Consider the following 70,716-nt stretch of genomic DNA (forward strand, 5'->3'; position numbering starts at 1 on the left):
AGATCTTTTTCCACCCCATTTAAGCACCTCACATATCTTCATATTAAAATGAAAGCAAATATACGGAATCTATAGGTTATTCTATCCTTGTCTAGTGAATGGTATCCCTGCCCATGGCAGGGGCGTGGGACGAGGTGAGCTTTTCCAACCCCAAGCCATTCTGTGATCCTATGATACTGCTTTTCTAACTTAATGCCAGTGGGTTCACTGCATGTCAGTGTGAAAAAAATCCAAGTAGTCTAAAACATATTGGTATTTTTAAAGATCTCATGTCCTTGAAACCAGTGGGATCTTTAGCGGTTGCATCTTCAAGGTGGGTGTGATCCCTGAACTGACTGATGTACATTTCCATTGGGAAAACCAAGAGAGTACTTAGAAGGGGCTAATAAATGTTCTGCACAGATGTGTAAAGTCTGGTATCAGCAACCGCACTTAGTAGATCTACTTTCTTCTTGAAGGGCTTACTTATTCTAAAATTCCAATTATTTAAAATTTCTATTTATAAGTAACGTGGTGAAATTAAAATACCCTCAATGCAAATTTGGCACAAAAACCTGGTTTTAAAGCCAGAAATGTGTCCTGGAATAGCAGCACCAGCAGTGGCAGAACATCTGCACTGGAAGGAACTGCTGCCATGCTCTGGTTGAAAAGAAACACAAACTGGAGGTGGTGATGGTGATGTGTCTGTTTTTTAATAAAATGTGTGCATATTGTTTAAAGAGAGCTGTGCTGTGTTTACAGAGCAGCATGTGTGGCAGTACATGTGATGTCTTCCAGGTAGTGCCTGGTGAGCACCCGGTGTTGGAAACAGGAGGAAGCCATTGATGATTATCATTCTTATCATTCAATAGCTGTATTTTAAGGAGAAAAAAAAATAAAGAAGGACACATGTGTTAAGTTTTATTATGAAACCCGAACAGCTGGGAACTTACTGCTTGCACATGAGTCAAGGGCTTTGAGAAACTGGGGATAGATGTAGAGATGTTTTTTTGAGTGGGAAACCGTTTTTCATTATTTTTAGATTCGGAAAATATCTCATTAGGCTTTTTTTACCCCAGAGTATTCTTGCTCACCGCAGTGGTGGGGTAAAGCTTTTAGCCTTTAGACGGCGATACAGGCCACGGCTTTTTCGGCTCCCCCCTATGCGGAGTTTTACCTGGGGACTGATTTCTGTAGCAGCCGAGGGTGACAGAGGTGACGCGGAGCCGAGCCGAGCCGAACCCAACCCGGCCCGGCCCGGCCCGGCCCGGCCGCCACACCCCAGCCCCAGTTCAGGCCGGCCCCCTCACGGCTCCCGGCAGCCATTTCTCGCCGAGGGACGGCCCTACCCGCCGTGCACCGCGACCCATTGGCTGATAGAGTGGCGGGGGTGGGGCCACACGCCGCCTCTCGATTGGCGCGCGCGGCTGTCACTCTACCCGGGGGCGTGGCCTGGCGAGGCGGGTCCCCGCGGGGGCGCTGCGGCCGCAGTTGCACTCGGGCGGCGGCGGGTGATGGCGGCGGTGATGGGCTGCGCGTTTCTGCTGCTTCTGGCGCTCCTCGGGCCTGCGGCCGCGCTCGCTGGATACATCGAGGTGTGTGGGTGGTGCGGGGGCGGGCGGGGCTCCCCCGGGGGTATCCGATGCGCAGGCGGGAGGTAAGTGGGATTTGGGGTGTCTCGACTACTGTGGAGCTACAGATTGTCCAGACTTGCCGAGACCTTCGCGGGGTGATGAGTTGGTGTTTTTTCCCGTGTTTTCGGGAGAGCCGTAACCCTCAGGCCGCTCATCTGGACGGGCGCTCCGTCTCACCGTCATGCTTGGGGCTGTTTTTTATGGGGACGTGACCTCGGCATTCTTGGCACGGGAGCCGGAGTGGCCACCTTCAGGGTCTAGAATCTTAGAAGACTGTTAGAGGGCCATTCCTTAGAGAAAAACCTCCGTTAAACGAATCCATTTGGTTGCTGATGGATCCAAAATAGATCTTTGGGTTGGCTCGGCTTTCGAGGATGATGCTTTAGGCAATTGTAAAGGCTCTGCGTTTCATATAGAAATGGCTTAGATGCCCGTAGGGGTCTCCGTGTGTATATATATATATATATATTATTTTTATTTTTATATATATACACACACATATACGAGTAGGTATTACTTCTGTATGTATGAAATACATATTGTATTTGCATATATGAAAATAACTGGATAGAGGAAATTCCAGCTTTATTCTAAATCCAAAAGCTCGATGTAATCTAGCTCTGCAGACAACAAGATGGGTAGGAAAAAATCTTCTGGGTTCAAAAACTTTACACAATAACCTGTCTTATTTAGAGGGAAGGAGCAAAGTATGTGCTGAGCTTCAGAAATGGCATGTAAACAGAGTTTAATAATTACGCTTGAATGTTGTTTGGAAATGCAAAACAGCTGCATCCGTCTTGTGGAAGTTCTGGGTTATTTAGGGCTGGATAAAGAGCAGGCTTGTGGCTGCTTGTGAATGATGGCTTAATTTGAGAGTTTACAGTAAATTTTAGCAAGCTTGGTTAGGTAGAACATCTACCTCAGTATGATGCAAAAATCCAAAACTCTAACTGGCAGTAAATGTGGTTGTTGGCAATTTTTAATATGTCTTGTCCATGATTTCTACTTATTTGGTTGCTATTGAGGAATAGTATTCCACATACTTTGTACCAATCCTTGTGTTAAATTTTTGTTAATCAATGGAACATGGTTGATAGCTGTTTGTGGAACAACTCCTGTGGAGGTTACCTTGCAGGAAGAATGGTGGAGCTGCTCTGAGGGCATGGAGCTAATACCCAGATCAGGTTCCTTGGCATTGCCTTGCTGGCAGGGGACTGTCCTGGCTGCTGCTGATCCAGTGTCTTGCACCTGTTTGGCAGCTCCTACAGCTGCAGGTCACTTCCTCTCTTACATCCGAGACAAATTTGGTTGCTATGCTCATCCCTTCTGGAATCTACTACTTAGGGACATGTGCCATGAAAAATCATCTTGGAAAACAAATTTAGCTGTCATTTTATTCCAAAGCCTGGTGTCTGTGTGATTAAATAGATCCTGGGTTTTGCCTGTCCCGGGATTGGCATAGAGGGAGAGCAGCTATGTCACACCTTGATGCTCCAGGAGGGACGAGTCACTGACCTTTTTGAGAAGGATTAAAATGAAAATTTTATCCTGCAATTCAGTTTGCATCCTCTGAAGGCATGATAGTCTGTCTGCTGGCATAAAATGTCAACTGTGGCATTTTAATCCTTATTTTTGCTGCGTCCTCTCTCATTGTCTTGTCGGTGGGGGTACTGCAGCTCTCAGGTCTTTATTGCTGCCAGATTTGCTCAAGAACAGCTCTCGATGCGGAGTTCAGGAAGTAAATGGTTCTATTCTGGGTCTTATACTGTGATCGTTACTGGATTTTTTCAGATGTGATGAAAAATATGCAAGCAATTTTTTTTTATTTTTTTTTTTCAAAAATCAGGATGTCATTTGAAAGTTAAGAAAAACATGTAACAATGTCTACAATTATCAGTTCAGCTGGATTGGCAGGGTCCCATTAGGTAAATTTTCTGTCTCTTGATTGTCTTAGCGTCTATTCCCTGTCCCTGGAACACCCGGTAATCTTCTTATCAACTACAATCTGTTTTTCTTTCTGTCCTGCACAGACCAAGAAGAGTAGCAGTTTGTTTTTTTCTCTGAAATTTTTGTATCTGAACTCTTGACTAGGGCGTTCCCAGGGGTTGGTGCTGGTGACAGTCGGTCTCCCTTTCAGATCATGGTGTGGGGATGGCTGATAACCTCTGACAGTCTCTCTTCTAAATGAATATGAAGAGTTTAGGGAAATCATGGATCCCAGCAATTAATGTGTTTCTTTCCATAACAGTAAGTGTCTGAATTTTGCTTGTTTCGCTTGTGAAGTCCCCAAGAACTCAAACAGGACACTGATGCCAGCTGGGAAAAGAAAATAAATCTATGCTAATTTGATCAGTATTCCAATGATAAAATACTTCTGCTGTGCCCTCAAGGCCTTTGAAGGTGCAAAGTTTGTTTTTATTACTTGACCTTTTTGTGTAATCATATCTAAGGCAATGCAGACTTGATATTGTTTTTTTAAAATAAGGTTTAGTATTTTTCAAAAGCTCTTACATCTGTTACCTGCCTGCTTGAAATCACCAGAATTTGGAGGAGGGAAAAAAAAAAAAGGTGTGTTTTGCAGCAGAATTTCATGTTATTATTTTTGTCTTGTATTGCTTAAATTCTCCCTGACAAAAATATCAGCCTTGTGCCATTTCTGCAGACCTTGGGGACTTCTAATTGCCTGCTGCATCGAACAAAGAACTCCACCTAGGGAAATTTCCACTTCAGTGTTCGAGTCCAGAGCAGAAACAGCTCAGGAAAATTCCAGTCTTGAGCCTATGGCCTTTAGTTTGCCCTCAGTTCCTAAAACTTTGCTTCCTGGTGTTAGGAAATACAGCTTCCTGTGAAAGTAATTATATGCAGTGCCTCCTCTAAGCTTCAATAAAAGCTTCTCTGAAGCAAAGATATGGAAATAAAGCAAATCTCATACTGCAGAGAGGCTCTGGGTTTTCTGCTGCATTGTAGGATGGCACATGAAGGTAAGTGCTCCTTTTTGGAGGATGCCTTCAGCTCTCCTTGTTTCACCTGCAAAATAATTATCACGTCTATTAAATGTTATTTAGGCATTAATAGCTCTACCAGAGATTGACTTCTTTGTTAATGTGGTCATTGCATCACTTGCAAGTTATTTAAAAGCCGTTCTGTAGGTGGCTTTAGCTGTATTATAATTACACATTGCTGCTCCTCCAGCACCTGGGAGTGCAGGGAGGGATTAGTGCAGTTCCCTGTGCTCTGCACCAGTTGTGCTTCTCTCTGGATGTGCCTTGTAAAGCTTCTGCCATTGCTTTTCCCTGTGTGTGTGTCGTTTGGAGGCGTATGGGCTCAATCTTGAAAGTGTAAGTCACTTTGACTGCAGCATCTGCTTCTACACATGTACTTAAACCAAAGCCTTGTTCCTCAGCTGAAAATAGAAGAATACACCATCCCCAACTATTTCTTGTTAGAAGGCAAAGCCTTTCCCCTCTCTACACTTGGACATTTCACACTCTGCTTCTTAACTCCTCAGGCTTTCGAAATTGATGCAATCCCTCAGACTCTTGCTTTTGTGCTTCTTCCATACAGTAAAACTTGGTGTCATTGTTTTTAAGTTCAGGCAGTCAGCACCTCTGCAACATGGTGTTAATTTAAGACGATGCTTGCTCTTAATTGGACGGCTTTGAGTACTCACAATGGCCTAGAAACCCTTCTGGAGAGGCTCCTAATTCAGAACTATACTTGAACATGCAAGATTGCCCCTTTTTTTTTCTTACCAAAACTGTTATCTGCGCCCATTATGCACGTGTTCTGCTTTCTCTACTTGCAGTGAGTTTGTCACAGTGAAATGGCATCTCTTACCACAGGTTTTACTTGCTGGGTGTCTTAAATGCAATATTTAGGGCTCTGTGACTATGCATTAACTATATTATTTTATAATTTACTTTTCGATATTTTCCTTTTCACCTTTTTCCTGCAGGTGCAAATAAATCTCAGGTTTGTGGGGAGAAATGGGTTGACAACATTGTACAAACACAATTTTTCCATATGTAGATATATACTTACTGTATGCTTACTAGTGTGAGCTGTAAAGCGGTAAGAAAGGAAGATGTGAGTGGAGTAAATTGTCAGGCTCTCTTTATTGTGAATTAACCAAAATTACTTTTTTTTCTGGTTTGGAAGGGCTGATGGCTTCTCCTCAGATACAATAGGATAAAAGTAACTTTAGCGTGTTAATACTATTACTTACATAAGGCAAGTGGTATTTCAGGGTTGGTGCTGTAGGAGCAGCACTCTCACTCCTGAGGGGCAGTGCATAAGGAAAAAGTTCGGCTTGGGGGACATAATTTGGCTGGGGTTTTCTTTGAGAGTAATTTATTAACATTAGATTTGACTTCTTTTAATTTATGAATTTCTGCAACTGTGCGCAGGCATATATATATATATGTATATATATACACACACACACACACACATTTCACATAGAGATCTAACTTGTGAATGACACTTTTTTATTTTTTTTCAAGTTGTTCAGCACTGGATTTACTACTTTCACCTCCATCTGCCTTCTCCATTGGAGTTAAATATATATTTGTCACTGAGTTTTCTCTATGCTACACTACCTTATTTGAGAACATGGAAAACTCACGTACCAAAGAATACAGAAGTGAAATCCACCTTTTAGCCTGGCTTTTAAATGTCCATAAGTTCTAATGCTTGCTCTGAAGGATTGATGTTTAAAATGCAAAATTTTGTCTTTATGTGCATTTGTAGGAGTTTTAAGTTCCAAACTGAGATAAATGATTGAAACACCAGTGTTCTGCAAGTGATGTTAAACTAATCTCTCTAGCAGCCAAACCCAGCCTGCTTGGCTTTATGTAATCAGGTGTCCACCTGATCAAGAGCACATGTGGCTAAGCTGCTTACCAGCTCTTCATTTGGAGGTATTACAGGCATGTTTTGTATACAGCCATTGGGGAAAAGGATGTACTCCTTATTCTTGAAAGACCAACCTGCAGATGTACTAAATTGAGTTCTAATTCCTTGTTGTCATGGTTGCGTGCCATGATAATGCTCTTGTACAAATAAATTAATGTATTGCAGACCTTAATTTTGGTTTATATCTTCAGTAGCCTCCTAGTCACTCTTAACTTAGCACAGTCAAATGCTGCTGCTCTCTGTGGCTTTTGGTGATTTATTTCACTTTCCATTTTTGCTGGTGACAATGGGAAGTCAAATCACATATTGGCACTCTGTTTCCTGAGGGAAACTCACTGCTGGGTGAGGCATGGTCCAGAAAGCCTTTTGTTCTCTACTACAGGCAGACCCGGTTCATGTACATACATATGTATTCATCTGATTTAAAGATCTTTCCTGGCAAGACTGGCCCAGTAGTCTGTGAGGACTGGTGCAGTTGGGCTATCCTGATTTTGGTGTGTTTACTGCAAGGATAGTGGCTTCACTTGAGCTGTTTTTTTTTCTGATGATTTGTTTCTCAAGATGACTGTTGGGCTGTGCAGTAACATCTGTTAGCAGTGGTTTGAGGGAATTCTTATTTCTCAACCTGCAGATCAGTGGCTGTGTACAGAGTGTAGTCTAATCTTCTTTGCCAGTCTAATCTTCTTCTTTCTTCTTGGGGGATTCCTCCTCTGGACCTTCAAAAAAGTCTCCCCAGTTTTTTCTAGTGCCAGGATTTCCTGCACGGGTGAGCTGTGGGGTAGAATGCTGTGTCTAGACAAGGCCTTCAGTTGATGAAGCAGGGTCTGAAGCTGTTATTCCATGCAGTGTGAGCTTCAAGGAAGCCTATGGAGGAGACAAGTCAATGATTTTTTGGCTTGGATGGCTTCACTGTGCTTTGAGACTAACGGAAAACCATTATCAAATGATGAGTACAAGCTCAAGTTTTTTGAGCTACCAGGTATGAAGGGCATTAAAATTACCAGCTTAACTTAGATGCAGCCTGAAAAAACCCAACAAAACCCACAGAAGGTGGGAGCTGTGGCTTGGTTCCCTGTTGTGCTGGAGAAGCTTTGTGAGGCATTGAGTCATTGGTGTGTTAGCAGTGTCACCGACTTGTGGTATTGTGCCGAGGTGCGGCAGATGATAAACATGCCTCAGTACTCAGATCCCAGACTCTGGCTCTGTGACAGGGATGCATTTAGGTAATTTCATACAGTAAGCTTCTCTCTAACAAAATTATAGCAGTGCAAAGTGTATTTTGACCCAGGTCAAGGACAGGGACAGGCAGACATGGGCACACCAAGCTGGCTGGGGCCATGCTTCACTTGACTCTAACAACAGTTGATACTCAGTGAAGCTTCCATTTACGAGTAGCTAATTATCATCTCCTCACAGATGACTTCATGTTTAAATATAAGCAGTGTTCAACCTTGAAAGTTCCTGATTTCATTTACGTCTCTTTTCCTCCAACAAATGTTTTCTGGTTATGTTATATTTTCAAATGTCTGAGATCTTCTGAGGTGTGGGTCAGGGCATTGGTTTCTTTCAATTCTTGGATTAGTGAGAGTTTTATTATTCTGTTAACACTCTACTATAGCAGGGCTTGCATTTTCTCATGAAAATGTTGTGCTTGGGTTCTTTAACCTGTCACCCCAAAGCTCTAAATGGAGCCACTGAGGTGAACTCAAAAATCTTCATCTGATGATGATGCAGAGATGAAACAGAGGTTTAGCAAGCTACTTGATATTTTCCAGGAGTCGCCTTATGCTAACTTCAGTACAGAGATGCTTAAATCAAAAGCCAAACACTTGCATTTTTAATCTTTGGTCTTTTCTTTAAAGGCTCTTATGTTATTTTTAGATTCAACTCCCTGCCAAAAGCTTTTTTTCCGTTTCTTTTGGATTTTGTGTTGATGAATCCCACTAGTTATGATGTCATTGCATAGTGTGAAATGACAGCAACAAAAGAAAAATATTACCCATACCATCTGTTACAATAAATATTATGCAGTCCTGTTAGATTCAAAGCGGATTTGGATAGCATATTCACAACAGAAGCTGGTCTCTGCTTAGACGTATGGTACCCTCTAGCATAAAGCTTTTAATCACCAAATTCTCTATATGGTTTTGGATTTGACATGACCCATTGCCAAGTCTAAGTTTAGTTGGTTTTTTTTTTAATCAGTGTTTAATCTTCTGTCATTTATATTAGGCCTAGTAACTTGCCAGAAATGGTCCTAGAGGAATCTGTGTGAATTAAGATAATTCACTAATACCAAGCATCGGTTGACTTCTTACACTGGTCATCTTACAGTAATTGTGGCCTGAAATAGAGAGGGGCAGATTTGCTTTAATCTCATAAATATTCTTCTCAAAAGATTAAATGCAAAATGTTGATTCAAATCTGTGGTTGGTTCTCCCAGAAAGTGTATTGGCATTTGAACGTGAGTCTTTCCCTGCATAATTTATCAAAGCCCTTATTGAAGAAATTGAATTTGATAGGTGTTTCGTTTTATGCTGCAAGATCACAAACATGTTTAGAAACCCTAAAGAAGAATTAAATGGTGTCAGGATCCAAGCACAGCACAGAGCCTGCCTTAGCAGCCTTGGTCAAAGATGAATCCTGAAATGCAGAGTAGAGCAGTTCCTTGTGCGTGGACTGAAATGTGCTGCCTGCCAGGAAAAAAGGAGACTGAGAAATTGTTGAGGGTGCATGTTATCATGGAAACTGGTTATTACTCTTGAATGGAGCAGGATACTTGCAGCTCCCTTTTGGACTTGGGATAAGATTTAAGTGCCTCTCAGTAGTTTGAGTTGCAGGGTTTCAATAACCACTTCATTTCCAGAGGCTTTAAGTAAAGCTTCAGTGCTGGAAATGTCAGGCGTTGGAGAAGGTTTTCCCTTGGTAACCAGCCAGAAAAATTGAGATTTTGCATTTGCAGTGTATTGATGTATTAGAGCTCAGTCTTTGAGCATGGATGGACATGGTACTGTGCAAGAGCCAGATCCCAGGAGGGGCTGACGGAATTTTTGAGGGCGTCACGGAATGAAGTTGTAGTGCTTCTGTGGGTGTGTGAAGCTTGGGCTTGGGAGAGAGTGTTGAGACAATCACTGGAGAAACAAGAGGAAAAAGAATCATGTTCCTGCCCATGTCACTCCTGATCAATGCTATCTTGTTCAAATTGCATCAGTACTTGCCTTGCAACAAAGGAACTTAGTATGTGGATGTCCTGTTTAGGGCGCAGCCGCTTTCTTGGAAATAATTTCCCAATAGCTGAGGCAGAAATGAATGACCTGCTAGAGCAAAGGCTGGATGTGCTGGAAGGGTTTGCACTGCTATATCCTTACCTTGTTTACCTTGTCTTGGCTTTGTGGACTGGATCACAGCTTGTCACCTGTTCCATCCCTTTCCTTCTGCCTATGTGCTTATGTATTTTTTATCTTCTTTTTCATGGTATGCACGTTTGAATTTATGATTAAGAATTTACACTAATCACAAGGGCTGAAATATATTACCTGTGTTTGAATCCAGTGCTGTGTTTTATGTATAGTGTTTTTAATTAATGCTTAGTTTTAAATCCTTGTGTCTTGCTGCAGATTATATCTTTGTTTCTCAGGTTAAGAGACAAAGAAGTAAAACTAAACCAGCTGATCTCTCCCTGCATAACAGCTTTTAAATGGCAGGAAATCTTCTTCCGAATTTGATTAAATGTAAAATCCACAGTATAGACAAAAGGCATTTTGAAGTTGAGGCTGAAATTCCTGGTTTGGATGGATTTGTTGTGCTCAGTTCTACTGAGCAAGCTTTTGCAAATTGCTTCACATGGGAATTAGCGTGATGAGGAGAATACTTTTCAAAGTATAACTATATGGGAGGCTTTCTGCAGAGCATCTACAGTATGTTAATTCCCTCTTTCAGTGCAGGGCCCTGAGTAGAATGCAGCATTGTAGTCCTTTCGTAATAGATGCTGATGGATTTCAGGAGTGGTGCTGTTCTGAAATGGCCACTGTCAAACTTCTACTGATGTGTGTGCAAACTGCAAAACTGGGTGCTCCAAGGAGGAATTGGACACATCCAGGAAAATTTTGGGCTGCCATAGCAGAGACATGAGGAGCACTGCTTTCCAAGACCTTAAATGGCCTTTTGCTCCGGGCAAAAGCAATGATGACTTTACTTCTTTTGTTGTGCTGTCCTTGGCTTCAATTTGGCTTTTCAAGCTTTATGTCACTGTCTTTAAAGATTTTTGCAAAAATTTGTATCATTATTTCTCATTCTCTAAGTGGCTGATAGCTTTACTCATAATTTTCTGTTATTTTGTTTATTAGGCTGTGATTCTTACATTTATTTTGATCTTATAACTGGGGGTATAACAAACATTTAGGTACAGCTGGCAGTAGCATTAGCTAAGTGGGTTTAATGTGCCAAACTCTCAGCAGTTCTTCCCCTCGTGTTGATTTGGAGATGCATTGCCACTAAGAATCCTTTGTCATTTTTTAAGAGGATGCTGCTGACTTGCTCTAAGCTGTTTCTCAGGCCATAAAAGAGAGCTGATTTTTACTGTTTTTAACAGCAACCTTTAGATACACCAGATCAAGCAAAGCAGAGATTTCTTTTTGTTTTGTGGTGTTTGCCTTGGAACAACTGCTGTGCTTTGGAGTGGCTTTTCAGCTAGATCGCTGAGCAGCATCCATCTCATAGTCTCTATCTACAGCATGTCCAGGATGATGCTCTTCACTGATGAAGAGGATTAAAATAGTAATTAAGCTGCTGATAACACCAAATGTCCTGTAAAGTACAAAATAAAGATATAGACAAACTGAACATGCTGGAGTGATCCAGTCTGTTGGAATGAATCAGGGTAGGAACATTTTTTAACTTGAGCCAGGTTTGAAATGCTCATATCACAGATAAAACTAGGGCTTATTTTGCATATCAAAACACTTGATCTAGTGTGTCTGTAGAGACACTTTCTTGCTTTCATTTTTTTCTTCTGTGTTTGAGTGGATAGTTGGTCCCATCTGCCCCACCTTAACTCCTGAGTTTCACTTAAAATGGTATGCTTGGCACTATTTATGAGAATGCTTCCTCCAGTGAGTTAATTTTGGGAGCAACCCATAGCAGAGGACTGTTCTTATTTATTCCCACTCCTCTAGGTTAACATTCACATCCTTTAATTGACAGGTATAACTGTGAAAATATGGGCAGCCTCTAACGCAATTGCATAACTGTGACTGAACAGTTGCTCCATTTGTCTTGGTTGTCCAGGCTGTAGAGTTGCCACACAGCCTTGACACCTGCAAATCTGTTTTGTGCTGGTTACCAAACGTTTCCTCCTCCAACAGGTACTACAATGAGATACAAAAGTTCTCAATGCAATATTCTCAGAGTGTTCCCAGCCTCATAACACAAATCCATGTACTATTGGTTCCACTGCTGTCCAGGCTGGCTGGGCATTGCGCAGGGAGAGGCAGCCTCCAGGATAATTAAAGCATGGTCTGATAAGGAACTCATTTGGGCTCTCAATGTTTTTGGTTTTTTTTTTTGTAAGATGTCCAAAGTAAGAATATTAGAATGAGGTATGCTTCTGGCTGTCTCGTGCTGTAGCATCAGGCTGTAATTTTAGCATAGCTTTCTGGTGTGCTGCTCTCTTATGTTTGGAGGCATCTGAATAGATTCTGTGGGGCTAATCTACATCAAGTGTTTGCCAGATTCTGGCAGAGTTAATATTTGCAGCTGAGATGTGTGCATAGACAGGTTTCTGAATTAAAAAAAATTCAGAACCTTAGTGGGCCATGTCTGAAGTCAACCAGTTAAACATAAAACCACCACTCCCCAGGGTTTTATTTTTGTCCTTTGACTTTGAGAAAGCACTACTGAAATGACTCAGCCCATGGCTAGGAAAATGGTGAGTGGCTAATTGCATCAATAGGCAGATCAATCTACCCTCCAACCACTGTCCCAAGTGGTTAATTTGCATGTTCAGTCAGCATTTCCATCGCCATCCTTTTCTGCTTGTGGGGGTCAAGGAGAGCAAAACTTGTTTGGAAGGCTGACCATTTATTTCTTTTTCATTCAAGTGTGTCTCCCAAGAGCATCTGAGCAGGTGAAGGAAAAGCTTCTGTAAGTAGAAGTCAATAGTCAGTTCTTTCCCTGCTTGATAGCCTTTTCCAAGCAGAAAAATAAAGAATTGTTTGGAATGCTTATGTTCAAAATAACATACCTTGACAGTTTTCTTTACAGTTCCTCCAGCTGGTCTTTATAAAAAAAAAAAAAAAAAAAAAAAAAAATTAAAAAATACTGGTACATTCAGACACCTTGAAGAGGAATATCAGTTGAAGTGATGGAAGTTCTCAGTGGATAGTGCCTCTTTAAGGCATATCAAGATTGTCTACAAGTGTCCCACCTGCTCTTTTTCAGAGAGCAGTGTCCCTTGCTGTTGCAGAACAGGCAGTTTTTGCTTCCACCTTTGGAATAAAGCTTTCAGCACCTGATAGCTTTGTGCTTCGAAGCCCTCAGTGAAGTGTCAAATTACATAAAACTCATCAAGGACCTGACCATCAGATGGGTGCAGCTGCAGCATGGAAATTCTTCCACTAATCTTATGGTCACTTGTGTTTCAGCTAAGCAGACAGAAGTGTGTTCTCTCCTTTACTCTGAAATTTTTCAGAAAATGCATAAAGAAGCATCAAGGAAATAATTACTGGTGTACACATGGTTCATTCTTCCCACTGAAACCTGGAAGAGACTATTAACAAGTTAATCTCATTTTATCAAAGATAAAAATCACTGCTTCCATTTTGTTTTATTTCTGTGCAATGCTACACAGTCTGATACAGCTCAATAGAGTGAAGAGCTATAAAATTCAGCATAAGAGATTCAGGTGTTCAACATGCAAAGCCAGGTAAATATTCTGCAATGATAGCCCTGAAATACTGGAGGTTCTAGGCTTGCTTCTGTGGAGCTAGTTTTACTTCCTGGATCATCAAAATCAATAATGGGCATCTCAGCCTAGCCAGCTTGAGTATGTTCTATAAATTACTACTTAATTTTCTAATAGCATTAGGCAGCTATTCTAAGTAGAGCTCTGCTGCTTCCTGTGAAGGAACTGGCTAATACATCCATTAGGTCTTGTGTGCAAACCTAGCTGTGGGTGGTTCTGTGACTGTTAAACACCAGCTGATGAATTAATGCTTCAGAAATAAAATGGTGCTTGCTAAATTACTAAGGATTGCTTTTAAAGACTGGAAAAAACAAATACATGAAGCCATTGTTGAGGTCCTTTACTTTCTGTGACCCTGCTGCTGACAAATTTTGGGGGTACTTCAAAACACTTCTTGTCATTTGACTTCTCGTGTCAGACTGCTCAGTCCAGGTATTTGAGTTCCAGGGAATAGATGGAAGTCCACTTTTCATCCTCTGCTTTGAAAGAAGGTTAACTAGGAGATTTGAGCCTGAATTCTGCTGATAATCACAGGATCTTTTGAGGGCTGGTTGGCTGTGTGTGATAAGCTTAAAAATAAATAAAGCTTTTGCCCTCAGGCTCTTGTAAGCAAGAAGTGTTGCTCCAACCCTTCTTCCTGGACTCCAGCAACTTCCATGCTTAACCAGGGTAGTGCTTGCCATTTTTCATTCTGCCCTTGCTTGATGGCTTTCTCCCTCACCTTCAGTTTGCTGGCAGTAGTGGAAGGCAGCTGGCAGCCTTTCACCACTTTTACTGCTGGGATCAGAAATAGCTGCAGTCAGGAAAATGAAAGACTATTTTGGTGACAATTGGAGATGGTTTTGCTAAGTTAATTCTCTTGCGTTTTTGTTTTTTTGTTTGGTTGGTTGGTTTTGGTTTTGGTTTGTTTTTTTGTTTTTTTTTTGTTTTTTTGGTTTTTTTTTTTGTGAGTGATAGGAACTTTTCCTTATGAGCAGCTAACTGTAAACTGAACTTTCTTGGCACAGTGTTTACACTGAAATTTTCTTTACGGAAAAAGATGTTTACTGGAGCTGAACAAACTTGGTGTCAGTATAGGAATATATTTAAAGGACTGATTTCTGCACACCTAGACATTAAAGGCTCTTAAAAGATTTTGTTTTGTATATGAGCAGTCATGTAAGCTGCTGCCTGAAAGATGCGCCATAACTGAATAAATAACAGGAAGAGGTGTATGGGAAGATGGTTTTGGTTTAAAATCCCAGTTTCCATTATTTTTAAATAGATTTACTAGGACCCAGAGCTGCTACCTGTTCTCAGTAACAGGTACTAACTGCTGATTGTTTTACAGACTTGAAATCTGTAAAAGTAATCTGTGCTTTTGGGTGGACTTAAAAAGTTTAAATTATAAAAGTATCCTGGTTTTATGCTGGAAACAACAAGGCTATTCCATAATTTTTCTGGTAACTTGTTAATTTTGGTCTGGATCAGCAGAAGCTTGGCAGAGCTCAGGGAACAGCAGCAAAACCAAACTAGCCCTGTATTTTAGCTGTGGTTTCCAGTATTCAAAAGGTAGTCATTAGCATGGTTTGGAAACCCAAGACTTAAAAACCTCATGGTTTCCTCTGCAGATCTGAAGTTTCATCTGAATTGTTTGGAAGAAAGAATTACCAATTAATTGGATTGAATTTTGAGGGTTTTTTACAGAAGATTGAGAATTTAGGGTTGGAAAGCAATAGTCATGGCTCACAGAGCTCCAGTGTGGTCAGAGCAGGACCTGTTAAATCATTTCTGTGTGCTGTCGGGAAATAGCTGTGTAGCCTAATAGCAGAGCTTGAAAATCCTGATTAAGTATTTTATCATGTTCGAAAACACATGCAATCTGTGCACATAACTAATCAATCTGTGATGCTGAAAAACATCTCTAAGGGGATGGATACTTGAACCAAACTCAGACTGCATTGCAAACCCACATTCCTGCTTATTATCCTTCTTTTATCTTCCTTTTTTTCCCCCCATGAATTTTTCCTTGCCACTTCAAATTCTCGGTTAAAATGTGCCCTTCAGTTTCCTGCTTGCCTTTTGGATCATTGTGTTTTAGATAAAAACACAATCTAACCCTAACCCTGTGCAGCCTTTTTATCTGGAGTCAGCCAAGTGGTCAGACAAGTGGATGGAGCAAGGAGCCAGAGGTTCCTGCAGTGGCTTTTTTGCACGACTCCTAGTGAGCTTCACAAGAAAGCAGGCTGTTTTGAGGAGGGAATTTTGGTTTGTTCCCTCCTGGAATGCTAAATCATTTCTAATCAGTAGTAATGGGTTTATTTTTCTGTCTGTCTGATGTTAAATTATTCTGTCTCCTTTCTTCCAGTTTTGGCCACGGGGGAAGTTAGTGGTGAACTCATGTGGGTGTGTGACTTGTGATGAGTTTTAATCCAGGAGTTACTTTTGCCTTGAGCAAATTGCTTTGAAGTGATGAAAGATTTTCTGAATGTACATTGCTGTGTATTATGGAATCTGTATCCTGATAACTACAGAGTCCTGTTTACATATTCCCTAACACTGGTGTAGCTAAAGTGCCTAAAGATGGCACGACGTCTCCTATCAAACCATGGAGAAGTTACTTACAAAATAGCATCTCTTAGTAGTCCTCTGCATGTGCTGCTCTCAGCGATGCCTTTGTGGTATAAGCAGTGATGGTTCATATTAACAATCAGCTCAGAAATGAAAGATCTGAGAGTTAAACTTTTCAAACACTATTACGCCATAGCTGCTGTCCTTAGGCTTTGGTTTGGATCTCCCTTACGGTAGTCCAGGAAGGCAATATTGCCCCGTGGCCATTTTTTCAGTAGAATATTAGTGAGTGTGAAAATATTAACTTTGCACTCAAGTTTTCACTTGCTGACTGGCTAACAGGACATCTTGGGTTTCTGTGCGTCAGATGCCCAAATAATTAATGTGGGAAAGTGGTAATTAGTCAGGCTATGCAGGACAGAGTGATGGCACAGATTGGAGCGAGGAGACAGCATTAAACCAAGCTGAGCCTGCTGCAGGGTGACCTTAGGCAAGTCACCTGACTTTGTGCCTCAGTTTAGCCCAGTGATAAATAGGCCTGGCTCCCTCTGCTGGGGTAGAGCTTAGGGTGGCGCCTTAAAAAGGGAACTTTAAATAGCGTCGTGGTAGTGCTCTGCTGCAAGGGGAAGTGGCCGTGAGTGTGTCTGACACAGGTTCGAAATGGTCCCTTACGTCCTTGTGACACACAGAAGACGACCTGGCTGATTAAACCTATTTGGACCTACCTGTGTGCTGTGTGAGGATTATCTGTGTTTGTGCTTTCCTCTTCTCTTGCCCTTATTTTTTGTGAGGTGCCCCCGCCGAGGGAGGCAAAGATTTAGTTTTAGATAAGCATTGTTAAGGTGAGAGGCGTGGCTTTAAAGCCCAGGAAAAGTAAATTCCACGCTGTGCCTCAGGGGATGGGCCCTGAGAGCCCGGGAAGAGTGGCCCCAGCCCGGAGCCTCGTGGGGTGGCAGCCCAGGGTGTTGTGATTGGGTTTGAGCCCCTGGGGTTTCTGCCTTGCTGTGTTCCTATTAGACCCTGACCTTAAACTCCACCCTGGTTCTGTCCCATAAAACCCACCATCCTGCCTCTGTTCTGGCCTTGCTCTCTGTCTCTGGATTTAAGCTGAGTTTGTTCCTGTGTTGAATAAATGGTTTCCTGAGATTAACCAAGCAGAGGCCTGTGTCGTTGAAGTCCCATGGCAGTCAGCAGAATCCATAACCTCCCTGGACTTGATCCTGCAGCAGCAGAACACTACAATTTTTAAGGTGGCTTTTTGTTAAACTATTCCAGTCCCAGCCATTACAACCAAGCTGTACTTTTGAAAGCTTGAGGCCCTGAAATTAATCTTTTTTTGAAGGACACAGTTCTGGGTACAGTAACATTTGTTCAGGGAATGTTCCAGTGGAGTTGTTATGAACTTTGTCTCTCCAGGGATAGAAAAGAGGATGCCAAAGGCAACCATGTTACACAAGCAACTTCAGGAAGCTGAGGCAGTGCTGAGTTGTGGCTTTCCTGGATTTGATCACTTCTCTCCCAGCCTAGCTGTGCAGCAGCACTACCTGCAGTGTAGCAATCCCTATTGAAATGCAGCAGTTCCCAGTGCAAATGTCTCACATGCAGATTAAGTGCCCATTGACTCATGTATGCCCTTATGGAGCATGATAAACTGTAGGGGGAGGTGGAACTAATCTGATACCTCCTAAGTACAAATTCCAAGGGCAAAACAGCTGCTCGTAACTCACAGGTACTTGGAAATCTCCCCTTTTCCTTGCAGAAAGGCAGTGGAATGTGCAAAGCAGTAAGGAATGCTTTAGGCTGCAGCAGGTTTTTGTAATCCTACTGTTGCTGACAGCACATATGGAAGTACATGGATTATTGTCACTGAACTTCGGACTGTTCAAGGCTTCATGTCGGCTATAAACGCAAGCATCTAAATATAAACTGCACCCCAACTACCAATACAGCTCCTGCCTTTGCTTGCAATTCTTTGCCGGTGCAGACACCCCCACCACAAAAGACAATAAAGGACAAGCAGATGAGAGCTCCACCCCTTCCAGCAAGTTAAAGCAAGCCAAAGACTGCTTTAGTGAGATTTCTGCCATTTAAATTAAAAAGCAAACACAGCCTGGTATTATCAGCTCACACCAGATCTGCCTGCAGACAGTAATTCTTCCTGTCTTGGACCCCTGCCCATGTGCATTATTGTAATTATCAGCAATTAAAAAAAAAATAAAGCAATAAAGCTAGGACGAGCTTGAGATCTAGTCTGTAGATTTACTGCCTGCTGTGTCAGGCATTCATTAGCCTTCCTGGGTTCAAGCCACCTATCTGCTGAATAAAAACAGGAAGAGCAGCTAAGGAAAACAAAGCATGAAACACCACTTGAAGCATGAATTGAGAGCTCTGCTTGCATTTACAAGTTATAAATCCAAAACCAGGGGAATTCTAATTATTCTGTCCAGACGTTCTTGTGTGTAAAGTCCTTCTGCCAACTTCCGTCACTTTTTAGTTGAAGTGTTGGTTTCCTGAATACTGACTTATCATTAATTCCCAGGTGAGATTCATGGCAATGAATGTTAGATTTAAGGGCCCTGTGGCATGTCGTGATCTAGGAGGGCTGAGCTTTATGATGCCAGCCCAGCTGTTCTCCTTCCAATAGCTTCACTTTGTGACTGCAGCTCTTCTTAATTTTCATTTTGCCAAGGGCTGGCCTCTCCTTGTGGAAGGAGAAAGGCCCATGGAGATCAGCTGGAAGTAACAGTAGTATGGGGGGGGTGTGCAGTTGAAATAGTTGAGTCCCTGCACAAACACTCACACCAGTTTTTCAGCCCAGAAGGGGCAAAACATTAAAATCCTCACACATTCAAAAGCAGCAGCTATGGAGAGTTGTGTTCACAGGAAGGCTGGTAAGGTAACAGGGCTCTTTTTTTGTGTCAAAATGAACTGCTGGAATTCCTCAGTGGTCTTGAAAGTATTCAGTTTATATCCTTCATATCTGTGGGTATTCCACGGACATAGGGAGATTTGCAGAGTTGCTCAGACAGAATGTAATTTTTTTTAAAAAGGAGAAAAAGTTCTACCTTTAAGGTGGGCAGCATAATTTATCTGAATAAGGACAATGCTGAGCATCCTGTTCTGAAGTCCCTCAGGCTGTGTTTTATGTGGATCCTGATTTACTAACTAGGATTACTTTCAAAGGGCCTTTGATTAATTAAAAACAAACAGTGCAAGTAATCTTTTCCCGACTTTTTTTTTGTCAGTGTAGCAGCAGCTGTTTGTGGAATACTTGTAACTCTCAGGAGCAGGAAATCTGATCTGACCTGTAGAGAATCCTGTAAAGGGTCCTGGTTACTTAAGGCAGGATATGCCTTCAGCAGCCAGTAATTTGTTCGTTGGCCATCAATGCAATGATGTCAATGCAATTCTCCATTGAAGTTTTCTTCAACAGCTTATAAATTCTAGGGGCTGGACTTCCAGTCTTAAAACAGCTTAATCTTCCAGGGTTTTATGCAGAGAGCTACTCACAAGTTGCTGCAGTGGAAGTCTGATGGAAAGCATGGGCAGTGTGCACTCTCCTCACAGGCTCTCCATGCTTCTCAAACTCCCATCCACTCTGGTTTTGCTGGAATAAGGGTTCATTCTGGCTAATCTGATCAGGTGGATGAGGCTACAGTCATGCTTGACCTCACTGAAAATGCAGAATTCAGTTAAATATGATATTTTGCTGATGCCTTTGTGCTACTAATGAAAGCTCTCAGAAACTGATTTCTGTGAATTATAATTATCAGCTTTTCTTCACAGGAGAAAAGCTCCAATCACCCTTCAATCCCGAAGTCCCCAGCAGCATGTCAGAAGGTTTTCCAGAACGGCATTCCATAGGGAGCTGTATGGACAGCATGTGAAATAAGTTGTGTAGTGATGAGGTTTAACAGATCCTGGCAATAAAAGGCAAAGGACATGGATGTGGTTTTCATGTTCAGGTCTTTATAAACCAGAACTGCAATCTACTGCTTGTGTTTCAGGGGTAGATGTAAAATATTCTTTATTTTACTAAAGTCTCTAGCCTGTGTCTCTCCTTTGGGATGGGGGATACTTGTGGGAAGAGCAGGTAAGACCCTTTTTAGCACCTGGAGCCCAGGCATCCAGGTGGGTAATGCTCACACATCAAGCCCTGTGTCAGAAGCTGAAGAGGCCAGTAGTAAATAAAAGCCAGGATACTTGGGCAGACACTTCCATGAGAGAAAAGGAAGATTAAGAGGCTTGAATTCCAGTGTTTCAGGACCACAAATCAGGCACTGGATGGCAGGGTGAGGAATTTAACTGACATTAATTGGCCTGAGATTTATGTGTTTATGGAATCAAAAACTTCTTTGGTCTTGGAAGGCAAACTGAATTACAGGATTACACCTAAAGGCAGAGGCCAGTTTCTCCTGAAACATCTTGTAAATGCAAATTCGAGTGAGGAAAGTAATGTATTTATGTAACAGTCTTTTCCCAAATAACATTTGTCTTGCTCTGATGTTATGAGTATGTATTAATAAGATAATAGCTACTGAAATAATGTTCAACAAAGACATACACAACTGGATGAACTCTCTTCCATCATGTGTGTTGCCCCTCCTGATCTGTCCGGCTGCTTATTTAAGGGATTGAATAGCTGCTCTCCAGCACTGAAAGAAGCAGCTGCTTCCATTTATGGCTGGGAAGTTCCCAGAGAAAAATATGCTGTCAGTTTGTTCATCCCTTTGCAATGTGGAATGGGTGAATTCTCTGAACTACTAAAGAGCTTAACTAAACACATGGCTTTATCCCAAGTTTCATGCCAGTTTACATGTTCCACAGCCTTCCTTTTGCAAAGTGATGCATGAGTGTAGCCTGAGAGATCCGCTTCCAGTTTTCATACACCTAAGGCAATTGTGGGAAACATCGAAAAGTTGCTTGGTCCCAAAAGGCTCTTGTAGGTGACCTTTTTCCCTGTTTAAGTATCAGTGTTAAAGGTGTGGGCTTCATGAAGTTTGGAGATGCTGTATTGTCTCACTACAGCTAAAATGAGATAAAAGTACTAAATTAAAAAACTGATATGATTGAGGGCTGGAGTGGACTGCCAGTGGAGGAAAAATTGAAGTCCATTGTGCAAAAATCTTGCTTTGCGGGTCCTGGGGTTAAAGAATCAGCTTGTGTATCTCAAAGTTCATTAACTCACCCAACAGCACAATTCAACAGAAGATTTCTGCCTGATGAAATCAAGCAAGTAATAAGTCTCCTTTGTTCAGCTGTGAATTGGGGTTTAGCATATTCTGGTAGCTACAGCAACAGCACTTTGATATGAACTGATACGAAAACTATGCGAGCAATCCAAGAAGGAGGAATTATACCCTTACAGGGTGTAAACTGGAGAGACAGCAAAAACAAACACTGGCTGCATCAGTGTGTAAATAGGGGGTGGTCATGATTTCAGGAGATTGGTATGTGTTTGAACAGGAGTTTTGCTCATGCAGGTGTGATGAATGGATTACTTATGGGTGTTTCTGCATCTCGATGGAGCTTGCACCTCTCCTGCTCTGAAGTTCATTTATTGTGGTGCAGACTTGTTAAGTTTGCTTTGAAAGAACCAGATTTCAGGCATCAGCAGTGCCACCATAGCACATACATTTGTTCTCTTTTGATGCCTTGTATTCTTACAAGGGTTAATGCTTCCTGGGTTCTTGATCTTTCATGTCTTTTCGTTGGTTTTTTTTTTTTTTTTTCTTTCCAGGGGTGAAACTTGGATGTGGTTGCAATGTTGTCATCAAACAACAACAAAAAACTGTTTTGGGGATTGTTTCCTTTAGCATGTCAAGTCCTGTGCTCTCTGGAAAATGGTTCTTGGTACCAAAGTGGTGTTTGTTTGGAGAAAGATTAAAAGGGCCTCTTAAAATGTTTGTGTCTGTTTAGGGAGTTCTGAAGGATCATTCTACATTTGTTGTTTTTTTCTGAAAAGACACAGCAGGGAGGAGGGTGGTGCAAGACCTGTCACAGATTCTGCTGTGTGCACTTATAAGATGTTTATTAAAGGCTTGATTTCTGAAAGAACCAAGTTACTGCACCATGTTTCCAGCCTCAGTTATTCCTCAGAGTTGCTCCTGTACCTGAACTACGTGACTCTTTTTTTCCTTAGGACAGAGAGTACAACAAACATACCCACAGTAAACTTGAAAATGTGTGTGAACTTGGCAGCATTTTGATACTGGGATATCAGTGCTGCTGTCTCTTAGATACAGTTTCATATTTCTTTACTTTGTGGTCTTTGCTAAAACATGCTGTCATGAGCATCTGTTGATTGGAAGGGTCAAAGTAGAAACCACTTGTATAAGACTGTTTCTCTTAAATGATGCAGGGGTGAATAGTACTTAAAACTCAAGGGGTCATTTTTCTGCAGTTAATACTTCAGTTATTACTTTGTGCCTCAAGCTGGTCTTTTCCCCCAAGCACTAATCTTGTGTTCAGCACTAAACAATCCTTGACTTTCTAAGTGTTGAAATGACTTCTCTCCAGGCAGAGAGATAAAGGGAGGGGGAGAAATGAGCTAATTGTAATGTAGTTATTATTTTTTCTAATATCCAGTAACAAAGAGCTGCACAAACAAGTTGTCTAGTTGAAATCTACTCTTTACTCTTTTATTTCCTTTAAGCATACAGATATTGATAGGATTTGATGGGGGTCTGCAGGCATTAGGGAATGATCACTGCCCACAGTAATTTATGCATTTTTCAGTGCACAAAAAGTTAAATATGAAGGCAGGACTGGTAGCCTGAGGTTGTGTTGCCTGCCAGTGGAAAAGGAGCTTAGGGCCAGCAGACCATGCATTGCTGTTTCTATCTGGAGCAGTTAAAATGGATTCTATTCCCCTAAACACCTTAAAAAGCTTTTGGAGTTCATCTGTTTGTTTGCCTTATGCCTCTTTCTTTTTCACAGCAGCGAATAGTTATTTAAGGAGAGTGTGTTCAGCTCCCAGGATCCACTTGGTCTTCTCAGGAAAAAAAGTCTGCAATTTAATTTACTCCTCTTTTCCTCTTTCAGTCAGTCAGCTAGATTTCAGAAAGGGCCCTCACCTTGTTTTCATTGATCAGTCTGCAGTTTGACCCAAATGTGGGCCTGAGCTGTCAGGTTCTTGTCTGCTGGTACAGTCTGGGAAGTGCACAGAATACACATCTGAAACAGCTCTATAAAAGTGCACTGAGTGGGACACAACAGGCTGGTTGTCACAGCTGTTTTTTCTGATTCAGCAGAAATTATCTTTGTTTGTATGTTTGAGCAAAAATCGTAGGTATTTCTATCCCAAATGTTCAATGATAGTAGGATAAACACATAGCTTTTAACTCTGAGCAGGATTCTTGCAGTGGGACACAGTTATTTTATTTTATTAGTAATAGTAATACCTGCTTGTGTGTAACCTCACAGAGGTCCTTCTGCCAAAAGTTATTAGTATTAGTTATTTAGTAAGTTTTTCAGACATCTGTTTCAGCCCATGTAGGTGCAGCCTTTTAGTGTGAATTACTCTTGGTTTTGGTAAGCTGTTGTTTCAAATATAAAAAAAAAAGGGTTTGAGAAAACAAATGCCTGGCTGGTGAAAGCTCCATGTGGGCTCAGCATCTCAAGGAATGTTGTTACAGAGTAGTTTGCAAGACTCCACTGATTGCAGATCAAGCAGGAGCTATCTGAGAAGATGCTAAAGGGTTTCTGGTTCTTTGAGTTGTTGAGCCTTTGATCAAGGTATTTTGTTTTGGTTTGTCTTCACAGGCCCTTGCAGCCAATGCTGGGACAGGATTTGCGGTGGCAGAACCTCAAATTGCCATGTTCTGCGGGAAGCTAAATATGCATGTGAACATCCAGACTGGGAAATGGGAACCTGACACTTCCGGGACCAAGAGCTGCTTTGGAAGAAAGGAGGAGATTCTGCAATACTGCCAGGAGGTGAGATTTTCTGTGTAATCCTGAATCTTCGCTGCTGTGAAGGAATCGGATTCCAATTTAGCTGCTCAGTAGCAAATTAACCATGCAGGAGATGAGCTTGCTTTTGCCTAGTCCAATTCCCTGCACTGTCCTGCTGCGTTATTGTCCGGGAAAAGCAAGGAAGACGTCTAATCCCACTGCAGTGGGATTTAGAAGCTACCTCAGATCAGCTCACAGAAGGTTACTTGGTCTGTAAGTCAGAGGTAGCTTCATCTGTTTGCAGGGCTTCACCTCAGTGTTCTGCCCCTGAGCTGGTTAACCAGTATCTGCTCCCTGTTGTGTAAAATGGAACCTGACACCTATTCTGGTTAGAATGCGGCTGTGCTGTTCTCAATTACATGTTCAGATCAGCCATAATACTAAAAAAATAATTTAATAAAATTTGTCAGTATTTTTAAGCTCTTTAGACTTTATTGAAAAAGGTGTAATTATCTAGTGTGTTTCAGATACACTGTAACATATTGGTCTTGTCCAGCATCTTTAATTGCTTCTCTGAGGTTACAGGCTTGTAAAATACCACAAGAAATGTATTTTGTTTTAATGGGAAAGCAACAGAATGTTCTGTGTCTGGACTGGAAAACTTTTTAAACTGTTTTACAAGGCTGATATAACTGGGGCTACATTTTTTTCATTTGTTAGAACCCTAAATATATGTTGGTGTCTGGACTTGAGAACTTGAGCAGGGCATAAGGGTCAAATTAATACCTCATAAATGGACTAGGCATGAGGAAACCTGAGGAGGTGGGTGCATTACTTGACAAGTGATCAGAGAGTCTGAAGATTTTACTAAACCCTATTTGTTGGTGATTGCTGTTCCAGGAGGTATTGTGCTGCTCCAGAAAGAATTAAACAGCTACATCTCCTCCAGACCCAAATACCTAAATGCTCCTTCTCCACTGCTGTGCAAATACAGACCTCTCAGCTTAGTGCTAGTGAGGACTTGCCCTGACCTGGCTTTCTCCTGCCTCAAAGCAGTGACATACCTGTTTCTGAAGCCCCGTGTGACAGACAGCTGGAGCTTTTTTATGTCTCCAGCTGTACTGAGCTGGGTCCTGAGGAGAGTGTGTGTCCATCTGCAAACTCCAACTTCCTGTGTAGAGAGTCAGCCTCACTACTCTGGTAGGAGCTGCTCTGCACATTGTCTGTTCTTTCTGGAGAGAAACCTCTCTGTTTGTGCTGTTCCCCAGATGTACCCAGATCTTCAGATCACCAATGTGGTAGAAGCCAACCAGCCCGTCAGCATCGACAGCTGGTGCAGGCGTGGGAAGAAGCAGTGCAAGGACCACACTCACATCGTCGTGCCCTACAAGTGCCTGGGTGAGTGTGTGCTGTGGGTGAGCTGTGCATTCCTATGGGAGAAGCACGGAGTTGTTGTCTGGATTCTTACAGAGAGAACAACTCAGTTTGTAAGACTTTCCTTGTATGAGGTTGTCATTTCCACAGCTTCCACTGAAATGTTTTTCTTTCCACAAGATGGAACTCTGCCTTTCTGGAGCAGCTTGGTAACAGCTGTGGTAGAATAATGGTGCCTGGCGTGAAAAACAAATCCCCATTCTCTCTTCAATTGCCATAAAAACCTGAAGGCTATTGTATCTGAGTACCACAAAGACACTGGGATTTAATACTTTGATCCTATTTTTGTGATGCTTTAATATTTTTGTTGCCTTGGAGACATAAATGCTCAATGTGCTCAGGCTTCCTGCTTGGTCTTGGCAGGAGATCTCCATTCTATTTCAATGACTATATTTAAACTTTGCTGTTTCAAAGAGGCCCTTTTTCTTGCAGCTGTATCCCCTGTCCCCATTTTGAACTGTGAAAGAATATGAGATAAACTGTGATGGATTTAATGGTACTTTCCAGAATCTCCCCACCCACTGGAATCAGGCAGCATGTTTGAAATGGTTAACTTGTGACTTCTGACCTGTGGGTTGTGAGTGACACTGTGCTGCCCTATGTGTGTTCTTAGGAGTGAGCTTAGTTTCAGCTGGCCGACTTTCTTTTCAGTTATCCACTGGAAAAGACTTGTAAGAAGTCTTGGTAGAGTGATTGCTGGGATCATTCATTAGGAACCAGTTTTCATAATTTGTATCTATATCTCAGGTTACCATGTGATTTGACAGGGGAGAGCACCAACAAAGCAGCAGAACCATGCGAGTGCTTTGTCCTCTGTGTAATGCCTTCCACTAGACAATCATAAAGCACTTCATTAAACATGAAATTTGTTGTGGACACATCCTGGGAGAAAGGTGCTTTTCTTGGTAGATGTGGAAATTCAGGTTTGGGAAACAACCAAGCCCGACTGATCATAAGGAGAACTTCTGACGGGAATAAGGATGAAAGCAAGATCCCTGGATTTATAAGGAGTCATCTCTATTAGAAATAATCCTTCCTCAAGCCTATTCTCCAGTTGAAAAATAAGCTGATTTTACTGACACTGCCCTCAAATTTGATAAGCATTAAACTATTTATTGAAGTTTTTCATTAGTGTATTTCATGTTCACAGTGTTCATGACTTGCAGGCCCCAGCCTGTGAGGCAGTTTGGTTTTCAGATCTGAATTGCAAGTCTGGAGTCCATATATCTATAAAACCTCTTTGTCTCTAACACACCACAAATTGCTTGTTATAAATAGGTGTTTTGTTTCTCTGGGATTATAGTCAAACTGTGGGATTTTGTTCTCTTTCTTGGTTGTGTTTTCCTTGATACATTAATGCACAGAGTACCTTGAGTATCCTGTCACCATACCTTGTTTAATCTTTTCTGCTCTTCCCCCACCAAGGCAAACCCCTTTGTAGGTGAAAAACTCATGAATCTTCTGCCTTCAGCCCTCAGAACCACAGTCTCTTGGTTTTATAGTTTGCTCAGTTTTATTACCAAAAGCATTTAAACCTTTCCTAGGTTTGGGGAACCTAGAGTAAGGTGGAAGAGTATTAATTCAAAATTCTAACTGGCCTGTTTTGAGATAACAAAATGGAGAAAATACAGTCTCTCTGTTAGTTTAAAAGTAAGTAATTGGAAAGGGATGAGGAAGGTAATTTGATTTCATTGTCTTCAGTTGTCAGGTAATCTAAAATATTTAACTTCTCTGTACTTGTAGATGTGTCTATGATCTTTTAGTATCAACAGTAAGGAGCTGCAAAAAAATTGGTCACGCAAACAATATTTAAAATATATTTTGAAAAGATGGTATGAAAGGTGGGTTGGATGAAGAATTCTGCTTTGTGGAGACTTTGTGAGAAAAAGTCTTTGACTTAAAAGCTATTCTCCAATTTTAACAAATGGCTTCTAAAGCTGCTGGCCATGTGTGCAGGGAATGCTGCTTTGAAACAGTTGGGCTGAAGATCTTTTCCTGGTCTTCTCAGAGTATCTAGCTTTCTCCTTATTTTAATATTACCGAATGCAGCATTTGAATCTGCAAGAAAGAAAGAAAAACCTCAGCTTGGAGAAAATGTCACGTTTGGATTCCAGTGGCAGTGTTTGCTGGGATAAGAACAGGAAGTGATGCTCATTTAGTTCTGATCCTTAGTTCATATGTGTTGGTACCAAACTGAATGATGATGGAAATTCAGGCTAAATAGCTTTTAAGTCCAGCTAAAGTAGAGTCTGTACAGTAGAGAGGTTCTCTTTCCCATCTTCCTCAAAAGCAAAAGTCTGGGTTTGGCACAAAGATTGTGCCAAAGCTTTCTCATGCTGGTGAGGTTGTGGTTATCTTGATATTGGAATGCAGTATATTTGCTGACTCTAGTTGTACTCTAATATTTAGGCGGAATAGTTTTTATTTTCCAGCCCTATGTGTTTTGGTTAGGACAGTGAATGTGCTGCAGTTTATCTTTAATTAAACCATCTAGAAAAAAACCAAAACCAAACAAGACTTTCTCAAATACTGAAAACATAGATAACACTCTCAGCATATAAAGATTTCCAGGCTGTTACAGCAGCAGGCAGCGTGAAGGAAGTTTAGTATGATGCATCTCATTTGAAAATAGGTGATTAGTAGTTTGAAACTCCCTAGTACAGACACAGTCTTCTCAAAGATTTGATTGAAATCTTCAGTCAGTCCTTTCATGGAAGAACAACTATTTATTAACTTGCACTCTAAACTCTGCCTTCAGTTCAGCTTTAGGGGTCAGCAGAATCACCCTGTGTCCATGGTTTTACCTTGGAATCTCTGAGGTTCTGTTTTTCTTTAGATTCTCAGGAATAATTTTCAGAGCTGGTGTGACTTGTCTCCTTCAAGAATATATCAAGCCCTCAAGGCACATGCATAGAGTGTACTTTGGGGAAGTTCTCATGGAGACTTTATTTGCTGTTGGAAGCTGAGTGAGTGTGAACTGTGGCCGTTGTGTTTTTCAGTGGGTGAGTTTGTAAGTGACGTCCTTCTGGTTCCTGAGAAATGCCGGTTCTTCCACAAGGAGCGCATGGATGTGTGTGAAAGCCACCAGCACTGGCACACTGTGGCAAAGGAGGTAATGGAGCCACTGGGACAGAAGTGTTTATTCGAGATCTGTCCATTTGGATGCTTGTAGCGTTGGACCATAGCAGTATTTCTCTCTGTATTACTATTCCCATGTTCCAGTCAATGAACTGAGGCAAACAGCAAGGAAATAAAAATTTAAAAGTACTCAAGTGACTTAAAAAACCTGTGTAGCAATTGAGTTATTCTTCATGGAAAGCTGTCCTAAATAGCTTATCCATACCCCCGAGCTAGGAATTGAAGTCAGCTCTCTGGGATACTGCTTTAACCAATGGTTCATACCTCGTTCTTTCCTCTTTCCGGGGAGATAACAGTGGGCATAGGATCGTTCCTATTTTTCTTGCACATCTTGCTTTAATGTGCCTTCTGCTGCTGGGGATTTGGTTGGGAGGGCTTGCCTGGGAGCAATCTGATTTTTGTTGGGGCTGATTAGTCGAGGTTTTACATAAGAGATGGATTATATTCTCAGAATAAATCTAGCCCATGGTTTTGGTGGGGTGAGTTTGTGGTTTTTTTATTGGACTAGATAAATTGTTGGAAAAGCTCTGCACTCCCATTTGAAGCTGGAGTAATCAAAATAAGATCATGACAGAATGTGCATGTTTTCTGTTTTGTAGAAGCAAGAACTGTAGAAACAGCAACACAAAGACCAGTTGTTAACCAGATGAGGTTAAGGATGCTCTACTTAAAATTCCTATTTCTTTAAAATCCTGTGAGCAAAAATCCATCTAAATAAAGCTGTACTAGAGTAATTAATCTTTTAATTGAGGGTGAACTTGTTAATGTCTAGAAAATTGAAAAATCATTTACTTTAAATGTAGTTGGAGAACTTTTCCAGCAATATTTGGCTCATTTAAAATCTGTAACAAAGCAAAGCACAAAAGGGTTCTGATGGGTATAATAAAGCTTTTCTTCATTCTTTTCTGGGCACTTCAAAGCCAAGTATTTCCTTAGCTTAAGAGAAGTGTAAAGATGTAATGTGTAAGCATAGTTTACATTTGACTTTTTCTTTAATTATCTAATTGATTTTCACCTACAGCATGGTAAAATAATATTGATACAAAGTCCATTTGAGCAATTACTCACTTGCTCCAATGTAAAGTTTAATAGATGAAGTTTAATGAAATGGCCAGCCCAGGAAAGCAAATACCCTTTCTGGTTCTTTCAAGTGTTCTCTTTTGAGATGGCACAGATTGTTTAGTTTTTTTTTTTCCCTGGACTTTTCCATGTTGACAAACCAGTAGTTGTTTGGGCTAGGGTGTGAAATGCTAACACCAGGAAGTACTGGGTGTTTCTGAATCTGGGACTTTCATGGTTTGTTTCTTTTTTACACTACAGGTTTCAAATCCACTTTCCTTTGATGTTCAGATTTAGGTCATATGTTGCTGTTGTTTTTGCTGTAAAACTTAAACCATTCTTGGGATCTCTGATAGGTAAACTTGAGCTTTATCCGAAGGAGGAGCATGATGCTGAACTGACATGAGTGGGCTCCTCTTTCAGGCCTGTCTGACAGAAGGGATGATCCTGCACAGCTACGGGATGCTCCTGCCCTGTGGAGTGGACCAGTTCCATGGAACAGAATATGTGTGCTGTCCTCAGACTAAGGTTGTGGATGAGGCTCTGTCCAAAGAGGAGGAGGATGAGGATGAAGACTATGACCTTTACAAGAGGTAGAGTTCTTACTGGTGTAGATATTGACAGCTTTGTACGTGAAGCTGCTGCTTGAGATTTCACACACCAACTCCCTTGTGGTGAGGATTGAGCAAATTTCTGTGCTTCTAAGTTTCTTAAAGGAGTGTCCTGAGCCTGAAGAGGACAAATGGCTTTGTAGTGCCCCTTTTACCAGAAGAGCTAAACACCCCCTCTCCCTTCATCCCTGCAGAGAGTTGGGATCATTCAACCTTGAGAAGCGAAGGCTCCAGGGGGACCTTAGAGCCCCTTCCAATGTCTAAATAGGCTCCAAGAGAGGAGCTTTGGACAAGGGCGTGGAGTGCCAGGAAAACGAGGAATGGCTTCACCCTGCCAGAGGGCAGGGTTAGATGGGATATTGGGAAGAAATTATTCCCTGTGAGGGTGCTGAGGCCGTGGCACAGGGTGCCCAGAGAAGCTGTGGCTGCCCCATTCCTGGAAGTGTCCAAGGCCATGTTGGATGGAGGTTGGAGCAGCCTGTTATAATGGAAGGTGTCCCGGCCCAGAGAATGGGGTGGAACAAGATGGGCGTTAAGGTCCTTCCCAACACAAACCATTCTGAGATTATGCAGTAGGAACCTGCCCCAAGGTTAGACTTTCACTTACTGAAAAATGGAAAGAGGCCACATGAAGCCAGAGCCATAGAGAAACTGCCTGCAGCAGCAGGAGTGTCTGTAATGAGGGATGTCCCTTGCTGTGAGTGATGGGCTAATCAATAGTTGGTACACTTACTTTTCCCATTTCTAGAATACATGGAAAGAATCATTATTCTGGTACATCCAAGTGATTAGCCTTAACTTTACTCCCTAATTTATCTCTGTCCCTCCAGTGAGTTCCCTACAGAGGCAGGTATAGAAGACTTCACAGGAACAGCAGTGGAGGAAGATGAGGATGAGGATGATGAAAGGGAAGAGGAGGAGGATGTGGTGGAAGACCGTGATTACTACTATGACAGCTACAAGGTTGATGACTACAATGAAGAGACCCCCACAGAGCCCAGCAGCGACAACGCTATGGCCGAAAAAGAAGTGAGCAGTGACATGAAATGTAAGACACATTCCAGTCCACAGGCCTCCTGCTCCCTTGAGATCATTCCTGTTGGATGTCAGTTAGTGATGGGGTTTTGATCAAGTCAATAAGTGCCACTTGGAAGTTTTATTTGCTAGATACGTTAGCAAACAGAGGAAAGCTGATGATGCTTGTTTCAAGTATTGAAATTTTCTCTCTAGAGCATGGGCCATATGTTTCCAGATAAACAGCAGTTCTGCTGGCAGGAAGCCCAGTGTTTGGCATGTTAAACAAACACCTCATGAAGGTGCAGTGATGAGTCAGAAAAGCCGTATCTGCAAATTTTGGAAAATCTTAAAGGGAACACGGTACACTGTAAATCTAAAATCTGGTGGTTTATACCAGCTTAAAATGAGGAACCTGAAAGTGGTGGGCCATGCTCTATGGAAGTGCCATATGGTCATTTAAGGGTGAGGAACATTCTTGGTGCTGCCTTTGCATAAACACTTTTCCACAAAAGAAAGCCAGCTCAACTGCCCCATCTTTATTAAATGTTAAGGTATATTTTCCACTGTAGTAGAATCTACTGTGCTGGTGGCAGCTTTTGTTGGGTGGTAGGTGCCCTTGCAGAGGGCTCATGGTGTGGTGCCTCAGCATTATGTGATGTCCTTACACTTTGCATGTAGAAGTGTCTGCAGAGGAGGGAGGAGCAGAGAGGGAATGAAATTCAATTAGCTACAGATCACTGAATCATTGCCAGCAGTTCTCACATCTTTTTGGAAAAATGCCAGCATGCTGCAGATGATTTTCCTTGCTGAAACAAGGCTTAGCTCATAAGTATACAGGCTTGTTGCAGATCTGCAGGTGTTGTAAGAGCCTTGGAGGAATATGATTGGGGTGTCTGTTTTGGGGGTATACAGTCTTTTTTCCCAGAAGTACCATGAACAGTTGCTAATTTATACACTGTATCTGTTCTCTTGCCTCAGAGCATCCCAGCTGCTATTGCTGGCTCTCCATGAAGCATTCACCATGCCATGGCTACATGAAATTTTAATATTTGGTGCATCGATGTTTAAAACCTTAAAACCTCAGTGGCTGAGGCTGGCATGGAGATCACTCCCTTTGTTTAGCCTGCTTTTTCACTTACTTCTACACCTGCCCTGTAAGATGTGGAGTATCTGTCCAGGCAGAGTGCAGTGAACTGGACATCCTTTGATGCTTTAAGCAGCCCTACTTGACTGGCTTTCCATGCTGTTGGTTTTATAGAGTGGAGGTTCTCCCACTGGGGCACCCAGGGCATAATGCTGTGGCATCAGCAGAACGGGTTCCTGCTGTCCCAGCCCCTGGTTCTGGAGAAGTCTCTCACAGATGAGAGCTCCGTGTAGAGACAGAGCGAGCTGCTTGGCTATCTCCAAAGCACAACGTGCAAGCATCTCCCTGACCAGCTTTTGATGGATGCTTTGGAATGTTAAACCCCCCAAAACTGACAGAGGCCCTTGGGTTGTTGCAGCAGTGATGCTGAGGCCTGTGCCTCAGAGGAAGGAGTGAAATAGAGCCACCTCTGCATCATGTAAATCGCTCAGCAAGGCCTGTGCTCCTCACCAGCTCATGTTCTTACCCGTCTCCACACAGCTGTCTGCTCCCAGGAGGCCATGACAGGGCCCTGCCGGGCTGTGATGCCTCGTTGGTACTTCGATCCTAACAAGAGAAAATGCATTCGCTTTATATATGGAGGCTGCGGAGGCAACAGGAACAATTTTGAGTCAGAGGAGTATTGTATGGCTGTGTGTAAAAAGATGAGTAAGTCCTGCCTCCCACTGGCCTTTTGCAGCTGGCCACTGTCTGTCTGGCGTGTGGTGTCTCCTCCTCCTTCCCTTGGGCAATAGAGGACCTGATTGTAGCTTATCCCTTTGGTTCTGGTGTCTGTCCCTTTGCAGCAGTCTCCTCCTGTCTTCACTTCCCTAGGTCCATAGGGTTATTGTTCCTGGGGAAGGTGCCCCATACCATATGCTGTCTGTGCTCCCTGGTGACTTGCAGCTCTTGCTGAGGGCTCAGCTGTCCTCTTCCAGGTCTACAGCAGCGACCAGGGGCTGTCTCTGACCTCTTGCCTAACTGGCTTTTTAATCAAAATATACATAAGGAAACCCTTGCTTTTCCTGGTCATGTTACCATGCGTTTGTTCAACAGTAGGTCCTGAAAAACAAGCAGCTCTTCTCCTGGTAGTAGGCATTTTCTTGCTATTTTAATTTTGGAAAATATCAGACCAGTAGTATAGAATTCAGTTTTCCATTTTCAGCTTGGTATGAAATACAAATCACAACTCAATCCCTGTGTTTTTGAGTACTTAAGGTTTTTGGCACCAATTTCAACTGGCTTTTATGTCAGATGATAAAACTACCAAAAACATTTTAACCTCCTTATTAATCTTATTGTTGAACTCCAGCACTTCCACTTCAGCTACCATTAAAGCTTTTCAAAGGCTTTTTGTGTTATCTGGGGCTTGGCAGCCTGACTATACAGCCATAATCCTGTTTACAAAATGTGCTTCATGCAAGTGCTTTAGATTGGGCTGATCTAACTGAGGCGGTGAAAGAAAAGATGCAGATGTCAGGAGCTTTTTGTACAAAAGATTGTCCTGTTACAGAAAGATTTGGCACTGGGAAGAGAGTTCTCTGTGTCCAAGCCTGGTTTAGAAATGCCAGCAGCAGGGCCAGAATATGGGACTGATATGATATTGTCCCTTGCACACAACAATAGTGCCTGTGTTGTATGTTGTCATTATTTCCCCCTAGGTAGAGGGAAGGTTGGTGGGTGCAGTGCATGCTAAACTCTTACCCAGTGTTCATGCTGAAGCGCCAAGTAATTTTTTTCCTGAAGCATGCTGTCTTTAATGACATGTTGGAGGTTCTTCCATTGGAATAACTAACATGGATGACAGGTTGCCTTAACTGCCCCTTTGTACCTTCCCTCAGGCAAAGGGCAACAAGAGAGTGCATCATGTTTGCCACAGATCTTTCAGAAAGGCTGTGGGATGTGTAGTTCCTAATACTGTAGCACAGTATTTTCAGCACTTCCTGGACTGCAGCATATGGGATACAGAGCCCCTGATGTGGATGCTTGAAGTTTATCAGTTCTGAAATTTTGTCTTTCCCTTTGTCAAATTTGGATGTCTTGAAGTTACAAACCTTCCAGTGTATTGGACAAGTCACTTTGTCACACTGAGCCTCCTTCTGTTGTTGTCTTGTCTAATATCATTGCCTGCTAGTCCTTGGTGCATCTGGTAGGGAAGGTAGGTTTGAAGTGTAACATACTGGTTTTGTACAGATTTATTGTCAAACTCCCTAATCATATTACTGGTGTCTGGAGCCAGCTTATCAGCAAACAGCTAATGCACAGAATGTCACTTAAACCATCCAAAAGCAATGTGGAGGAGAAGGCAAAAGGAGTTCTTTATCTTGCCATGCCAGGCACTGTGTTTCTGGAGCTGAGTGCTGCTCACCTCAGCACTATGCAGGCCAAACAGTCCTGGGACCTGTGGTCATTGCTGCCATTTGGACTGATGGTGCTGATGTTGGACAGAAAATTGGCACCATAAAGATTCCAAAATGGACTCTGGAAGGTCGTGGTTCAGTAGGCTCAGCTTGCCAGACTACTAATTAGGCAGGCATGGAGATTCCTCTCCTTGCCTTCTGCAGTCCTGAACTGCAGGTTTCTGATGCTCTGCTTGCCCTTCCCTCTTCATGCAGTGCCAACTGATGATGTGGATGTCTACTTTGAAACCCCTGCTGATGACAATGAACATGCCCGCTTCCAGAAGGCCAAGGAGCAGCTGGAGGTCAGGCACCACAACCGCATGGACCGGGTGAGTGTCAGCCTTCAGGCTTTGTGCTGTGCAATTGTTTGCTTGTTGGGTTGCTGCCTCTGTTTTACTGGTGTCCTGGTTTAAGGAGCCACCCTAGGAAAACTGGAAAAATTGGTGGTGAAGTGACTTGCTTTCCAGTTTCCAGCCTTCTGTGTGTTTCTTTCAGTATGACCACACCATAGGAGTCAGATTTTTATTTCTCCATTGCTGGGAAAGAGGGGTTAGATTAGATGCTGGGAAGAAATTCTTTACTCAGAGGGTGCTGAAGCCCTGGCACAGGTTGCCCAGAGAGATTGTGGATTCCACATACCTGGAAGTGTTTAAGGCCCGGTTGAACAGAGTTAGGAGCCATCTGGTCTAGTAGAAGCTGTCCCTGCCCATAGCCAAGGGTGGAACAAGATGAGCTTTAAGGTCCATTCCAGCCCAAACCCTTGTGGGATTCTGTGAAGCATGGCTTGTTACTCAGAGGGATTAAATGCTAGGCTTAACCCTCACAACAGCTCTTTTATGTCTTCAAAACCCAGACAGCTGTGCTAGGATCTACCTGTGAAGGCAAATCAGCTCATAAAGATAAGATTAAAATCTGTGTCTTGTTCATGTGTTCTGTCCTTTTCATGTCCAGGTGAAAAAGGAGTGGGAAGAAGCAGAGCACCAGGCTGTAAATCTCCCTAAGGCAGAAAGGCAGACTCTGATCCAGGTAAGAGTGGAATGACCTAAAGGAGAAAGTTAGTGGGAGAGATTGCAATATTCAGAGACAAAAGAGAAGTGAGATGCAAGAACAGCCTTCCTGCTCTGTCAACAACTGCCTTTTAGAGGAGGTTTGATTCAATTGCTTGCTTTGTTCTTAAAACTGGAGATGATCTGATCCTATGCCAGGTTCTTTCCTACACACACTAGTAGAAAGTGATCTTGCTCCTCAAGTGCAGCAACAGTGGAGCCAAATTGTAATTTCAGACTTTTGGCCTGTTTTGCACTAACCACTAGCCTCAGAGCCTGGTTCAGAGTCAGCCCTGGCTATCTGGGCACAGATTTCCTGCTTGGGCAGACTTGGTAAATACACCTTAGACAGCAGATAAAGCTGGTTTGCTGCCAAAATGCTAATCTTTTGCCTTACGAGGAGAGTTCACTTGGACTGTGAAGTTAATGAGAGATTGCAATGTGGGATCATTAGGGGAAGGCTCTTCTTGCAGTAACAACTCTGTGAATTACTCTCAAACCAATATACAGCTAAGTGATTGACTCCAGCATTTAAGACCACTTTGGATTTTATCCTGGAACACAGTTTTCTCTTTGCGTTTTTTAATATAAGTCTCTGTTTAGAACTATGTGCAAATCCAGAAGTTTTTCATTATCTCTGTTGAAACATAACACTTAGTGGACTATTCTAGTTGGTTTGGAAATGAGGGCTGTGATCTTTCTAAAAGAATACAGAGAGATTTGATCTGAAGGCATGCTGATGGAAAATTCCCTATGCAATACTTAACGAACTTTCGCAAATTCAGATTAATGGCTCCAGGCTGCAGGGATGAATCCTGTTTTCATATTGCAGGGTTGAGGGAAGGAGTTAATATTGTGTCAGTTCTTTAGCACAGTCTGGATCTCCCAACCCCAACATGGTCTTTATATGCAAGGTCCTTTTCACTCTTCAGACCTTTGAAATGGCTTTGAAGGAAGTTTGGAAGGCACATTATCACTACTGAACTTTCAGAGATGAAATCCGCGTCAGCATTTCTCCATGCCTTTCTCTCCTAACTGTAAATGGGTTGGATATGGAGTTTGACAGTCTTTGTTAGTTTGAAGGGATTTCAGGAGTTGTTGGTCACACAGTGCACTTCACACTGATTACTGTCTTTGTTCTAGCACTTCCAGGCTATGGTGAAATCTCTGGAGAAAGAAGCAGCAAGTGAGAAGCAGCAGCTGGTGGAGACTCACCTGGCTCGTGTGGAAGCTATGCTGAATGATCGCCGTCGCATCGCCCTGGAGAACTACCTGGCTGCCCTGCAGGCTGACCCACCACGTGTGAGTTTCTTCTCATATTTTTCTAATAGGATAGCTCTGGGTAGGATGGCAGGTGGGAATGTCTTGGTGAGAAGATTGTCTGTGACTTGCAGAAACTGGGAATTGGTTCCTAGGAAAGCTTCTGCATTGTGGGAATTGGTGCTGCAGACTTGGCTGTGGGTCTGTAATTGACTCCCTCTCCTTCCTCCCTGGGGGAAAAAACCCTGCTTTATTTGGGGTCCATAAGGCACTGTTCATAAGGTGTGTTTTTTTGAGTCATACAGGCTTAAAATTAAGTCAAATGGGCTTAATTTTAAAAAAATATATATGTATCTAGCGGGTGAGTGCAGGTGACAGATCTGTCCTGCACCAAAGTACGCTCACACCTGAAGTACAGTTTTCAGCTGCGGGTTTGGGTGACCAGCGGTTTGACCTGTTCCCTGCTCCCATCCTGCAGCCCCACCGCATCCTGCAGGCCCTGAAGCGCTACGTCCGTGCTGAGAACAAGGACAGGCTGCACACCATCCGCCACTACCAGCACGTCTTGGCAGTGGATCCAGAGAAGGCTGCACAGATGAAATCCCAGGTATGAGGGGGGGTTTCTGTCAAGGGAGCCATTGTTGCCCAGCCCTGGCTGTTGGAGGCTCTGGAAACTGCATGTTGCTGGGTACTACAGCAGCTTCATCCTTGTGGAGCTCTCCCTCTCTCCTGTGCTTACTTCCTGTCACCAGACACACTTGCTGTGTGGTTTTCCTTGGTGCCTGACTTCCTTAAAAATTGAAGCTCTGTTTTATACATTGTTGGTCACAGTGACAAGTTGAGGGGTTTAGAACTAGGTCAGTATCAGTTCTATGTTTCCTTTTATCAAGCACTCCTGAAATTTATTTGCTGGGGACTTAGTTATCTTGAACAGACTTCCTCACTTCTTCCAAGTGTCTACATGTTTCTTTCCTTAGGCTTGTTCTTCATAGTGCCTGTGTTTGGGGTTTGTGGGAATTCTCTTGTGCCTCTGCAGAGTTATTGCCTGGTCTCCAAAGCATAATTCATAACCGTTTCTAGGCACTTGATCAATGTTGTTAGCTTTATCAGAAAATCTTGTTTTGATGAGTTTATGTCGTACCATTTGTCATGGTTTAACATTGCTTGTGAAAGAGAAAATGAATCAGTTATGGAAGTGATTCTCTGGGATTCTCTGTGAGGACTGCTAACAGCTTCCTCCGGACCAAATGGAACCAATCAGCTGGCTAGTTTTGAATATTGGCACCCTGTTAAACCACTGAAGAAGACTGAACACGCCTCTGAAATCACATTTAAAGACAAATAAGTCCTGGGAAAAAGCACTCTTGCTTCCGGCCTTTGAAGAGGTAACTGGACACTGGCAGGGTTGGGCCCTGCTGTGCTGCAGTGCTGGCCAGACCGGGCCCTGCTCCACCCCACAGCCCAGCCGACTCAGTCCATGGCATGGCTCAGCTGGGATTCTGCCGCTGCCGAGTTCCAACCGCGTCCAGCAGACCAGGCAGGCTCTGCTGGGCTTCAGGTGGAGGCCAGCTGGGCCCTGCTCCAGCCACAAGCCACCGAGACATTCTGCTGGCACTGCAGAAAATCAAGCTGCTGAGAACAGAGGTGGCCCTGCAGCCCCATGCAGAAAGCAGCTCCACAGCTGGAATTGACTGCAGCAGGGTCAGGAAACAGCCATGCAGCCAGAGCGGCTGCCACCTGGCAGAGATCACATGCCCATCCACAGGCCTGGGCAATATATTAACTCAGTGTACTGATTAAACTTGCAGACATCAATCCTCTCTTGAGTGAGAGAAAAGGAAAGGCTGGAGACATGTAAAGAAAACAACTCGGAGACACTAAGGTCAGTGAAGAAGGAGTCAAATCCCAGATGGGAGGAGAACGAGGAGATGCCTTTGTCTTGGGCTGAAATTCTCTTGTAAGGCTAAGGGAAAGATATAATTGATGCATCAGATTTTTTTTTTTTTTCCCTGTAACTCACAGAATGCACTGTGGGGGAATATAACGTTCTAACCACAGCTATGAGCTGAGGCACCCATATTGAAGCAAGCAGATGTGGAAGTAGCTGTGATCCAATAAGAAGCTTGAACAGAGATGAGAGAGATGAAAAACCATGGCCCAGGAATGGAAGAAGAAAACCTCTGTTCCCAGAGATAAAAGACAAGAACTTCTGTTTCTATACTAGAACCACTCATGCTTAAAATTGCACCCCAGTAATCTGAAATGACCCATGGTGGTAGTTGTGGGGAAACTACCAAACCATGGGAGGGATTTCACAATGGCAGATTTCCAGGCAACTGCTATTAGTGAAAATTATAACCACAAGAGAAGAGTTTCTTGTGGAAACATCTTCATGGTATGGCAGGAGAGACTCTTCTCCCTAAGTGGACTGGAGAAAGATTATTTTAAGAGTGGTAAACTGAGTGAAAATACCAAATTTGTCTCTATACATATATATATATATTATCAGTTGGAAAAAGAAAGAAAAGTTGGGGGGAGAAGAAGTGTTCTGAAGGTTTATTCTGATTTCTAACAATTTTTCTTTTAATTCCGTTTAATAAAGTTCTCTTTATACCCTTTAAAGTTTTGAGCCTGCTTTGCTCTCCTCCTAATCCTTATCTCACAGCAGAAAATGAGTAAATAATTATAATGGGTGTACTGGCATTTGGCCAGAACTAGACCCACTAGCACCATTACACTGTATTTTACTTCTGAACATCCAGAAAATTCTTTTCCTTCTGCTGGGTAGTGTATGTGAATATGTTACTTCCAACCTGGCTATTGTACTCATAAGAGTACTTGCAGATACTCCACAAGTTTTTGGAATTATGTTGATACTTGTTTTTGCTTGTTGTAAAATGGTGAAAGATGTGCTGAAAGGCCCAACTGATTAAAAATTCAAATCAAGAATGGCCTGTTAACACTGAAAAATCTGTTTGGAAGGCTGTGCCCTTTCTCAGGTTCAGAGAGAACTCACTGTCTAGTTGCAGCTTCAGGAATGTTTTCCTAGTCCAAGTTTGTGGCTGGTATGCTGCTTTGGAGTATTTTTGAATTCTGCAGTGCACAAAAGATAAGCAAGAAGAAAGAATGGAGAGGTGTAGGGAGACAGCGCAGTGGAGCACATCCAGTGCTGCCAAGAGGAAGAAAGAGGCACTGAGGAAAAAATGCATAAAAAACTGTATAACCACAAGGTGGAAATATCCTGGGTTAAGGGTAGGACACGTTCTGGAGCTTGTTGCTGTCACCTTTGGTGAAGGACAGAGTGGTGTCACAGTGATTTTCTAGAAGCAGACCTCACACTGGGAGGTGGCAGATTCCATGGGTTCCACGTTGTTTCTGGGTGTTGGCAGTGAATGTTCACCTTGTGTCTCCTCATCTCCCACTGCCTGTGGAGTTCTTGTTAAGCTGCACATCCCCAGAGTGGTGGCAGCTGTGCTGGTTATGATGATGCTTGGCTCTCCATGTGGAATTCACGGTCACGTTTTCAGAGGTGTGTCAGGCACAGCCCAGACCAGTGCTTTGTTCTGCTGCTGCCACAGTTCAGAAGGGAGTGTGTGGACTGTGTTCTTAAGCTAAATCCTCAACAATCCTTAATTCACTCTGAAGGCTTCAGTGTCAACAAATTGACATGCAAGGAATGTGGGTGGTACAGTTCAATTTCCATTCCCTTTACTTTTCACATGCTCTTTAAGCTCCTCAGTCGATTTCTTTGATTGACAAGTGCCACATGCAAAATTAAATGGTTTTCATCCTTGCTGTTACAGGTCAGGCACACATCAGACTGTGAAACAGGTCTATCTGACTCTTTAGCTTTTTGCAATGTTTGGCCATCTATATAAATGTTTTCCTTGCTCTCCTTGATCCCTGTTTATGGAGCACCCTCTTCAGGTCAGGCCTGACTTCACCGCTGAATTTAATGTGCTTTGGAGGAGTGATCTGAGCTTGCCCAGACCTTGAATGTATTTCTCAAAGGAAGGGAGAACACTGGTGCCAGTGAGTGGGTGTGTAGGACAAATGTAATGCCACAGTTGGTTTGAAAGGCACCTTTGTTCTGAAACCAGAGCTGATAAAATATCCTGTCTGCTCCTTTTGCCTGTGTCTTTCCTAGCAGTCAGGAATGAGAATCCATTTAATAAAGCTGTTACAGGAGATGAATTATGACTATGTTTGGCATATGGGAAATACCAGCTTTGGTGGCAATTTAGTGTTTCCAGTGGAGAGCTGGTTACAGTGAGAGTCAGCTGAATCCTCCCTTACTCCCAGCATTTCCTAAACTCTTGAGAGCACCGTCTACAGACGGCCAGTTCCAGTGAAGCAAGAGAGCATCAGTCAGAGAATTGGACTGGGTGGATCTGTGTCCTCTATTGCCTGCCATGGCAAATCCACTAGTAATAGATATTTTAGTGAGCAGGGAAAGAACTGGTACCATGAAGTGGCTGACAGTTTTTGCTTACTCCAACACACTCTTTTACATCTGCAGGTAATGACGCATCTTCATGTGATTGAGGAACGGATGAATCAAAGCTTGTCTCTGCTCTACAAGGTGCCATATGTGGCTGAAGAAATCCAGGATGAGATTGGTTAGTATGTCTGCCCCTATGCTGCTGTGAAAAAACTCCCAAGTTTTTGTATCCAATGAGCTCCTAAAAGATTGCTCTCTTCTTTGAGGGGGTACCCTTGACAACAAGCACTTGGGCTTGGGCTCAGGCTCAGGGAAGATACTGTCTGGACTTAGGAAAACAGCCAGTCAGAATAGCTTGTTCTCAAGAATTTTCACTGTCCATTTAAAAAAAAATAAAAATAAATCAACAATGTTCAGAATGGCAAAACTGTCTTGCTAAGGGAGATGAAAGAGATCCGTAAGAAAGCCCCAGATGCTTTCTCCCTTTTTAGGTTAATCTCATCTTGCCAAAACCACTTGCCACATCAAAACTCTTGGCCCTTATTTAAATGTATTTCTAACCAACGCCTTTACTGAGAATTCCAGATGAGATATGCAAGATAAAATAGCCTTGCAGCCTTGAGAGCACTGTTCCCCTGCAGTCCTGCCTCAGCCTGGTTCAAACCATCTGTCCCTCTCTGTCGCTGCCAGGTTTCATGCAGTTTGTGTAATAATTCCTCTTACTCCTTTCAGATGAGCTGCTTCAGGAACAGCATGCAGACATGGATCAGTTCACGTCCTCTATTTCTGAGTCCCAGGTGGATGTCAGAGTGAGCTCTGAGGAGAGTGAAGAAATTCCCCTGGATGGCAAACCTTTCCATCCGTTCCAGGTGAAAACCTTCCCAGCCTTGCCTGAAACTGAAGGTATGTGGAATTGAACATTGGGTTTCATTGGTGGTTTTCCTTAGACAGTAGGCTCAGCTGGAACAGAGAAAGCTCCATCCCTTTGGGTGAGGTAAAGCAGTCACCCTGACAGGACCCCTCACTCACTGGAGAAGCAGTGCTGCGAGTAATGTCTGCTGAGCTGCTCTAATGATTTTCTGATTCTTCTCTTTGCAAAATTGTCCTCTCTTTCCATTTTGCAGCGAGTGTTTACAGTGTGTTTACAGAGTGTTTATAGTTTTTACAGTGTGTCTTGACTCTGGAATTAATTTTCAGTCTTTAACAAAAGCATTCTTGTGTAATGTCAAATCTTTGTGCTGTGATCTGCTGAAGGGGTGAAGGAATTCCCTTTTTTTTTTAAAATGTATATCTATTTTTTTGTCATTGGGTGTTGACAGCTGGTGTGTGTGTGTGTATTTATTTTAAAAACGTTTGAACAGTCCTGAGCTTAAAGCTGTAGACTAAAAGCTTTTCCCAGGGTCTGAGTCACAAATCATGCACAAGCCTTTTTTCCTTTCTCTCTTAATCTCCTTTCTCTGCTATTTTTGTTTTTTGTTTTCCCTCCTGCTAGATCCTCAGCCGGATTTGTACCATCCAATGAAAAAAGGTTGGTTCTAAGCTGCTCCCTCACAGTGCTTACAGTCCTTCTCCTACCTCCTCAGTGTGTTTGATAGCTTCATTTTAGTTCCATACTCACCTTGATTTTCATTTCCCTTCTTTCACTTAGATCAGTCATGTTCAGTTTTGCTTGTTTAGGCCTAGTGTTAAAGAAGCCAGCTAATCTGAGCATCTGATTGTGAGTGTGTTCCTCCCTGATGGGCTCACAAGGGTCTCAGAGTGCCTGGAGTGGCTCTTAGCCCTTGGGAAAGGTGGCCTTGGTGCTTTGCATCTCTCCATGTGTGACACTTCTCAAATTAAACCCTGCTGTGCTGGTGGGGAATAGTCCAGAGGTTCTTCTGCCTCCTGTAGAACCTGTCCTTGATGCCCTGCAACACCACTAAACAAGGAATGAGTGTTCTTCAGGACACAGGCTGTTTCCTATCTAAATGTCCTTATGTCCTTAGTGCAGCTAGTATGGGACAGATAAATCAGGAGGTTCCTCCTCCATGTTTGTGCTTTCCTCAGCATCACCTTCCCACATGTAGCATCTCTCCATACCAGCAAAGTGTGTGTGGTTTTCCACTTCTCCCTTAACTCAGAATTAATTCTGCAGTAGCTCAGTGCCTGGCTAAAAAGTGGCTTTAAGAGCAGCATAGAAATATTAGCATTAAACAATGTCTCTATTAGTGATACGGAATAAGGGAAAAATAAGTAGAAAATGGAGGCTCTTGCAGAGTAGTGCTGCATGAGCTGTGTGTGGAGTAAACTCAGTGTTTTAATCTGCCTTTGGTTCCAAATATATTATGTAGGTCTCAAAGGAGAGCAGAAGATTTTGCTAATCACCATTTCATGTGAGCACATGTAGTTTTGTAACACAGTGAAGGTCAAATAGCTTGAAACTATTTTCATTATCTGTGTTTCTTTGCAAATGTAAGTCACCTTCATCCTTCTTGTGGAACAGTGTACAGTGTGCTGACTGCTCTGGCAAGAATTGGGACAGACGTTTGATTTTTTATTTATTAAATCTTTGGATGACTGCTTTGTTTACTCGAGGATGATAAATTTGTGCTAGTTCTCCCTGTCTGGGTAAATATAAGAGTCTCTTGGGCACAATGATTGTCTTCCACTTGTTCCTTCTTTCCCTTCCCTTTTCATTGGATTGCTCAGGGGCTTTGAGGGAGGGGGGGGAGGGCAGGGATTTTGTGCAGGTGTGTGGTTTTGGTTTTTTTTCCCCTGTGAGGTACATAATTTAAACTGTGCCTTTGAGCTACCTAGAACTGGGTCTGTTACTTGGTACAGCACACTGAGACAAATAGCAGAGCTCTGTGCAGCAGCTGAACTCTCAGCTCTGGAGACTGAACTGGCTTGGCTCCTGAGACTGGAATAAAGCAACCATAGGCCAAAAGCTGATAGAGTAGTTCTGTACAAACTATTTGTGGTTGGTCTCTCCTGAAAATCCCAATGATTGACTTCCATAATAACATGACGTGCTTCAAGAGTTGTGAGAAGTCAGACTGGCAGTCTTGGCTGCGCTTGGAATCTGATTACTGCCTCTGAAGAAAAATGTGATGCACTACAACTTGAGATGCTTCGTAGTGAAACATTATTTCTTTGGCATTTTCAGGCAATACAAACTTGTCACTGTAAAAACTTGCCTTGAAGCCAAGTAGCCTTTCCTTGCATCTCATCAAAGAACATGCTGCCAATTCCAGCAGCTGTTGACATAATGTCTTGGGCACCTTGCATGTTTAGCAGTTTTTGCAGAGCAGGGGGTTTGCAGTCACCAGCAAAGCCTGAAGTGCTGCAGTGGATTTTCCCCCACAACATTGGAAAGATCCCACTGAAGGTTTGAGGCTTCACTGTCCTGCTTTTGCACTAGTGTGTCACAGGTCATTACATTGTCCGTGCCGCCTGTGGAACACTGGTGTTCTTTTAACATGCCGTGTTATGTCAGGTCAGGGCAGTTTGCATCAGACTCTTTTACTGATCTGATCTATTTATAAATGCTTTGGATTCAAACAGTTTATGCCAGGACCTTCTGTTAATTGATATTCTTCTCTTGAGCCAGTGCTAGTTCCAGCCTGGAAATGGGGTAGTAGTATTCTGGTACAAAGGCTGGTATAGTTCTCTGCTCCTCCCTTGCCCCAGGATTTATTGTTTCTGGGCTTGCTCCAGGTATGGGGCAGCAGCTCATTATGGAGCCATACCTGGTGACCTTGGAATTGTCATTCCCGAGGTGCTTGCTGCTGTGCCTGACTCCAGCAGAGTAGGCGATGCCGCAAGCATTCCATGTGTGCTGGCTTTTGGCAGATGGATGTGTGTCCACTCCTGTCCAGGGTCTTGTAAGGGTGTTGGTGACCCAGGGTGACACCTGCAGCTGTTACTGCACTCAGTGTGTGTTATGCCTTGTCTGGGGCCACCTAACAGAAGCACTTAACAGTGCAGTTTGTCTGGATTGACACCTCAGCCTGATTTTGGTGATGAGTCCTGTCTGCTTCTCTCATTGCCACCTCATTTCCCCTCATTAATAGCCCTCCTAATCACTTGTCACTGTAGCTTGTGAGCTGTCATCTGACACAACACAACAGCATGAGGACCAGTATTAACTCAGTGGTCTGTGCAGTTAAATGCACGATGCATGGCAGCTCTACACAGAGTAGGTGACTCTTCCAAAATGTTCCTAAGGGCTGATGGGCTCTCCTTGTTCTTTTGGTGCAGGTTCTGGCATGACTGAGCTGGACGGGCTGATTGGTGCTGAAGAAAAAGTGATTAACAGCAAGAACAAGGTGGATGAAAATGTGGTGAGCTCTCCACCTTTATTTTGTGAAGCTAAACCTGTGGTGGACACTAATTAATAGCAGTGGCTTGTTTCTATGTCTCATTCCAGCTCACAAAATGTCAGTGTGTTCATTATCCATATAGTGTAGGGGAGTCAGTTTGGTGACTGTTGCAGGCTCTTAATACTGATTAGCAATAGAAGGGTAGGAGGGGAAGGGAAGGAGAAAGCTTCAAATCTTTAGCAGTCTGAATCTGAGAACTCTGATTTAGGAATGCTTTTCCCAAGCAGAGACCTCTTGATGTCCCTTTATTTTCACTAGGTAACTCAGTGTCTGAGCACACCGAATGCTGGTGTGTTCCTTCTGTGTTCCCACTTACTTTTCATGGCAGGGAAGGCCTCACCTTCCTCTGAAGGTGAGCAAGAGTTGTCTCTATCCACAGGATTAAGAATTCTCTAGGTTCTATTGACAGCCACTTCACATCAGTTACTTGGGTTTAAAAAAATTAAGAAGTCAGCTCTTGAGTTTCCTTTCAATGCTGTTTTAAGGCCAAGGTTGGATCTTGCATAACAGAAATGCTTGGTCCAAAGTTAGCACCTATTTTTTTATTGTTTTGTTGGTTTTTTGTTGTTGTTTTGTTTTGTTTTTTCCTTTGGGGCTTTTGTTTGAAGCAGTCTGGAGGTAACTAGCTGTAATACTGTCTCTGGTGGCTGTATAAGAGTTGGGGAGCATTCCATGTTGTTGAGAGCAGAGGGGAGATGGTAGGTTGTCCTGAGCTTTTGCTAGTGTTCATTAAAGGTCTCCTGTCTGTCTTCCTCTTCCTTCTCCTCCTTGTTTTGTGTGGATCCTTCCATAAAACACTTCTGTGGCCATTTTTAGGTGATTGATGAAACCCTTGATGTGAAGGAGATGATTTTCAACGCCGAGCGTGTTGGAGGGCTGGTGGATGAGCCGGTACGTTTTTGGCTGCTGAATCCAGGGACTGACAAATTCCTAAAACTGGATTTTGATTCCCATTTTTACTGAATTCAGGGGTTTCTGCCTGGATGCTGCTCTGGGGGCTTATGCAGAGTGAAACACAGTACAGCCCTTCTCCATGAAGGTGTAAGCAGTGAACACATGTTAGATATTAATCTGACTCCTACTGCAAAAGTAGGGGAATAGGGATATTTTGTGGGATAGGGAAGTGACATGGGCCAGTGTCTGTCCAGAGCTACTAAGTGGGGAAAGAATTTTGCATTCATTATCCTTTTGATGGAATATTTAGAGGTGAAGTATTTAGGGGTGGAATACTTAGGGATGATATATATACACTGTCTAGTGTATAATCAGACCTACCTTGATACCGCAGATGGTCAAAGACCTTACTAGTGGGCATGCTTTAGGTTTGTGTTGAACAGTGCATTTCCCTCATTGCTCTTCCTCAGCCTGCTCTGTTTTCTTCCCTTCAGGATAATGACAGCTCTCTCCGTGATGACTTCGGCTTCAGCAGCAGTGCCCTTATTGGGCTGTTGGTGATTGCTGTTGCCATAGCTACTGTTATAGTCATCAGCTTGGTGATGCTGAGGAAGAGGCAGTATGGGACCATCAGCCATGGAATTGTGGAGGTGAGAAACAGCTCCATAACTGAGGATGAAAATAGTCAGTGTTGAATCACATGTGTGTGTGGGTAGGGGATGGCAGCAGCTTCCAGGCCATGGAGAGTTCTGCTTCTGGCTGGGTAGGAATTAACTCTGTCCCTGCTGACACCATCATCACTTGTTCCTTGGTGTGCAGGTGCCAGTCCCCAGTGTGCTGTGCTGGCACCTGCCACTCCAGAGTTGCATTTGCTTATCACTAGGATTCAATTAGGCTTCCCTGGCTGGTTAAGGGTAGGATTTAGCAGTAAATGAGCTTTTCAGGCGATGTCTTTAGCAGGGCAGTCAGTCAGTCAATCCATAGCAATTTGTCCTCCTGGCTAATTGACGACTGAGATGTTGTGATTGGCCAAATGCTGAAGAGCAGCTCCTTCTTCCTTGCACATTTCTATGACAACTTAATGGAGCCCAGAGAAAACTGCTTTTCCCTTTGCCCCACCCATGCAAGAGATCATCGCAACCTCTTTAATGGAGAAGTGTGTCCCTGATTTGCTGTGTTGGCTGAGCAATGACAGATTTGTGAGAACATCCCCACAGGGGATTGGGTGAGCAGGAGGCATCAGGTCCTGGACAAGCAACTCTATTAAACAAATTACCTTTTGCAGTTTACCTTTTTCCCCTGTCTGCTGCTCACCATGGTATTCACTCAGTGTTTGTCTGTTGCCTTTTGTTCTGTGGAATCAATCCTTGACCAGTATCATGTGTTTTTTCCAAAGGTTGACCCGATGCTCACCCCTGAGGAGCGGCATCTGAGCAAGATGCAAAACCATGGCTACGAGAATCCCACTTACAAATACCTGGAGCAGATGCAGATATAAAAGAGATGAAGGTAGAATAGCCCCGGTGGGAAAAGATGCGGGGTGAAGGGCCAAAGTGGTCCAGTGTTTTGGATCAACTACTGACCAACAGTTGCTTCAAGAGGACTTCATCTTACATTCAGAACTCCTGGATCATTAAGACTATAATTACTACTGTAGAGTTACAATTTCCATTCTTTTAAATGGGTGAAGAAATGATAATATAACAATATGATATATAAATCTCCTTAAATGGGAAAAATGGATCTATTGCAGATATTTGACTGAGATGTAGTTTTCTTTTTTTTTTTTTTAAATAATCTGGAAAATACCAGTTCTGTTGTACTGTTGTCTGATACAAGTTCTATATATATAAAAATGGGAAATGCTGATTTTTATTTCTGATAGACCACCTGTATATTGAGGGTCATTTGTACCAGCCTACCTTGAAAAAGGAGACAGTTGTGGCTCTTCAGTCATTTTGGCTTTTATATATAAAGCATTATTCTTTTTTCCTTTTTTTTTTTAAGTGACTTTCACTGGGAGTTGCAAAGAGATTAATTTAAGTATAGGAGCTATTACAGCATAAGCAAGGAAGCAATTGGGAATGGTAACTTAACAAAATTCCTTATAACAAGAAAAAAAGAAAAAAGAAAAAAAAAAACATCTTCATATGCTGGTGGTGTGCACCCTGCTGCTTAGCAGCTCAGGCTCTAGGAATCAAGACTCCCTGGAGGCAAGGAGTTAAAAGGCTTCTAGTATCTCTGTTTATAGTAATTCTAGTGGACTGTTAGAACATGGTTTGTGCATACTGAGGTCTGCACATTGCCCTTCCAGATTCAGTTCTGCTCTAGAGTTGGAAGTTCTGGTATTGAATTGAAATCCTCTGTTCTCATCCAGTTTCCTTCAGTACTCACCTGGCATTAACAGCCCTCTCTTGCTACTACTTTCTAATTTCCCCAGCTCTCCTGCCTCGCCAACATGGTAAGTAGTTAAGAGCTGCAGGTTTTTGAGCCTTTGCATCTCCCTGGGTGATGCTGGGCCAAAAATGACAAATAACTGCAATAACTGGGACCTTGGGAGCTGACAAACACAGAGCTCTCTCAGCTGGAGAGGGAAGAGAGTGACATGTTGGGAAAGGAATGCTGCCTGCTTTAAGGGAAATGGGATGCATAGGCCCTAAGAAGACCTGAAGGGGCATTGTTCCACTCACCATCATCATGTCTTTGTAATGCTTGTATAGTTGGTGTTAATGCTCACGGCTTTTTTAAATCTGGGGGTTCTGGTAACCTGTGGTGTATTTTTTCTATTTTTCCTGTGACTTTATTTTTTCTTCCCCTTTCCGTGTTTCTTCCCACTATGCACAGATTTACCTGCAAACTCCTTAGTGTGGTCTGTGGGGAATGTACAAAGTTTAAACACATCAATAAACACTTTAACTTCCAGATTGTTTCCTCTCTTTATTCATGAGCTCGCTCTAATTCCCCCTCCTCCCACCATGTCCTGCGGAACTCACAAGACCTTTCCCTGATGGTGAGAAAGACTGTACAGGTATTGATGTATAACCATGCCTGGAGTCTTTTGTGGTATTTCCAGATCCTGATGACCTTAGTGGAGAGGAGAAGGCAGGATGCTAAACCAGTGGCCAGATCCTGAGTAGCATCAAAGCAGCTGCTGGAATGCAAGTTGGGAAGACCTGGGGCTGCTGCTGCCTCTGGCTGCTTGTGGAAGGTCCTGTGGATGTTTCTCCCCATTCCCAGGATGCAGGTGGCTGCTGGCACAGCCTGTGCGAGCAAGCAGAGCCAAGGCTCTCTGTGGTGACAAGCTGTTCCTGTCCCTGGCCTGGACTTGTGCAGTTCCCAACAGGTCTGGAGGAAGAGAGGGAGAGGAGGAAACAAGGTTTAGCAATTTTGAACAGGAAGCACTTGCAGGTCCCGTTTTCTCCATAAACATGAGTTCCTTGGTTTAACTGGAACCTCTGTATTCTGGTTAAGTTACTCAGACACCAAGGAAAGAGCAGATGCTGTCCTAGAAAATGCCGTCTGTTGGCTTGTCACAACTACTTGGAAAAGAGTTTTGATTTTAAATTAAATTAAATTTAAATTATGCCAAAGCATATCTGCAGCCCAAAGCCATTCTTGGAGTGCACCCTCAGGTAGGGTGACCTGCAAGCAAAACAAATCACAGAGGCTGCAGATTGAATTCCAGAATTGAATTTGGGTATTAGATTTTTCCTTTGATAAATTATATTAGTCTTGCAAAATAAATGCAGCAGGCTGGAATCAAAGTCTATTACTTCAATGCTTTGGCACAAGTGCCAAGCACTTGGAATCGATTCTTTAGGATGGATTTTGACCACAGCTTCTGAAAAGTCATGTTGAAACTTAGTTGCTTGAAGGTGGATGCTAAGGCATGTCCCAAGTGTTTCTGGTATCAGGTGTGCAAGTGGAGGGGCTGATCCCAGCAAAGAGGCAATGGAGTGATTTGGGGAAATATCAGCAGTTTCATGAGAGTAAGATGCTTAAAATTATTGAGAGCACAGTGGAGCAGTTGGTTGGGGAAAGACTTGGAGCGTGTTGTAGAAAGCTGCATTTCAACCAAAAAACATTTTAAAAAAACTGATTTTAAAGAAAAAGTGCTTCAAGAGGAGCAGTATAGCTGTCTGGTGAAGAAACAGGATGCTTGAGAAGGGTCTTTGGGAATGCTAAGCAGAGGAAGCACTGGGTCAGTTTGTCTCCCTTCTCCTGAAGCTGTTTTTAGCCCTCCTGCAAGGGCACAGTGATGAACGTCAGACCCCTTCTGTGCACAGGAACAAGTGGATGGAACGTGGGTGGATTGATTTTACCAGCCTTATGCAGAGCAACACTTGTAAGTGGTTTTGATCATTCAGCCCTGATTTTGATCATGGGATGGAAGTCTCAGGGAACTGTACAGCAGCAGGCTCAAAAGCTCTTTCTCCAGTGCAGGAGTCAGAGCATCCTTAATCCTCTGGGCGCCTCTCCATAAATTCACATTTTGATTCTAGGCACTGGTAGCTTTGCTGCAGAGGCAGGGAGAAGATTCTGCTGAGTGCAGCACCTGACAGAAATGAGGAATGAGTGTTTTAATTCATGTATATGTGGTTCTGCAGGAGTGAGAGGGTTAAAAGCTTAAGCGTTTTGCTGTATTTACCAGTGACCTGTGTGGAGCCTGTGCTTTTTAGCAGGAGCACTCAACCCCTGGCCCGGAGGCTCTCTGTGTGTGCTGCCAGGATGGGTTAATGAAAAATTTTATTTCCGACAGCACTGCATTCCTGAGAGCAATTTGATAACAGGCTGTGGGCTGAACGAGCTGGTTTTTCAATACCATCAGTCTCTGGATGGCATCAGGGAGGTTCCCTGGGCCTATCTCTGAACAGACTCTGGTGCTTGGAGTGGGGCTGAAGGTGGTGGGTGGGGCTGGACCTGAGCAAAGTGATCCCATCTCACCAAAACCTTGCCATGATGTTTTGTCATGTGTCAGTGGGAGGGGGTAGCGACCCTTAAGGGGACAAGGTGATGGGACAGTCTGTGGAATTTAATACCTGAATTGCTATGTCTGACTGGAACAGCTTGGGGATATCCCAGTTTTCTGAATGCTTCCTCATCCTCCCATGTTACAGCTTCATGGAGCTCTGGGTTCCACAGCCTGGCTGTGCTGTGGGAAGGTAGGAGCATTAGCCAAAGTTCTGTTTCTATGCCTTAGATTTCCCCATATGATCCCTGATTGTGGGAGCTGAAGGAATAAAGGGTCAGTTTACCTGGGAGTGATCCATCCTTCTGGCATCCTTAACGCCCTTGCAGTCTTGGGAGCAACATCAGCTGGTCCAAATCCATCCTCTGGACTTGGGCTGGAGGCCACTCTGGAGGCAGGAACTTCTCAGGAGCATCTCACCTGTTTCATGTGACAGCAGGGATTTCCTTCCTCCTCTTCACCTGCTCCCTGGGAACATTCCCTGGCAGGGAGCACATCTATTCCCTACTCTGAGTCCTTGCCTGCGCACCAGGGGCTTTCCTCTGCCTGACTGCAGCAGGAAGCGAAATACCTTAGGCTTTGAATGTGTTTACTCTTGGCTTTAAACTTCCTGCCCATCCCATGTGTGTGTGGCTGTGAAGGATCTCTCCCTGTAAAACATATCACTCTGATGTTGAAGACACTGAAGGTACTTCTGGTGCTTTGGAGAGTGTCAGCAAGGAGTAAGGGCAATGCAGATGATTAATTTGGATTTAATATCCCTTCTGGATTACATCATAGCAGCTGTTGGGAGTATTCTCCTTCAAGGTCTCTGAGAGGAAGGGTTCTGTCTATGGCAAGCTCAAAAAAAAGGGAAACTCTGGTCTCTTGGATGGTGCCAGGCTGGATTTATTTTTTTAGCTGAAAGTGTTTGTGTTGGGATTATCAAGACAGGGACGACTGAGAGACTTTTTAAAAAATAGTTTATTGTATAATCAGTTTCATGGGAGGGTGAGACATTTAAGATATTACATCCAACGCCATCACATCAGACGGCGTCTTAATTCTAGTTACAATATCTTTTATAAATTTCTTAGCTAATCAACTTGTCTTGGTTTAGAAGACAGGTGTCTGCTAGGGAGGTGTGATAGATTGGCATTTAAGAAAGCAAAGAGAAACACCTAAGGAAGTTAAAACTGCTGGTGGCTGATGGGAGTTTTTTCTCCTAGCCAACAGCTGGCCATTTCTAAGAATTGACAGCAGTTTTAACCATTGAAAAGTGAGATCAACTGGTGAACACCACCTTAAGCCCTAAGGCTGGGAATTTCTTTGTCTCTTTGTTTCCTGGCTGTGAAAGGTAACTGAGCTTTAGCTGGATTCCCGTCCCCTGCCCAGCCCATGTGGCCCAGGCAGGGGCTGGGCTGGGCCTGCCGCGGCTCCCGGCCGGGAGATGGGGCCTGCGGGGCTTGCCCCGGGCTCTGGCCGGGCCAGGCCGGTCCCTGCCTCGGCTGCAGTTTTTGCTGGGACTGAATTCACCAGAAACTGCCGAGTAAAGAAGGAAAAAGCTCTTGACCTGTGGCAGGCTGAGACAGTGACCACACTCTCCAGAGCAGCCATGAAGAATCTTCCATCGCAGACAACTCCAGCTGCTGCTCTGGCAGAGATCACAGAACCATCTACAAAGCCTGGGCAAGATTTGAACCTTTGCATTACCCAGATGAGACTTGCTGATTAATCCTTTTTTCCAGAGAAAGAAAAAGAGAGTAATCAACATGTAAAGAGACTTTATAAACTATCAGAGACAGTAAAGAAAAGAATTAAGCTTCAGAAAAAGTAGAGAATAAGGTGATGCTTTATAAACTGAAATATTTTTCTGTTAAAGCTGTGGAGATGGACAATAGTGTCCTGAAAAAAACACCTTTAATTCATGACAGAGTATATTGGGAGGAATGGAGTGTTCAAAGTTTGGATTTTGAGCAAAAGGTGGAGTATTTGTGATACAGTGAGGTGCTGGGACAGAGGGGGGAGAAGTAGTAGTTGAAGATTTAGGGCCGCTTGAGGCAAAGAGAAAACTTCTGTTTTCTAGGGAAGCTCACAGAGACAGATGAAAAGAACTTTTGCCTTTGAATAACTCATCCTTAAAATGACATCCCTAGACTCATTTACCCATACACACCTCAGAGTGATGTGAAATGGGGGGAGTGAACTCTGATGACAGATTTGCGGGCAGCTGGCATCAGAAAAATAGAAAGCTATATCAGAAATAGCTTTCTTGTGAGAAACTCCATAGATTAGCAGAAGAAGACTTCCGTTCCTCTACAAAGGCTGATGAAAAGACTCTAGCAGGAATTGTGACTGTTTTAAACACCAAAGTTCCAAAGTTTTCTGTCTCTATATTGTCATGTGAACAAGGAAATAGTTGGGTAGTGGGGGAGAAAAGGGTTGTTCTGGAGGTTTTATTCTGGTGTTCTTATTCTTGTAGTTTTGTTAATAAACTTTCTTTATTCCTTTTAAGTTTTAAGCCTGTTTTGCTCTTGTTCTAATCTATATCTTACAGCAAGAAATAAGTAAGTTTTCTAGTAATTTTTTAGTTACTGATTTAAAACCACGACAGGAGGGCAGGAGCCTCCCTTGGAATGAAAAATGTAAACCCCCTCCCTCTGAATTTTGAGATCAAGGGGCTCTCAGGCAGAGATCTAGGGATAGAAATAATAGTTCTTTACTAGTATGTATAACAAGGCAAACAAACAACAATAACTGCAGCATTAACAACAAAACAGAACCAGGGAGCCCGTGACAGCTTTCTCGGCCGAGACGGGGAAGGATGGAGGAGAAGCTTTGCTTCACAAACCCCCTCGGGCGGGCAGTGCCGGTGCTCCTGCAGGGCTCTGAGGAACACTCGGCTGGAACAGCAGGGATGAGCTGAGATCCCGGCCCGGTGGCTGAGGTGGATCAGCAGCTCTGCGGTGGTGGCTGGCACTGCCACACGTCCCGGCAGGACAGGGGGGTGCGAGGCCCACGAGGAAAGAGGAAGAAGCAGCAGCTCCGTCTGGGTGATGATGAATTCCTTTCTCCCAAGACCACAGCAGCTCTGAGAGAGTGTCTTGCTCTTCAGCCCAAGAAATCAGCCAGCCTCCAGCTGCCCCTGCCCTCTCTTTCTCCTGCTTCCCTTCCCCTCACCTCCCCCCAGCTGAGCTGTGTTTCTCAAGCACCCATTAAGCACCAGCAGTCAGATTTTCCTGACACTGATGGGTAAAAATTCCATAGCTGAGAAGGAACAAAAGGAAGGACACCTAACCCGCAACACAACTACTTCCACAAAGCTCACTAATAATTTTTTACACCAATCAGTAACTGTTGTGTATTACATGACTCGACTGCAATACATCTTTTCTTATGTAACCATATAGTGCTACACAAACTTACACAGCTACATCTTAAGGTTCCTACTAACTCTAGAGCAAGCTCTATTGCTAAACTTTAAAATTTTTCATTATTTTGCTCAACTTTTTTTTTTTTCACTTACATAAAGCACAGTTCTACTTAAAACATATTTCAGCTTAAAGTATAAACCCACATTCTTGCTTCATGTCTGTGTAACTTCATTGTTCCAAATCTTCAAGCCTTTTCCAAGGTCTTAAGTCAAACTTTGTGTCCTTCTCTATCTCTGAGCCTGCGCACACAGGCCTTGGGAGCTTTCTGTCCATCCACTTCCCACACACAGGGACGTCAGAGAAGGCACCTGCAGGGAGAAAGTGCTGTAAAGGCTTGAAAGGGGAGAGGACAAGCTGTCCTTCTGTGCGTTGACTCTGCTTCCTGCTGTGGAGAACAGAGTGGGGCTGGTTCTCCTGGGGCTGGCACTACCTCACCAAATGCAAGGTGAGGAATAATTGTTTTCTCAGTGTGGTGGTCCAGCAGGGAATAATCCTGCAGCTGGTGTAGGCTCATGGAGAAATGAAGACTGGAAAGAGGTTCTGGAGGGCATCACACTGAACTCTCAGCTTGGGTCAGAGCAGGTCTCTGCATGGTCGAGTATTACGCTGCCTTTTTCAGCAGCAGCTCTCTTGCCCGTATCCATGAATTTTGGGGCAGGAAAAGCTATGTGATTATCTGAGGCCAGGAAAGTCTAAAGGGGGAATCCCTACTCCACCTTGAGGGCAGGCCACAGGGAAATATTGTCCTTTTTTCCTCCTCTAGGCAAGCTTATTTTTGTGCAGCCCTTTTTCTGGGGCTCAGCCTTTGCTGTCCATCTTTTGCTGTCACTTTTTTGGATATAACAGGATCATCTGTTCTAGATTTTGTGTTATCCTGTGAATACATAATTATGGGCATCAGTTTTCAGCAGGCACAAGGAAGGAAACACTCCTTATGTTAAGTACATATGAGTACTTTGACACTGGAAAAGAAATAAACTGCAGGTAAAGTAATGATCCAGCTGTTTTCTGCTGGGATGGATTCCCAGTGGTCTGAGGTTTTTTGAGAACTGAATTTTGGGTTTACCCCTTGCTCATGACACAAGTAAATCACTGCAGCTCACTCCAGTACTGACAGTCAAGAACTAGACTGGGACAATCGCAAGGCTTGGTGACAGATCCAGCCTCCAGCTATTCCAGTTACTTAATAATCCTTTTTGTACAGATTATGTGTTTAGTGCTTTTGTCTGCTCATGGTTCTGGGAATGTTGTTTGTTCTATCTTTTGCTAATTGCCTTCTCCTTGTTTTGAAGAGTGATCACCAAAACCAGCTTTTAGGATTGAACTTGAAGCATCCTTTTTGTTTTTCAGGATGCTGTATCAAGAACTACAAGCCACAGATGGGAAAAGTTATTGTAATGCAATTTCAGGCCTATTTACTCACGTGTATTTTTTAAAAAGCGGAGAACACTTGAATTTCCAATGGCCCAGTTTGTGTTCTGAATCACACTCTGAGTGTAGATGGTGCATTTATTCCTGTGCTGTCAGTTCATATTTTTCCAAGACACTGGGTATTTGAGGATGTTCAAGTGTTCTTTACTTCTACAGACTATACATATATGTATATATATATATATATATATATATATATAAGCTATATAGAACCGGGGATGCGTCCATCCACCACGACACTTTGCTGGTACATTTCGAATATCTTGCTTAAAAAAGGAGCTTCAGCATGGAAATCATAGTCAATTTTTTCTGATGAAGGACAGAATTTGGCTCACATGGAAGAATTTTTTGATATTCCGTGGTTTTGGATGCCTAATACACCAGAGGACTACAGTTTGAGGTAGTTGGTGTTTCACTTCTTTTACTGGGGAGGCTTTTTTTTAATGTATAAACTCTAGGTGAGGGGGTGGAACAGCTGCAATTTTCATTTTTGCAGTAGTAAACATCAGGGCGGAACCTATTGCAGCTGTTTGGATTTTGGCTGGGGTGGCACAAGTCTGGGGGGAGCTGGTGGTGTCTGGATTTTAATTTTTTTCTCTTTAAATATATATATTTTAAAAAATAAAGTAAAAATAAAAATAACTGAAAATAAAAGCAAAAAGAAAACAGTGAAAATTAAAGTAAATAACAATAAATGAAAATAAAAGTAAGCAAAGCTTAAAGCAAAAATTAAAAGCAAAGTAAAAATTGCTTTTTTTTCTACTTTTATTTTAAAAATTATTTTATTATAAAATTTAAAATATTTATTTTTATTTTAAGGGTGTTGCATTTTGCTTGAACAAAGATCCCATGCACTTCATCTAAATCATCTTTAATTGTGAAGCTTCTCCTCTTCCAATTAAACACAAAACACAGAATAAATGTTCTCTACCCAAAGAAGAACAGGAATTTCTTTGCCCACAAAACAGCTTTACAGTCATGTTTACACATCCAGTGCTGTTGGAGAGGCTCCAGCTCTACTGTTAAAGCTGGTCTAAAATATAAAACTGGTTTCTACAGAAGCTCTATCAAGTAATCCATGTGCTCAGGATAACTAATCAATTGGTTAATTAAACTCTACAGCTGTGCCTCCAAGAGTTAAGCTGGGAAGTATATCTCCAGTTCTTATTTTCCCTTTTAAATCCAAATTTTACCTGGAACTTGCTACAGAACATTAGGAAACTTAAATATAGACATGTACAGAGTAACTTAGTTTTCCTTCAGTCAATAATTAAAACCAGTAGCTGAGCATATTCCATTCTTCACTGGATCTCTAGGAAAGGCCAACTCTTTTCTGCTCCCACCTTCCAAAGGCTTCTGCAACAAAAAATATTTGATACGACATTAGGTTAAAGCAGAACTACAGCATAATACAAAAACTTCTTAAACCTAAAAAACTTGCTCTTTTAAACCCCTAAACCCCTTTTTTAACCCTAACAAAATCTCTTTTTAAAACCAAATAAACTCAAACTCCTGGCCCTGTGTACAACAGTACACAATCTAAAACAAATCCTTTAAATTTTAAGATAAACTAAATCGGTTTCACATTTAAGAATAAAAATTTCTGTTTCTGTGACATTACTGGGGCCCAAGGTGTAGTTAAGATCCAGCCATCACCTGAGCTGTGCCACAGCTTGTCCAGGTAGAATTTTTTTTCTGATAAACTGCAGAATTAAGTGGGTTTTATCCATTGTGTTGCAAATAGAATCTCCCAGTGAGGAAAAAACAGAGGAAGAAACAAAGGAAGAAACAAAAGAAGAAACAAAGGAAGAAACAAGAGCTGTATCCAGATGCCAGCAGCCCACAGGGGGGAAAAAAGAACCACCTAAACCCAGCAAGAATGGACATTTTTTTCCACCCTTTCATGGCAGTGACAGCACTCAGCAGCTGATGGAGCACTGGTAGCACATTGTAGGGCAACACATCAGGTCAGCAGAAAGATGAATCACAAATATTCTGCAAATCAAATAAAAGTGTTATTAGATAGATTCAAATTACACATGTTCACTATGCTCATGCATCAATGCAAGAACTACATACTTTATTTTCCAGAGGTATGACCCTGAGAAATGAGGGGCAATTGAACTCACCAGTATAGGGAGGTGAACAAGAGGCAATTGCTGTTCTTTCAGCAATTTCCAGCACCAGTTCTGGAGAGCAGCTGTTCCTGGTTTTGCTACACTACTGATGGCTTAAAGCTAGGTAGACAAGTAGTGCTGGCAGCTCATGGTTCAAATCCAGGTAACTCATGCCCCCACCACAACATCACCATATGTGGGTATCTCTCCCAGCACACACAGTCAAACCAGAGGAAAGTACTGGATATTAGAAAAAACTTTCTTTATATCCAACTTAAAACTGAGGCAAGAAGGCAGAGAGAAGCCTGGCTGCTGTTGCAGTTAGAGACTCCAAAGATGAGCTAGGTTTGCTGAGGTGTCTGAGGACAAAAGGTTCACCAGATTTGAACAGTTGCATGGAAGGTGTTTCCAAGTTGCTTTCTGGAAATCAGTAGGATGTGTAATAACCATCTCACCAGACTCCACTGTGCTGAAAAGGATGCTCCTAGTGAATACAAAACACCTCACAGAAGCAGCAGAGACTGGGTACAGGAGGCATCCTAACACCAGCCTCAGTACTCACACAGTGCATGAACCTCCCTATGGCCTGCAGAGAAAATAAATATTATTAAGGTTAATAAACAGGGCAAATTTTTTGGTGAAACACATTGGCACACCTGGATATTTAAATTTTCTTTCCCCCCACGAAACACAGTCACTGGTATCTATTTTAAAAGCAGTGCTGGGAAAAGAAACACCTACCAAGAATTCATAGACATGTCAGGAAAGAGGTGAGCACTATGAGACCCCACAGATGATACATCCAGGGGAAAACTGTATATTTTTCAATAATGCCACTCTAACTCTTAAGGTTCATTATATTTGAGCATCTCATTATACACATGCATTCAGCAAATGGTTTGCTGGTCTGAAGTTTCACCAAGTACAGTGGAAATACATTAGCAATTGAGAGTGGGTTTATCACCCCTGTTACACTGTGTAACTCTTGCTGGAACCCAGAAAATCCTTGAAGCAGGAGCAGTCTCCTCTCCACCAAACACTTCATGATCACCACCCAGGCAATCCCAGAACCTCCAGCCTCCCAAGAAAATTACTCCAGCCAGAGCTGGAAAACTTCCCCCTCTTTGGCAGCACTTTTCCAGTTCTGTTCCCTTCTCTGGACAATCTCCAGCACTACCGTGTCCCTCCTTGTAGTGAGGGACCCAAACCTGAACACACAATTCGAGGTGCAGCCTCACCACAACCTTGGGTGAGATCCAGGTTGTGCATCCTCCCGGGAAAATAGCCATGTACTGCTGACTGTTGCTTCTTTCACTTGAGTTAATAGGCAAGAAATGCATTAAGATTTACAAAAAACCCAAAAAAAAGTAATGAAAATTTATTAGTTCTGGAAAAGATGAGTGACCTAGAAAATCCAATTCTCCTCTGAACAGCAATTGCATTACATTTGGAAGCTAAGTTTAATAATTAAGCTGAAAAAATGTATTTTAGTGGTGCTTAAAAAGTGCTAATTTCAGCTCCTCTTCAAATTATGAATCTCCAGCAAATCTCTCATCAATAACAATAAAAGGCTTTGTAGACAGATCTGAGTATCGAGGGTTTGTAAAGCAGCACTTTTCCATATGGTCTCAAGAAGTCTCTCTTGCTGAAGCAAGAGGAAACCCAAAATTACACCCAGCCATCCTCCAAAGGTTTCTATGCCCAGTTCCTCCAAGGTAAAAGCCTATTTCTGACATTTACCAGCAGCAGAGGATTTGTGGAAATGGGAAAACTTACCATGACATTCTCCCAGCCCTTGCTGTGAAACACCTTGTGAATTCAATCTGGTAGAGCAAAGGTCCCTGTTCCTTCTGAACACTTCAGCACGTGTGTTCTGGATATCTCAATCAATTCTCCAAATTTAATTGTGCAGCAGAAAATATTTGTCATCAAAACCACCAGTCTTAGTGTTTCTATGTGCCAATAGGCAAGAAAAAAGGGTAAAATGCAGGTAAGAATTACCTTAGATACTGGCTTATGTAGCATCATTTAAAGCTTAACAATGTGTGCAGTGACAAAGAGATAGAGCATTGCTTTTTGGCCAAGGTATTTTCAGGGAATCACAGCCCACGGAAAAGGAAAATCATCCACATCTCTCCATCTCCCTGGGGACCAGCAGTGCAGACAGACCACAGGAGCTACACAAGGAATTTAATGTTCTGTCAGAAAATAACAGGACCAGCATCTGTCAGGTCTATGTATGATAAATAACGAGGTCCCCAGTAAGTAAACTCACACATCCTAATCCACCTTGGAGAGGCAGGGACTGCAATGGAACACATGTCCAGCTCCCACCTATTTCAGGGTTGTCTGTGTCCACAGCACATGACCAGCAATGGTTTTAGGTGGACAATGGGGACATTACTGATCACTTGCATCTTTTCTAGTCATGGAATCCCAGAATGGTTTGGGTTGAAAGGAATGTTAAAGATCGTCTCATTCCAACCCCCTGCCATGGGCTGACTCTCTACTCAATGAGTTTTATTCCACTCAGGCTTCACTGAGAGAGATGTTAGAGAAAATCTCAATCCCACACCCAGGCTAGCTGGGAGCTGTTCAACAAACAGCCACAGCCTCAACAACCTCATATCTTCTTCCTATTCTATTGATATGACAAACATTAATCATATCTCAAATATGGGGCAGCTCTAGCACCTAAAATGGTAACAGGTAATTTTGGTGCCCCGTTCAAGGAAACCCTCTCAGTCTTGGAGTGTGATCCCAACAGAACTTGTCAAAACATACAGCAGCATGATTACTATTTGCTCTTACATTTATTCAAAGAAAGAAGAAACATCACCAACAAAATGAACATTTTATGTCACAAAATCCTCAGTAAGAGATTCAGCACTGCAAAGATAACATTTGGGCAGAAAAAAACCCCAGGAAAAAAGTAGCATCAGTTGATCAAAGGGGAAAGAGATTGTTTTTCCCCTTCTTTTCTAGCCAAGCTCAGTACACAAGGTTGTAACCTCTGCACTGGGCTTTCCATTAGAGGCAGTCAGTCTATAACAACTTGACACAATGACCCCACTTCTAGTCCCAGGAGGATTATTAACAATGGGAGCACATCACCTTCATGGAGCACATTACAAGCTCTCACTCCAGTACTGGGGATCCACATCAGCCTGATTTGAAGGCAACCAGATCCTGGAGAAACCATAGCTCAGGAGGGCTGTCTGCTTCAGAATCCAAATTAACCATCCTCTGTGTGTAGGTGCCAAATATGGGAGCCCAAAATACTGCATTTACTTGGTTTTCTCTGCTCCTCAAGGCTTTTTTTCTGGACATAAAGCATTGGTCCTCTTTCAGGCCTGCTCCAAAAGAAGAAAATATAAGAATAAAATACAAAAATAAAAATAAAATGCAAAATAAGAAACTAAATAGACAGTACTCACTCTTCCAGAGAGCTCCCATGGGGCTGGGAATTGCAACAGGTTTGAGCGAAGGGGGAATTTTTCCTTTGTCCCAGCCTGTGCAGCACAGCAGGGATGTGTTCAGACTAAAATGGCTCTTGCATTTCTTAGGGGAATACAGTAAAGGTGTTGGAAGACAATAAAATCAATGCTGTTTGTGCTCCCCTGTTCACCCAGCCCAGCCCTCAGCCAAGGGCATGGCAAAAACATTTTAGATGCTGATGATTAACTTTTGGACAATGATTAGTGATGCTCTTTCAATAAGCTTCCTAATCCTTTCTTTTAAATTTGGTTTTGCTCCCAATCTCCCCACAGGAAGAATCTCTCCCCACACTGTTCTTCTGCAAACAAGAGGAGATCCCAAAAGCAAGGTGATGCCCCTAACTGGAAGGTTTTGTTTGGAAGTGACCAAGGTGGAATAAAGGTCTTGGAGGAAAGCTGAGATCACTGCAGGGCTCTCAGAGACTTACCAAGACCATCCATCCACCCACCCCAGCCAGCTGAAACCATCATTTTGCTTCAAGGGTCTCTCTTTCAGCTGAGCACCCTGCCCAGCAAGCATCCTATCTCCCAGGAACACCAAACCTCTGGCTCGTGTGCCTAACTCAGCTTCTGATGATAAACAAGCAGGAGTAGCCACCTTTCCATCCACTGGTCACACACCCTTCCCTGTGCAGATTTGTCCACATTAACACATATGCAGTCCTACCCCTCAGATATTTCATCCACTGTCCAAAGCCTTTTGAAGCCAACATTGCCTTAGCCTGCAGCATGGTGTTCAAGAGATCCATGGAGGAAATGTATTAAAGCACTTTATTGGTGATCACAGATACTCTGTACATTCAGCTTTGCACAAAACCCTCTCCATTAACACCAGAGTGAGTGACAGCCACCAGGAGCTTTGAATGCTGGCTTGGCTCCCTTCTGAGAAAGCAGAAGGGAAAATGTTAAAAAAAATTAGTCAGATTTTCCACACCAGTCGGACTCCAACAGCAAAACAGTCCTGCAGCCTGCAGCTTGAGCTGCAGCTCAGAGGATTAAGAACTTGTGGCTACCAAAGGGATGCAGAAGGAAAGTCTTTGCATTCCTTGCCATGCTCCACCTCAGGGTCCTGCCGCCTACTTCTGATGCTCCAGTGTCAAGTGCCGCTGTAGTTTATGAAGACTAATTAAAAACCACATCTCAAGAGCTCTAAACCATCAGGGAAGAGATTTCCATGCCCACCACAACTTCATTTGTCATCTGAGCTGCTCTCTGGCAGCAAGGCAGCACTGGAGATCTTCTTCCCTCTATGGAGGCACAAGCCACAGTCCAACTCCACATCAATGTCCCCAAATTTCAGCTGGCAGGACTCATTGCAGCTGCAGGAGAGACAGTGACAATGGTCAGGGACCTGTGGGTAGTGAGAGCCGCTGGCTCCCCCCACCCTGCTTGGGAAGGCTGTTCTATGGTGGCATGGAGCCCACCCTTTCCAGACAAGCCACGCTCAGATATGCATGGACTCCCACACTCCTTATCCCATGGCACATTGGTGCATGGATTTCCCAGCCCACTATTGGGCTCTTGGCCACCCCAGCCCATGCACAGTGCCAGAACCCCCTCATACCAGCGGGATGCGGCAGCATTGGCGGTCACAACGGCGAGAGCACCCATGGAATGCCAGCAGAAGCACATGGTGAGGAACAAGAGGTTGCTGGAATCACTCTGATCCCAGCCTGGTCCTCCCCATGGAGGGGACAGCACAAACCCAATCTGGTCACAGATGAAAGAGAAGTCAGGCTTTAGTACATCCCTCCTGTTTTCCTCCTGATTTTAGCTCATCTGCTGCAGCTGACTGTGGACAATAACCCCAAATAACACCTGGGGCGCTGCCCTTGGCTTCCCCAACTACTGACACAAGGGTGTTAGGAGGAGATGGATTCTCTGCAGATAATCCTTAGGGCTTGCAGATAAGCCCATCATCCTAGAAAAAGGTGACATACCAAAAAGTGACATTACCAGTCTGTGCATTTCCCCCTAGACCAAAAGCTGGGTGATGAGAGATTTCCACATATTTCCAGTTACTTGGAACAAACAGAGGAAGAAAATGGACCTAATAAAATTAATAGAAATTCACGATTATGGTTTCCTTCCCTGTGGGCTCCAATTTCTATTTTCCATTCCAGATCTGTCCATGCTACTACGTTACAAATGCACTTCTCCACGATGGCAGCTCTGTCATTAAGCCTCATTTCCTCTTCTTATTTACAAAGATATTTGAACAGCCTACAAATTTAACTCCAACAGATGTGCCTAAAGGGGCAGAGAGCCCCACTCCACTCATCTTCCTGAGTGCAAAGACCTGAGGAGAATGCTGGATACCCACTGACCTGCCAAAGCCAAGAGCCCTGGAGGAGGAAGGAGCTGGTCCTGAAGATCTCCAGGATGATATGATCTCGGAGGAACACTTCTAGGAGCGCACAGAGGGCTCCAGCAAAGATAGCCATGGCCAGCAGGGAGTGGAGGTGCTGGTCCAGCTGAGCGTTACTGTAGTCACGGAAACAGAAGAGCAAACCTGCCAAGATCCAGCCTGTCTTAGCAAAGGACACTCTGGCACTTGTTCTTTTGAAAAAATCATTTGAAAACTCACTCTTATGCTCCAGGCCTTGCCATGATCTGCCTTGGGGGGAAGAACCAGAGAGCCACCAGCTGCAGTCACCATATTCCCTCTGCAATGACCAGGCAGCCAAGCACTGGCTCTGCTCCTGAGGAACCCCTGTATCTGTGGAAGTCCCTGTGCCCCTGTACCTGTGGGGAGCCCTGTGTCCCAGCCAGGGCTGCAGGAGGAGCACGGGGATGGGAACCTTGAGCTCAAAAGATGGTGGGGAGTTCTGTATCAGGGTCTGTCCCTCTGTATCCAGCCAAGGTGGGGGGATGACACATTTTTGTTACTCCAGAGTGAGAGAGCTGCTGGCAGCCAGGAGAAGCACAGATCCCGCAAGCATCCCCTGTGGCATCCAGCTATGGCTAGACCCGTATTTAAGAGGAGCAGGGAGGGCCATTTGTCACATGGCCAGTGCCACTGTGCATCCACACCCTCTTCAGGTCTGGCTTTGTGGCTCCCATACTGCCCAGCAGCTGTCACACCCATGAGCACTGCAGCAATTCCTTATTCTGTGTCCCCTCCTCCCCTAGCATCAGGTGCAATTCACCTTCCACAAGCAGAGCCAGGGACAGCGAGAGCCGGTCCAAGCCAGGGGGCAGCTTGAGCGGGGAGTGTGAGACCACATCTGTGATGCCAGAGAGGAGGAAGAAGAGGTAGATGGTGGAGTAGTGCCAGTGGGAGAGGTCAGTCCAGCTGTGCATCTTGGGGCTGTACAGCTGCAGGTGTGGACCAGTGGGGACAAACTGCTCCACCAGTATCCCTGGGCAAAGAGAGAAAAGGTCACTTTTCCTTATACATAGGGAAATGACAAGCCTGAGGGAATGTTCCTTTGCGGGTGTGAAGCAGTAGGGGTGTTTGCCCAGGAAAACGACAGCAAACTTCTCATCCCAGGGCATGCTATAAACACGTCCTCAGGCCCTCCTGTGCCAGATGTTTCCCACTACAAATAGGCCCAGTGTTGTGGGAGAGAGTTGCTGCTGTGCTAGTAGATATTTAGGCAGAGATTCATCATCACCCTCCCTTACCTACTAGAGCAAAGAAAGCTTTGACTGCGCCTTCGAAGACCTCTGTGCGCCCATGGCCCGGCTGGCCCTCGGCGTCACCTTTCCTCCTGAGGTACTTCAGGGGGTACCGCACCGACCACCACAGGCCAAAGGTGAAGAAGAAAGTGCCCCGGAGGGCACTGCCCAGGAAGCTTGTTGGCACTGGACTCATTCTGTGCACCTGCAAGGAAAAACAATGCCTGAGGACCGACCTAAGCATCACCAAGGGACTGTTGGGCTGCTCAGCATCCCAGATCCCAACAGAGCAGGTGCACATGGCTCAGCTGCAAACAGGGAATAGCAGAAATGGGATATCAGCACAGGGAAGCTACCACTGTGTATATGTGTGTATACATGTATTTATGTGGCTGCACATAAAATCATCAGGACTTCATGCCAGAAAACAATACAGTAGTGCCCAAGAAAGCATAACAGCTATTAGAAGAGGAAACACAACAAAGTTTTTACCAATAAAAAGCAACATGACAATTATTTCCTTAGACCATAAACTTGCTTCAAATTAGGCAATTACCAGGGTGTAAATTCAGTGCTAGATTAGGAGCTCCAGCCAGTGAAGGCATTTCTGGGCTGTGCAGGACAAGGCAACCCAGGAACCATTAACATTTGGAAAAAGAGTTTCATGCATATTCCACACAACTTTCATGTGGCACACAAGGGGTGATTTGACACAAGAGATTTCCTCACCATAGGAAGAGCTCAAAGACTGAAGGCATAAAAAAAGCCTTGACTAAGTCAGATGAATATCTGAGTACCAACCAAGAAGGATGACGAGGAGCAAAGGTACAGAAAATTTATATCTTTATATATACAAAGTATTTCAGCCCATACCAAAATTCCTTAGCAAGCACAGAAAGGAATAAATAATGATCTATGTGTTTCCAGCATTGTTTTACCTGGGGATTGTCTTGTTCCCTCCAGAAAGACCTCTCCTTGCTCTGTGTAAGCTTCTACCACCTGAGGAGGATTCACTTTTCTCCTCCTCATGGGTTTTCTGGTCCTTTTCTGCAGCTCAGATGTGCAGAGGAAGGCATTACTCACCCCAAAGCTTCCACACTGACCTGGCCTTGCATCACAAATCACATCCTCACTGTGTTTATAAATACCAAAGCAAATCACAAAGGCTGGATGAACAACTCCAGCATGTTCTCCGAGTCCTCCCACGCTAGAAAGTAATTAGGCTCTGCAAAACAAGGATAGGATGTGGCGTGGCAAGTGCCTGAGGTGAGGGAGAGCTCTGCAAGACATTCCAGATCGGGTTATAGCTGTAGAACTGACATGGGTCAGACTGGCTCAGCTCCGAGTGGCAAACACAGGACTGGAATGTAGAAGCCATTGTCATCCTTTGCATCTCTGGGACACAGGCAATCTGGGAAAGACTCAAATCTGTGCTAAGGTTTCCTTTCAGGATGGAAATTACTAAACAGCCTTTCAAGTAGGTGAGAAATGCCCTATCCAGGAGCTGGGGATCAGGGATGGCTCTCTGCTCTATTTTGGGTGCCTGCATTAGGGTGAGGTGGCTGATGCCTCAGGAGAGCCCACATCTTTCTTGATTATAGTCTGGGCACACCAGCCAGGACACTCATCTTCCCAGCAGAGACATCTACATCTGAGGTAACCAACAATAAAACACATTTAAGCATAGCACAACTGTATGATATATAACCAAATTTTACCATTGTCCTACTTGTGACTGCAAGGGCAGCAGCCTGTAGTTGGAGTGCACCCTGATGAAGAGACATGTCAGGAACGTTAATTTGATGTGATGAAGTGGAAGAGAGGAGAGCAGAGACATTCCAGAGCCCAGAAATGACAAACATGTTCCACCTGCAGCTCCAGAGGCTGCTCCAATCCATGCCAGCATCCAGAATTAACCTGGGGATCTGTCACGCCACATCCACCCTCCATCTCTCCCTTCACCTGAGTTACCAGCAGACCCAACCTGCTGTTTGAGACCTGTCCCTGGAATCTCCTACCATGACCATCCCTCTCCCCAGCCTTGCTCTTGCAGTGCCAGGGACCCTCTTGTTTTGCAACCCCTCTGCAGCCCAATCCAGCAAGGCTTTGGGGAGCTGTCATGAGTCTCCTTTGCTTCCCAGCAACTGGAAACAGCCCTTCAACAGCCACCACAGATGCCAGAATGGTTTGGGCTGGAAGGGACCTTAGAGTTCATCTCATTCCAACTCCCTGCCATGGGCAGGGATATGTTCCACTGGACCAGGTTGCTCCAAACCCCATCCAACCTGGCCTTGAACAATTCCAAGAATCCAGTCATGTCCTGTGACATCTCTCTTGTACCAGAGATGTCCCAAACCACCATCAGACAAGCAGAAGTTTGCATGTAACTCACTAAAAAAAAAAAAAAAAAAAAAAAAATCCCACCTCCTTTTATTAAACAGCCACTATAGCCACTACTCTGCAGCAAAATCAGACGTTTCCAAGCAACAGTCCAGTCCACTTGCACAGCTCACATATTTGAAGCACAGGAAAACAACCCCCACATTCACAGAGCCCCTTGACCAGCCCAATGAGCCCAACCCTGACACCCCTGACCTGCTGGCTTTCCCCACTCCAGCTTTGGAGTCCACACTCACATAAAAGCTCATTTAGCTCCAAGTAAGTGGCAGCCAGGAACGAGCAGAGACACTAGGTTATTTATTCCTCCTGGGAGATGCTCTGTCTGTCAGAGCACTTGAAATATGGCTGCAGACAGAAGTTATAACCTGAGCTGCCCTTCCTCCCTCCACAGCTTCCAGGCTGTGATGCTCCTGCCTAATCACCATACAGGAGCTGCCTGCTGTCCTTCCAGAGCTGTGCCTGACTGCTTGCAGCCTCCTCAGGCTTGGCTTGGACAATGTTCCTGCCCAAATTCCAGGCTCTCCCCTGGAGCCATTGCAGCTCCAGATCCATCACCATCCATGATTTTGACCCCACCTGCACTAGTGGAGGGGATTGCTACTGTCTCTCTGGATACACCAGCATTCCCTAAAGTAGGCAGGACACAGTAGCCTGTTTCCACTCCTTTTTTCCTCTCCAATACACAGAACTGCCCTTCACCATCTGCATTCCAGGACAGACAGCTTGTGTGCAGGGAGCAAGCTCAGCACCTGGCTGCAGACATTTGAGAGGGTCTTCTCTTTGTGAATCTTCCATCATCCTTGAATGCTTCCAGGTATGGGGCAGTCACAGCTTCTCTGGGCAACCTGTGCCAGGGCCTCCCCACCCTCATAGGGAAAGATTTCCTCCTAATATCCCATCTAACCCTGCCCTCTGGCAGTGGGAAGCCATTCTCCCTCGTCCTGACACTCCTGGTGTCCCTCTCCAGCTCTCTTGGAGCCCCTCTAGGCACTGGAAGGGGCTCTAAGGGCTCTCCAGAGCCTTCTCTTCTTCAGCCTGAACAACTCCCATCCTCTGCTATGATGCAGCTCCAAAACACAATAACCCCCCTAAAAAGGGTCTAAAGCCAGAGATTTCTGGCACCATCAGCACCACTTCCACCAGCCTCACCCACAACCTTCATTACACTGAAACTTTGTCCCTCATGGATATTCTCCCCATGTCCCTTCTTTCCAAGTTCCAGCAGCCATGTCCATCCCATGGCACAGCTGCTCACCAATGTATGGATGGAAAAGTTTACCTGTAACTCCTGCCTGTCCTTCTCCCTCACCAGGTGTGTCAACAAGGAGGTTATTACTCAGAAGAGGCAGATAAAGGGAGAAGCCACCACGGGGAGGTGCCCCTCAGACAGGATGTTTGGAGCCAAACATCCCATGGGCCAGTTCAAAGCACCCTGAGTCAACCACCTTTCACAACCTGGGCCACCTCCTGTCTGCTGTTAAAAAAACAGCCAACAACTCCCCTGTAAATTGCCACAAAAATCAGCATAAGCAGCTGGTTCCTGTTCCCATGCCAACCGTGTATATTCAGTTGTTAGGATAGGGTTGGGAATGACTGGGGAAAGAGCCAAGAAGAGATAAGGCAGCAGCAAGGTCTGACAGGGCTCTGCTGGAAGTCTGTGAACTGGGTTGCCAAGGACACGATAACTCTTTTAGGGGGTCCAGTGTCATAAAAGTTGCCTGAGGACAGGAGATTTTGGGCCAGGAACTCACAAACCAGAGCAGAACCTTTGTGAGCTTCACCTCCCAGTCCACAGCAGGTGAGAAGTGGGGGGCCATGGCCTTCTCTCCCCCAAAAGATGGGCAGGCAGGACACAGTATCCTGTTTCCACTCCTTTTTTCCTCTCCAATACACGGAACTGCCCTTCACCAAGCAACCATAGACACAAGCCACCTCAAAGCTGCTGCCCATCCCACTGATGGCTGCAGAGATGAACAGTGCAAGTGCTTCAGGCAAATAAATACCTCAGGCCACCTGAGTGACCCCATGTCCTTCCACAGCATCAAGGTGATGGTGCAGAAACATTCAGCATCGCCCCAGAGCACTGCCCAAGCCCCTGATCCTGGGGCAGCCACATTCTCAAACCAGCAGTTCTCCTGGGAAGCTGTGTACTTCTCTCACTCTGTTGCCAAATCTACCCCAAGCAAGCCTCAGGACCAGCCCTGCCCAGAGCCATACACCCCACAGAAACCCAAGGCTGGAGCAGCACAGAAGCAAACAGCCTCCCCAGGATGATGGGCTGTGGTCCAGCACAGCCAGAAAAGCCACCAAGCCATAGCCATAAGCCTTTTATTCCCATTATCTTCACATCAAGTGGGAGAAAGGGAGGAAAACAAGAGGCTGTGCCCTACATCCATCACTATTCACTTCCAACGGTGCCTGAGAAGCAGGATGACTGGAACAGGGATGAGTACACCTGCAAAAGGGTCCTGGGAAGCCCACAATAGCAAATTCCACAAATGCAGTTTCACCTAAGCTTAAGAACTAGTTACAACATTAAATCCAAACA

General features: G+C 43.7%; 2 protein-coding genes across 8 annotated transcripts; one reads left to right on the forward strand and one right to left on the reverse strand.

The window, feature by feature from the left end:
- The first annotated feature begins 1,419 nt into the window (after positions 1–1,419).
- On the forward strand, positions 1,420–49,642 carry APLP2 (amyloid beta precursor like protein 2). 7 transcript variants are annotated; one of them, XM_058856859.1, is made up of 18 exons: positions 1,420–1,574; positions 23,803–23,976; positions 25,203–25,332; positions 28,368–28,480; positions 29,989–30,158; positions 31,007–31,224; positions 32,818–32,985; positions 34,932–35,047; positions 35,670–35,744; positions 36,908–37,066; positions 37,503–37,631; positions 41,544–41,643; positions 42,198–42,368; positions 42,958–42,993; positions 45,705–45,787; positions 46,643–46,717; positions 47,215–47,370; positions 48,117–49,642. In XM_058856859.1, the coding sequence occupies exons 1-18, from the start codon at positions 1,494–1,496 to the stop codon at positions 48,216–48,218; spliced, it is 2,256 nt and encodes a 751-aa protein (XP_058712842.1). In that variant the 5' UTR covers positions 1,420–1,493; the 3' UTR covers positions 48,219–49,642. The 7 variants fall into 7 exon arrangements, with proteins under 7 accessions (XP_058712842.1, XP_058712843.1, XP_058712844.1 ...); XM_058856860.1 differs by having other exon boundaries at positions 45,705–45,784; XM_058856861.1 differs by having other exon boundaries at positions 45,705–45,772.
- A 13,694-nt stretch (positions 49,643–63,336) lies between these two features.
- Positions 63,337–66,818, reverse strand: LOC131588300 (transmembrane protein 45B-like). Its single transcript, XM_058857062.1, has 6 exons — positions 66,707–66,818; positions 65,775–65,973; positions 65,297–65,509; positions 64,475–64,659; positions 63,712–63,857; positions 63,337–63,466 (listed from the first exon to the last, which is right to left on the reverse strand). Exons 2-6 carry the CDS (start codon positions 65,962–65,964, stop codon positions 63,337–63,339), a joined length of 864 nt encoding a protein of 287 aa, XP_058713045.1. The 5' UTR covers positions 65,965–65,973; positions 66,707–66,818.
- Between the last annotated feature and the right edge of the window lie 3,898 nt (positions 66,819–70,716).

Source organism: Poecile atricapillus, chromosome 25, assembly GCF_030490865.1.
Source record: "Poecile atricapillus isolate bPoeAtr1 chromosome 25, bPoeAtr1.hap1, whole genome shotgun sequence".
NCBI classification, from domain to species: Eukaryota; Metazoa; Chordata; class Aves; order Passeriformes; family Paridae; genus Poecile; species Poecile atricapillus.

Bases quoted from the DNA above. Each gene is read 5' to 3' on its own strand.
- APLP2 (XM_058856859.1), top strand. From the start codon at position 1,494: ATGGCGGCGGTGATGGGCTGCGCGTTTCTGCTGCTTCTGGCGCTCCTC. The intron at 41,644-42,197 runs GTTAGTATGTCT...TACTCCTTTCAG, and splicing joins AGAAATCCAGGATGAGATTG to ATGAGCTGCTTCAGGAACAG. The intron at 42,994-45,704 runs GTTGGTTCTAAG...CTTTTGGTGCAG, and splicing joins GTACCATCCAATGAAAAAAG to GTTCTGGCATGACTGAGCTG.
- LOC131588300 (XM_058857062.1), bottom strand. From the start codon at position 65,964: ATGAGTCCAGTGCCAACAAGCTTCCTGGGCAGTGCCCTCCGGGGCACT. The intron at 64,660-65,296 runs GTGAATTGCACC...GGATCTTGGCAG, and splicing joins CCTGGCTCTGCTTGTGGAAG to GTTTGCTCTTCTGTTTCCGT. The intron at 63,858-64,474 runs GTCAGTGGGTAT...ATCTGTGACCAG, and splicing joins AGGGCTCTTGGCTTTGGCAG to ATTGGGTTTGTGCTGTCCCC.